Below are 72089 nucleotides of genomic sequence, written 5' to 3' on the forward strand. Positions count from 1 at the left end.
TTTATTTTTTTGAGAAAAATGATTCTACAGAGATAACCAAACATACAAAATCATGATATTCAAGTTAATTTGACCCACGTCATAATGTTTTATCATAACTTTAAAGTTAATCCAAACACACACTAGATAATTCTACTTGCGGATCAGTTTCTTATACTTAATTTGTTATATGTGTATACCCACGTCCCAAAACATGAGCTACAATGCTGGACAAGCCAAGGGTCAAGCTCGGGTCTGCCTTTAACTTTCTATCTAAATGCCATGTAGAAATTCATTATTCTTCAGGACAATGGATACTTAGTTGTTGAAGAACTATTTAATAATTTTTTATTGTAGAAAAATTATTAGATAGATTTGAACCATCAGTGTTCCGATTATACATGACATATACTTAAGCATTACTAAATTTTGAAAGAAAAAAGTTAAGGTGTTTATACTTTCGTATTTATGAATTTGACTGTCAAACTAAAAAAAAAAACGTGTGAATTTAATCAGGACAAATTTGAGGGATAAGGTTAGAGTAAGGTGGATGGTTGGTTACTTATTCACTGGCAGGGAGCATTGTCTTGTCTGAATTTATTGCTCAGTCGCTGTAGTGGGGCTCGCTCTCTCTGATTTTTATTATTGCACTTATATTAAGCTGTTGCAGAGTGGGTCTAAATAGTACCCAACCACGTACACATGATGTAATTTCTTATTCTTTCGTACAATGATTGTGGTCTAAATGGTACCCAACCACGTACACTGATAGCAATACTACACAAGTGCCATACGAACCTATCACAATCTTTTATAACCGAATTCTATCCCACTACCCCATGTTAAAAGCGCACGTTATGTGCACGTTGCACGTTCCTTCTGATAACTTAACTTCCTATCTCACGTTTTGATAACAAGTTGAGAGCTCTGTGATGGACAGACTCTATAGATAGGGTGCTCTTAGTTTTGTATTACCAAAACCCACTTCTCTATTCAGAAAAAATACACCATCTATTCAGAGTGAGTAAGGGTCTGGAAGAACAAAACTGTCTTTCAGGTTCGTGTGTGCGCCGCTTCCCGTTCAATTTGCAATGGCTGGAGGTACGCTCGTAATTCCTTTTAATTTCCGCTGTTTGATCTAAATATGCTATTTAAATTTATTTGCATGTTTAGATCAGTGTATGTATTTTTTTTTTACATTTGGTATCAGAGCCGATTTGTACCTCTGTCTTGCTTATTGGGTCGTTCCTATGCGGAGTTTATTTTCTGAGTATATGGGTGCTATGTTTTAAGCCTCCTTAATTCAAAATAACATCAAAATTATGAATGATACGAGTTTTCTAATTTTTCTATGATTTAAAACGTATTTTTGGGTGTCTAAAATACATATAATGATATGGGTTTTTTGAAATTGAGGTAATAATTTTTTTTTTATCCACTGTTGGAGGTTGAAGACAAAGTTTTGCGGGTTTTGTTTACTGTCTTCGAATTGTTAATGTAAATTTTAAATTAACAATATTAAACAAAGCATGAGTTGGTCCAGTGGTAGATGTGATGTGTATTATCTCATTGTTCTGGGTTCGAGCCCTGCAAGCATGAAAGGACTCCCTTTACCGCTAAGCTATTGCAATTTAATTGTTTATTAATTGCAGTTCATGTATATTTATAACTTCTGAAGAATAAATTATATATGCACAAACTGTTTAAAATTGTGTGTCTCTTAAGTTATGTTGAACATGCAATATTATGTTAAATACTGGTATGCATTGGATTTAATCCTTTAAAGTTTATTACATGTTGAATGAATATACGTGCAATGTTATTTTGAATTGGTATACATGTAATTTTTATGATTCAATATTGAGCACATTTGCATTATTAAGTATGTTTATGCAAGGATTATTTTTGAATGTTAAGTGATTAATATAATTTTATTAAATTAGAGAATAGCCAGAACATCTTTAATTGAGTAATATTATATGCTAAATTTATAATCACATTAGAAATATTAATTGTGATTAATCATATGTAATGTGATGAAATCTACCCACAAGAATTTTGTTATATTTGTATGATTAATTAGGATAAAATATTAAATTATATTTCTTAATTTACCCACAGGAATTAAGGAAAAGAACATGATTTAATAGTTTTATCATAAAGTTGCATGATGAATCTAATTGAGTAGGACTTTAGCCCATAGGCAAGTTTTGTGTCACTAGATTCATATATTGAGACATGATTTGCATTGGCAAAACATGACATTTGTTTAGTCTCAAATTTTCTTAATGAGCATGTGTGTTTGTTTGCAGTTTCACAATCTATGAATATTTCTTGTGACCTTCCCATTTTGAAAGGTGATAATTATAAGGTTTGGAAGGAAAGAGTTCTCCTTCATTTGGGCTGGATGGATATTGACTATGCTATAAGGAAGGATGAGCCACCGGCTATTACTGAAACTAGCGAACCTGATGCTGTTGATCTTTATGAAAAGTGGGAGAGATCTAATCGTCTCTCCGTTATGTTCATAAAAACCAACATATCCGCTAGTATCCAGGGTTCAGTTGACCAGCATGATAAGGTCAGAGATCTGTTGAAAGCCATTGATGAACAGTTTACGACCTCTGAGAAGTCACTTGCTAGCACACTCATTATGCAGTTCTCTTCCATTAAGCTTACTGGAACGAGGGGTGTGCGTGAACATATCATTCGCTTAAGGGACATAGTGGCTCAGTTGAAAACCTTGGAAGTTACCATGTCTGAATCCTTCCTGGTACATTTCATTTTGTGCACCCTACCTCAACAGTATACACCCTTCAAAATCTCCTACAACACACATAAGGATAAATGGTCTATTAATGAATTGATGACCATGTGTGTTCAAGAAAAGGAGAGATTGATAATGGAAGAGGGTGAGAAGGTAAATTTGACTACTTCTAATTCTGGAAAGGATAGGAAGAAGTCTGTAGGCACCAATAAAGGAAAGATTTCGACTCAACCAACAATTAAAAAGGAGTCAAAGTGTTTCTTCTATAAAAAGAAAGGACACATGAAGAAGGACTGCCCCAAATTTAAAAGTTGGTTTGAGAAGAAAGGTACACCATTTGCCTTTGTTTGTTATGAATCTAATATGATTAATGTGAATCATAATACATGGTGGATTGACTCTGGTTCTACAATCCATGTTTCTAATACCTTGCAGGGTATGGAAAGCCTAAGGAAGCCAGTGGGAAGTGAGCAGTGCATCTACTCAGGGAGTAGGATGAGCTCACATGTAGAGGCCATTGGAACGTGCGTCTTAGTCTTAAGTAGTGGCTTTAAATTACATTTGGAGAAAGTTTTTTATGTTCCTAGTTTCTGTAAAAACTTAATTTCTGTTTCTAAACTTGCACCTTTGGGATTTTATTTTAATTTTACAGACTTTGGTTTTAATTTACTAAATAAATCTGAAATTATTGGTTGTGGTCAATTGGTTGATGGTCTTTATTCGATTGAATTGCAAAATGACGCTACTTCTATGCACGTTTCTGTTGGGTTAAAACGATGTATTGTGAATGAAGAATCCTTTATGTTGTGGCACCGGAGATTAGGACATATCTCTATTGAAAGAATCAAGCGATTAGTAAATGAAGGAGTACTTAGTACTTTGGATTTCGCTGATTTTGAGACTTGTGTAGATTGCATTAAGGGTAAGCAAACTAACAAGTCTAAAAAGGGTGCAAAGAGGAGTTCTAATTTATTAGAAATCATACATACAAACATATGTTGTCCAGACATGGATGCAAATAGTCCGAAATACTTCATAACCTTTATAGATGATTATTCATGATATATGTATCTCTACTTACTTCATTCTAAGAATGAAGCTTTAGATGCCTTTAAAGTTTTTAAGGATGAAGTTGAGAAACAATGTGGAAAACAAATTAAAAGACTCTATAAATAGGATGGGGTGCTCTCAGTTTTGTATTACCAAAACCCACTTCTCTATTCAGAAAAAATACACCATCTATTCAGAGTGAGTAAGGGTCTGGAAGAACAAAACTGTCTTTCAGGTTCGTGTGTGCGCCGCTTCCCGTTCAATTTGCAATGGCTGGAGGTACGCTCGTAATTCCTTTTAATTTCCGCTGTTTGATCTAAATATGCTATTTAAATTTATTTGCATGTTTAGATCAATGTATGTATTTTTTTACACCCCACCCATTTGGTTATTCTGTTTTGGCTATCGTGCAAGAGCACTTGGACCTAGTCTCATATTATAAATAATGTACTCCACCAGAAGTAAAGAAGAAGAGAAGAATTATGAAATATCAGCTTAGTGTAGCTTAGCATAGAATAGCTTAGTTTCGGTTCGTAACAACTAACAGGAATTTAAAATAGAAAGCTAAGTTGCAGGAGATAATTCTGATATCCATTTTATTTCATTTCTGCCCCTTTTTATAGCCATTTTTACAAGATATTTGTGCTAAGTCGTTGTAACAGAATTTCGAATTTGTAAACTATTCAGGTGGCAACTAAAACGTGGGTAATTGCTTATGGCGCTCAAGGGGAAGGATTCTAGAAGCTTGTCTTCGGGCTAGTGGTATCCATGGTTCTCATATGAAATCTGCAAGGTACTTGGGCCTGTGTGTGTTGCGTTTAGGCCTATGGCTGCTTCTGCTATTGGTAACTATGAATTCCTCTTGGTTAATCTGTGTGTTGTTTGGGACTGCATCTTCTATGTGTTCTGTTATCTGTATATTGCTATCATACACATGATGTAATTTCTTTTTCTTTCGTACAATGATTGTGGAAACCCTTGTCTTATCATCAATATTTTTTGCTGATCTAAAAAAATTATACGATATAAGTTTACAAAAATGTATAAGAAATAAAAATATGGGCGGGTTATTATAAATCTATGAATAAAAATAAATATATGTGTATAAGTGTAATTTGGATTGGATTGGATAAACTTTTAAATTCAATTTCAAAATTTGATCCGATAGAATACAAATTTTCATTTTTTTTTTAATTTTTTTTATTCATTTAATTTTTGATTTATTCCATTTTTTATTTTTTTTATCAGATTTTTTTGTCCACATTGGGTTACATTAGTTTATGAACATTCCTACTAAGCATCCACATGTAATTAAAAGTCTAAGATCAAAATTCATCAATACCAAAGTACAAGAATCTTGACAACATTTAACTCAATTTAGGGATTAAAAACATTTTTTTTCTTAATTCTTTCATGTAAATCGAAAAGTTGGACGGTGTCACTTAAAAATTGGTAAAGATCATACTCGATAATTAATAGTCTAAGACTGTTGAATAATTTCTCCTACACATGAACTCAATTTCGATGATTTTCATATAAGAATATCTTTAGTAGAAGAATCCATTTTGGATTTTTGAATCACTTTTTGTGAGTCCTATAATGTAACATAGGATGTAAAAGCTTTATTTATTTTTTTCACAATCAAGACATGAATGTTAATTTTTTTACTCTTTGTTTAGTGGTTGGGTTGAAATAAGTGAGAAAAGAACGAAAAAAGAGAAAAGAAAGGAAAAGTGTGGCTTATTTTTTCAAAATGGGTTAAAAATGAAAGCTAATTATCATAACGGGTTGCTCAAGAAAGAATTTACTAAAATGGATGAGTTTTGCCACATAGGAAGTAGGAGACATCACCCTGGGTGACACCTTGTGTTTTGTGTTTGTCCTGTAGCAAGAGACATCATCTTGGTATGCTCCATTATGTCAGGCCGACACTAAACATTCTTGTTCAATGAATAATTTCATGTTACATTTTCACTCAATTTAGCGTCGGTTGGTTGACACGGGATACCTATTGTACTGTCCAGAACCCACAAACTACACGTGTCAACCCTCCACGTTAGCCCTGCAAAAGGAGCGTGGACACCAAGCACTTAGCAATCCGGCTCCCTAACTGACAGACTATCTCTAACCTATGAATATTCAAATATATTTGAATATCTTTATCTATTGGCAGGTAGTTAATTATCCACAAAGCCACATATTATCTACAAGGTACAATTATCTTCTAACTTTTATCTATAAGATACGATTTATCTTTAACATTATCTACAAGCTCCCGACTATTATTTATAAGCCAAAAATTATCTGCAAAGGCTATAACAACCCCTACAAATAAGGACCTGCAACTACGCACCACTCCTATAAATACCAGGTTTCAACGAACCCTTTACATGATCATTCACACACTTCAGCACACGAGCAACAAGTTTGTGCCTCTATCTCTCTCGCTCACTCGAGCCTCACTTAAGAATATACTTGCTTTATCTCATAACTCATATACTAACTAGAGCGTTAGAGTCCTTTGTTTTGCAGGTCTCGTCTCCTGTCCTCTTGACAAAGGCACTTCTCAAAGCCGATGTAAGAAGTCTAAGAGCCCACTTCGGCCACGTCCTCCGTGACGTGTGCTAGCTCTGAATTTTGGTAAGAACATTTGGTTCCCACCATGGGGTCGTGGTGAAACATACCGCACAGCTCTTGTCAACTCTCTCTTGTTCATCCATGGTTAGCATTCGGTTTGGCCTCACGCGAGACCCCTCTCGAAGATTCCCATCCTCATCTGGTATCAATGATAGACACGTATAATGTACAACAACTCCAAACACGCATCGCGGAGATGGAGCGACGCCACGAGGAGGAGCTAAGAAAGGTAAAGGCTAACCATGATCAACTAAAGACTCAAGTCGAATGTTTCCAAGGTGACGAGCACTCAGCTCACACATTGCCTGAGTGCACCCAAGGAGAATCACACCCTCGACGCATAGTCAACACTGCAGATGACTTAAGTCTCTCCCACATGCAATGTCCAACAGGACAGACTACCTATTGGCATCCTTTTGTCGACCATATTATGGAGATAGACATACCTTTGGGGTGGAAATAACTCAACCTCAAGCGGTACGATGGGACAACAGATCCAGACGAGCATCTAGATGCCTTCTTGACTCAGCTGAACCTATACACTAATATCAACACAATTTTGTGTCTTGTCTTTCCAACGTCCCTCATGGGGGCGACACTGACCTGGTATGGTGGACTTCTACCTAGGTCCACAGACAGCTTCGACACCCTCGTCAAACGATTCAGTGCATAGTATGCCACTAGTAGGTCTCACCGCATGACCTCAGCCGCCTTGGCCAGTTTGCGACAAGAAGACTACGAGTCCCTCAAAAAATTCATGGATAGATTTGGGCGCGCAACCATCCAAATCTCAAATCTTAACCTCGAGGTAGTGTTGCATTCCATGTTCCTAGCTCCAGGCCCCGACAAGTTCGCGGGCAGTCTATGCCAAAAACCACCAGGTAGCATGGATGAGTTGGGTGAGCGAGCCAAGGGCTACATTCAGATGAAAGAAATGTCCAGATTCAGGAATGAAATCTAACAAGCCAGACAAAAGCGCGGTAAGCGAGAAGCAAACACCAAGACTAACTTACACAAGTCGGACAATAAGCACAAGCTAGACAAGCGTCAACCTCTCCCCAAAGGCCCCAGGTACGAGCGTAACACACCCCTAACAGCCAATCGCACCACAATTCTGGAGGAAGCTTTCAACTTGGAGGTACCCATCAGGCTACCCCTGACAAAACCTCCCAGGCCAGGGTTAGACGCAACCAAATACTACAAATATCATTGTGGTATTGTTCATAACACAAAAGACTATTGCATACTAAAAGACAAGATAGAAGAACTTATACAGGCTGGGTACTTAGCCTAGTTCGTTAAGAGGCTGGACAACCACCAAGTAGGAGAAAGACCCAGAGAACACCAAGATGAGCAACATAAGAACCACGAAGCAAACAGAAGAAGAGCGGAAGACCGAGGTAGATAAAGACAACAACAACAACGACATGAACGACAACCTCCACAAGAACAGGAACCTGCCTAGAACATCAGAGGTGTAATCTACACCATCGAGGGAGGATTTTTCTGTAAAGGACAATCCAAACAATCTTAAAAACATCATCTCCACGTCATCCGGGACATCAACATTATTTTTGTCAATGCACCACTACAACAAAGTCTCCCTCCTATCACTTTCATGGATAGGGACTTCCAGGGTATCCACCTCGTCAACTAGGATGACCCTGTGGTAGTCTCCATCATCATTGCAAACTTCATGATTTCCAGGGTCCTTATCAACTAGGGCAGTTCCACAAATATCCTGTATCGGAAAACTTTCCAAAGACTCAAGGTTTCCCCCGACACTGTCCACCCTTGTGCCGGTTCACTCCTCAGCTTTCAAGTCGAGAGAGTAGAGACTATAGGCTACGTGGACTTGATTATCATAATTTCTTATTAGTTAACAATATAAAAATATTTTAGACTATTGTGAAATTAAATTCTTAAAAAAATTGAACTCCCTAAGAGTGAGTTAGTTTATTTTGTTATATATGTACAGGCTAGGCAACAAATGCAGGCAAAAGCACAAGGAGTTGCTGATGCTGTGAGCGAGTTAGACTTGGTTTCCCTTGAAATAAACCATGTTCTCTATGTAGACTTTCATATTTATAAATTTGACTCTCAAACTTAAAAAAAAATGTGTGAATTTAATCAATACCTGATATTTAAGAATTATGTATTGAATTATAATTCAATTATTTCAATTTTATTGATATATCATGTAATTAATTTAATTTAAAATTTTAATTTAATTCGATCCAATCCAATTTAAAGTAAATTAGATTAGATCAATTATGATTTTATTCTTACTTTAACTTTTTATAAAATATTAAATAAGAAATATATTTATATATAATAAAAATAATATAAAATATCAAATATTTTATTTATATATCATTTTATAACTCATAATACTATATTTATTCATCTTAAATCAAATTGGTGATAAAAAAAAAAGTTTCCTTACTAAATGCATTTTTTTGAGTTGTATGTGTACATGAATTGGTGTTTAATACTATGACTCATTAGAGGGATACGGTTAGAGTAAGGTGGGTGATTGGTTACTTATTCCCTGGCAGGGAGCATTGTCTTGTCTGAATTTATTGCTCTTTCGCAGGGTGTAGTGGGGCTCTCTCTCTCTGATTTTTATTATTGCACTTAATAAGCTGTTGCAGAGTGGGTCTAAATGGTACCCAACCACGGACACATGATGTAATTTCTTTTTCTTTTGTACAATGATTGTGGAAACCGTTGTGTTATCATCAATATTTTTTGCTGATCTAAAAAAATTATACGATATAAGTTTACAAAAATGTATAAGAAATAAAAATATGGGTGGGTTATTATAAATTTATGAATAAAAATAAATATATGTGCATAAGTGTAATTTGGATTGGATGGGATAAACTTTTAAATTCAATTTCGAAATTTGATCCGATAAAATATAAATTTTCATTTTTTTTTTCAATTTTTCGGTAGAATATAAATTTGATTTTAAATTCCATTTTTATTTTTTTATCAGTTTTTTTGGTCCACATTGGGTTATATTAGTTTATGAACACTCCTACTAAGAATCCACATGTTTTTAAAAGTCTAAGATCAAAATTCATCAATTCTAAAGTACAAGAATCTTAACCACATTTAACTTAATTTAGGGATTAAAAACGTTTTTTTTCTTAATTCTTTCTTGTAAATCGAAAAGTGAGGGGCACAGTGGGATATATTGCACCAGAGTACCTTTCCAGAGGGCAATCTTCTGAAAAGACTGATGTATTTGGATTTGGTATACTGCTTCTTGAATTGATCACTGGCCAAAGGGCTCTAGAATTTGGAAAAGCAGCCAACCAAAAAGGAGCCATGCTTGATTGGGTAAGCTTGTTTTCCTTTGAAAATCATTATAGTTCTTTTCCCACTTTGTTAAGTTGAAGAGTATTTGTGTGTTTGGATGAACATTGGCAAATTTGATTTTACAAAATTAAATTAATTTTTGTTAAAATCTTGTTAAGTTTATTTTGAAAAAGTTATCCTTTATTTTTATTAATTTTTTAAAAAGAAATTTTAAAAAATAAAATGATTATTTTTCCAAAAAGAAAAGGGCTGAAATATATAGTAAATTTTATTGTAAAATTTTAAACCAATAGTTTTCTGACCATTAGATTTGTAAAGTATGCACCTGTTTATTGTAAAACAGGTGCATGTTAGATTTACATTTTGAGTCTTACCTAAGTAGTTTCTGTATTTGTTCTTACATGTGATGTGAAAATACCAATTTATGTGACTTTAGAACGTGGGTCCAAACACATTATTAGTCCAATGTGAGTTTGGATTTTGAAATCAAAATCACACCAATGGTAAAAAATAACCAAACATGTTCTTTTCCTTGAAAATCTTCTAAAGTGAACAACTATATATGTTGTTGACATTCATTCAGGTAAGGAAACTACATCAAGAGAAGAAGCTTGAGTTGCTTGTTGACAAGGATCTCAAGACTAACTATGACAGGATTGAGCTTGAGGAAATAGTTCAAGTGGCACTCTTGTGCACACAATATCTTCCGGGCCACAGGCCCAAAATGTCTGATGTTGTACGCATGCTTGAAGGTGATGGGCTTGCAGAGAAATGGGAAGCCTCACAAAGTGCTGACACTACCAAGTGCAAACCACAAGAACTCTCTTCATCAGATAGGTATTCTGACCTCATTGATGACTCTTCTTTGTTAGTCCAAGCCATGGAACTCTCAGGCCCTATGATGTGAACCTTACGGGGCGGATCGCTTGATACAGGCTACGAATATTTGGATGACGCCACTTCCAGTGAAGGAAGATAAGTCAGGGTAGACGCCACTTCCGGTGAAGGAAGATAAGTCAAGGTAGACGCCACAAGGATTACCTTGATAAGTCTGATATTGGTTCAACAAGGAACCCGGAGAGAAACTCTCACCAAATTTTATCAAATGCCAAAAGTTTTCTTATTCAAAACAAAAACCCATACTTATAGTGTAGCTGAACAAAAAGATAAAAATAGACATGGACCTTCTAAACAGTTTGGGCCAAAATTACAATAAAAATAAATTATAACTAAAAACTTATTTAACTTGGGCCTTCAAATTAGTTTGGGCCTTCAGCAACAATTAATAGTCTTGATAGTGTCTCTGCCTCTGGGCTTTCATCCTTCTCCACTCGGGACCTTCGTCCTTCTCCACTTGAACCTTCGTCCTTCTCCACTTGAACCTTTAGCCTGTATTTGGCCAGTTTCATGATTCTCATCACCCTAGGTGATATTTTCATAGTCATTTTTAGTTCTTTTACTTTTACTTTGTTTTTCTTTCTTATGATTGGTTTTTCTAGTTTACTAAAGAAAGTATATGAAATTGAAGAACATATGATAATTGAGTCCATTTGTATGTTGTATGATAAAAGCCTTCAAAGTTGAAAGGGCTTTCTTTTTGTTTTACTTTATTCAAATGTACATATACTTATTTGTTGAAGATAAGTTTGTAGTGCCAATTTCGTAAAGTTGAGACAAAATGAAAACCTTTACCAGGTTTTCGGTGAAATTAGTGATTAAATGATCTTACTTGCCTTCTTTTGCTCATTTTATTATGTTTCATGCTCAATATAAATTTATTAGAAATATTCATCATTTTACCATTATTTTTTTTCATTTCAGTTTGTAATTTTAATCTATCGATTGGTTTAGTTCTAACGGCTTACGTGAATAGTTGAAGGATATAGATCTATGATCCGAGGAATTGTACATACTTTTCCTCACTGCTTTAAGATGGACTTCTGTCTTCTTTATATATATATATATATATATATATAAAAGTAAATTTTATTAACGAGGGTCAGAAGAGGGAAAGATGTACCCATTAACAAGCCTTCAGGCAAATACAATATAAATGTTGGTTTCCAAGTAATTGAGCTAAGTTATTTGTAAAATATTCATTAAGTTAGACTTTTTAAATATTCAATCAAACTTGTTTATTTAATTAAATACATAAATTCAAGTTTGAAGTTAAGCTCGTTTAAATGATGCAAGTGAAAGCCATAAATACTTAACATTTCGCAGATAACTTGATTACATGTATATCTATACGATAGAAAAATTAAAATTACACATATAAATTTCACAATATTCATCCTACATGTTTAATACATGTTTAATACATGTTTATAACTGTAGATTATTATCTAATACTTTAGGTTAAATTATTCATTTGATCCCTATAATTTTATGGTTCTTACCTTTTTAGTCCCTGTAGTTTGAAAGTGGTATTTTTAGTTTCTATAGTTTACATTTTAATTCTCTTTTAGCCCTGTAGTTTAAAAGTGTTTTTTTAGCCCCCATCGTTTACATTTTAATTCTCTTTGAGGTCCTGTGATTTGAAAATGATAGGAACTAAAAAAATAAGAATTATGAAACTATACAAACTAAAAAGACAACTTTCAAAACTACAGGACCTAAAAAAGTAAGAATCATCAAACTATAGAGACCAAATGAGTAATTTAACCAATATTTTATTTTGTTTAAGTTATTATCTAGTATTAAAAAATTTTAAATATTAAATTATTGATAAAGTTAAATTTAAAAAAATCACAAATTAAAAAATAATTTAGCTATAAATGAGCTAATCAAGTTAAACTTAAGCTTTAACTTTTTTTAACAAGTCAGAGTCCTTACTTTTAATTAAACTCATTTAAATAAATAAATCAAACTTAAATGCTTGAGTCAAACGTTATTTTTACAAGACAAACTTAAATTTTTATTGTTCACTTAACTCATTTACACTAGTAGTTTCCATGCATAACAACCACCAACATTATAAAAAAAACTCAAGCAATATATTGCGTAACTACTTTGCACATGCTAACAACACCAAGCAAGCATTACCCACCTTGACTTATTATGAAGACTGCAAAAGCATATTTTCTACTACATTATTTCTGCTGCATCAAAGTCACAAAAATTGGACTACCCCCAAATCATTTCATGCGGAAACCATATAAGTTGCAGCCAACCCTCTGCACCCCATGTCGAAACATCATTTTCCCTCTAATGAATATCATCCACGTTAGCCTATGGTGCCTAAACATGCCATAGGATTTAACATCCAAGAACCTAATGAATATTCAAACCCTCTCTTCCTTACTCTAAGTCAATTCCATGACTTGTTTTTCACTGATTCTATTATGTCTAGAGTTTGCACGTGTTTGTTCTCCTATAATGTCCATGCCACTGCAAACCACACCACCCACCAGTTATCTTTCTCCATCAATGTCTAAGTCCCCTATTGTTTTAATACCTCATTATAAAAACATTCCCGAGGGACCCAGGAGTGTATCAAAAGGGAGCCAAGTTTTGTTTCTACACAATCATTTAAACTTCTAATAAATAATTATTAGATAAATAATAAGTCTAACAAAATATTTATTATTAATTTATGTATAAAACTAGATATAAGATCTACTAGTAGAAAAAAATTAAGAAAATATTAACTCAAAAAAAAAATTATTCATTTTCCTCAATTAATACTCAGGAATCGTGTGCTACAAAAAACGCGTTCAACGTCGGTGCTTATCGGAGTTCAACGACGCTGCAAGGCCGACTTTGAATGAGACGTCGTCGTTGCTGTCGAAAGCAACGACGTTGAAAGGAACCAAGTTACATCGGTGCTTGAAGAGGAACGTCGTTGAATCCATGGGCTTCACGTCATGTCTGTGGGAGGAACGTCGTGGACTGCATGGGAAGCTCCGTCGTTGCTGTCGTAAGCAACTAAGTAGATTATGTTTTTTTTCTATTTTAAATTTTTAAATTATAAACGTTATTTGTATAAACATAAATAATATGAACTCGAAATTTTTAAATTATTATTGTCAACTAATAATTATTATGATAAGTAAATATAATTTTTGTGCTAAAATTTTTGGTTTTAATTAATTTAATATTATATAAATAAGCAAGATAATGCATGATATTATATAAAGTAAAATATAAATCAACCAGTATTTGAAATGTAATTAACCTAGATTTGTGTAGTATATATTAATAAACATAATAATTAAACATGATATAATATAATAATAAAAAAAGTAAAATGTACTAATAGTTAAGCTGAAAGTATATAAATTTGTGTAGTATATATTATCATTTTACTTAATTTAAATTTATATTAATCTTAAGCAACAATAACATAAATAATGAATATGAATACAAATAGCCATTTAACAGTTGTTAAAATATTGTAACTTAATCATATTAACAATTAACAATACATATAATTAGATTTAACAGGTAATTGTTAAATTTATTAACAATAAACATAATATATTAGTTGCCAGGGGAAGACTGTGGTTCTTGAAATCAGTAACCTTCTCAATTTTTTGGTACTGGTTTGATCAAAATTGTTGGAGCTGTTGCTCAAGCTGGTGTTAGAACCATATGCTAATTGAGCTCCACTACCATAGATGGGTTCTGGCTATGCCCTTGATGATCCATTCTGTTTCAGATAAAATCAAACATCACGCCTTTGGAATGACATTTATAATAAAGGCATCTTAATTAGTGCTTCCTATGATCATTTGCCTCATAGAGTAGTTGCCTATACTAGTAGAATTCATTTTTGTTGAAAGTCATCAAGTTTGCTTGTAATGCAAGTTGACAGAACCAACCAAACAAACAGTTGCACAAATCTCTATATATACTATATTTGGTGCTAGCTAGCTTAATTAAAAGAGTCTAGTTAATTCAAACATTAACAAAGAAAATGTGAAGAGCAGGGGTGCTTTTAAAAATACTTATTTAAACATGAAAATGTACAGCTGGCAAAGTGTGATCAATCATTTACGAATAATGCTTTTAAAAAATTTACGCTTTTTCAATGATCACGACTATTTTTAACATGAAATAATTTTGGTCGAATTATGTAGGATTAATATAGATAATAAAATTTACTTTCCGAGCATTTAAAAAATACGTTTGTTTTAAAGTAAGCGTATACTTATTTTCAATTTCATTTAGAAAGTGTATTGTAATCTTAATTTACTTTGATTTATTTAAATTTAAAAATTAAATATATTTATTTGCTCACTTTGAATGCTAGCTTGTTCTTATAGAACCTTTTTATTAGTGCCTACATATATGAGCACGGAGTACTTTGGACCCAAACTCAGGATTACTTTAAGAAATAAAAAATTAAACATACTTTTTTAGTTATTGCGTTCAATATAAATAATAAGGCTAGATAAAAAAAAAGTGGAAATATATTTATGCTATTTTGTAAAATTATGTATGATTCTTAATTTTAGTACTTGAACTCACTATTGAATATTTTTTTTTTCCTAAACTTTTAAAAGAATGATATCAATCGAATATAATCATCAGTTGAAATTCTTTCTCTATTGTGCTAGCCTATTTATTGGTTTTTCAAATGTTGCATGCTTCACTTTCACTCATAACTCTATTCCTCAATTTGAAAAGAAGACAGGTGGGTCAATTACCACACTAACCTATCATAAAACGAATAAGAAAGCGCCTCTGACAATATCCGTCCCACAGTTGTCTTCCCAGAGGCCATCATTCCTGCATATCAGATTCAAAATATTTTGAATACCCTAAGTAATTATACTTGCAATGTATGTATGCACAAGTACTTCTGCCCTGAGTCTGACCAACAAGATATATACAGCGTCCACTATAGCATTACCTTCAAACTTTTTGACGGTGATCTCAAAACAACTGATCCCTCAGTTGCTCCTAGCATACGAGCGATGTTTTCCTCATCTGTGCTTGGACCAGCATGCTTCCCACTTGTACTCACATCTTGTGTGATCTTTGAAGCCTCTGTTACAATCATTTGCAAACCAATTGTAGCTTTTAAGATGATGACATACCCTTTGTTAGTACTTAGCAGTATAACATTAAAGGGTATAACATTAAAGGAACCCCTACAATATAAAATGTAAGGAATGAAATTCAACATTCAAATCTGTCTCCAAAAACTATAATGAATCATATTAAGAAACATATTTTGTTTCACCCTCCTCAAAACAAAAGGATCAGAAACTCCCTGAACTTGTAGTTCATCTACAGGTGCAGCTTTTCCATGTGCAATACTTTCAACTCGAAAAGTATGGATACCATATATAGACTGCAGGCAACCTGGACAAAGAATTGAGAAAATCTAGTCAAAGAAAAAGTATAAGATGTAACAAACATCATGTAGGTAGGTTTTAAGCACAAGCTGTGCATTGTTATGCGTATTTAGCCAGTAATTTGTAGCCGTTCAAAACCCTACCGTTTCTTTCATACTTTTGAATGATATAAAACTCACAATTTCTTTCATACTTTTGAATGATATAAAACTCACAATTTATAAGGAAAAATTGATGTGTTAGACTGTCAGTCTATAACAACTATAAAATATAAAACGTGTGCTAGAAGAACACTTCATAACTCTTTGCATATATATATAAGTCTAAAAAAACAAAAACTTATTAGGTAACTGAAATTAGTTTAAGCAAAACACATTAAAATAGAGGGCAAGAAAACATTATGGTATGCCTGCATCAGTACCTTGTTCAATGATAATATCAATGACCAGAGAAAGAGGTACACGCCTCTCAATTGTTACAGTCCCCCAAAATGGTATAAATGAAGGTCTTGATACCTCACTACTAAAAAAACATTTATTTACGACATCATATTTACGACGGTCGTACAAAAACGTCTTAGTATGTATAAGGATGGCAATTTCGTAAATATTGCGAGCATTTCAAAGGCGGTTTCGCAAAAAACCGTCTTTGAATACGGGCCATTATAATTTTAACGCGCCCGTGCGTCCGTTCCTCTTCTTTCTGCTCGCGCTCGTTCCTGTTCTTTCCCAGCTGGCGTCTGTTCCTCTCCCCACTCGCTAGCTATCTTCTCCTCCTCTTCCCATTACACTTTCTCCACCTTCTCCCTGGTGCCACCACCGCCCCCAACCCCACATTCGTCCTCCACCCCCATTCCCCTCTCCTCCAGTGAAACCGCAAAAAACCCTAACCCCAAAAAAACCCAAACCCCTGTCGCAACGGAATCTCCACCCCCAAATAGCTCTTTGGAATAGAATCAAGGAACTTACCAAATCCATTACATGCTATTGGGGTTTTGCTGTGTTTCCGGTGTGAAAGAAGGAAAAAGAAATGCATACGCGACGATGATGTATGTAGGTACGCCGAGGGACTACGAATTCTATATAGCCATACGCGTGCTTCTCAAATCGCTGGCTACGGTCGACACTGAAGCCGATCTTGTTGTCATTGCTTCCGTTGATGTTCCTCCTCGATGGATTCGAGCTCTGTAAGTCCCACTCATTCACCATTATTTGCCACTTTATTTTTATTTACTTTTACTTTATTATTATTTGTAACCTGTGTTTTCATTTGGTTTCGGATATCTGTTGCTTTATTATTCATCCCGAAATTTGGTTGATTTTATTATTTTTGAAAAAGAAGGAAAGAGATTTATTTAGTACCCTCATCGGCATCTCCTTACGCGGATTCAATAGCAACTGGGTCGTGAGAGCTGAAAGACGTTCAAGCTCAAAGCTACTGGTTCTGTCATACTCAATTTTGTTTCTTTCTACTCTAGAGTTATTGGCTTTCCTTTCTCGTATTTATTAAAAGATGCTTATTGAAAACGATGGTTATGATTTAAAAGAAAAATAATACTGATCCTAAAAAAAGTTAGTATAATTTAACATATTTTATATTAAAAATAGACTCCTTTTTTTTTTTTGCTTCTATTATTTTGATTTTCTGGTTAAATAAATATTTTAGAAAGTTATGTGTTACCCATGAGTTGATTTCTTTTGTTTCAATGGCGTATGCATCTCAAAAAATGAAAATCACTTTGCATGTATCTGCTTGAAAGCATGGACAGATTGATTATCTAACAGAGGCTGGCTTTGTATCAAGGAGTCTGTCCAATATACATGGAATTCTGTGATGATTCTGAGGCAACTTTCAGAAGAGCCTTCAATTTGCTGCAGGTAATGTTTGGAGGATGTGTACACTGATTTACATCATGTTAAATTCTTGCCACTGGTGTATGGCATATGCCAATGCTTCGTGTTGTACTTCCATACAAAAATGTCTATTGTTTCTACTAACTAACCTTGATTATAACAAGCATGTTTTTGTGCTATGCGACTAATGAGTAGGGACAATTGGCTCTGCAATTCCTTTTTAAAAGGCATTTCCCTATCAAAGGAAAAAAATCCTTATCAGTGTTTAACATTGGTGATGAGTTTCATGACTATTGAAAGTCCACGACTCCTTATAGTGTCTTAGTTGGAGCTCATAAATTGTCCTCCTTTCACATAGGATGGATGTGTTTATGCTACTGGTCTTAATGATTTTGGACAGCTTCGTGTATCAGAAAGTAAACACTACTCGATGGTATTATGTTTTCACCTTTTTACCTGTTTTTTCTTTTCTTTTATAGTGAGCTTATCATAGTTGCAGTAGATTGTTCTTTTGTCCAATTGTTGAGGAATGCAGTTCCCCTGGACATAAGAAAGAAACGTAAAAATTTACTTGGCCTCTTTTTCCTATCTTGGGATCTTTTAGGAGCCACTTTGTGTTTTTGCATGTTGGTGTCTAAGGTCTTGGAGAGGAGAAGGAAGTTGTGCGATTACAAGTTTGTGCTCTTGCATGCTTCAACTGGGATGAATTTCATAGATAATAAAAATTTGAACCTAAATTACATATGAATAATTTATTTGATAGAAAAACTCAAATACTACATGCAAACCCAACATTGGATGTGATTTTATTGCAGGGAAAGGTGGTGGAGTTATACAGGGAACTGCAAGTGAAGCTGTACTAGTTGTCTTATTAGCTGCCCGTGACAAGATCTTAAGGAGGGTTGGAAGGAATGCCCTTCCTAAGCTTGTGATGTATGCATATGATCAAACACACTCTGCTTTACTAAAAGCTTGGCAGGTACCTCCAATGACACATAAAAATGAAAATAACATTATCATATATACTCAATGACATGGATTTTCCTAGTGCACCTTCTCACTGTCAAGTATACTCTTGACCATTATCATATTATTTTAAATTTAAATCTTATAAATAGGAATGTAGGAACGGAGGGAATTATAGAAAAACAACAACGATTACTTTTATATATATATATATAAATTAATGATTTATGTAACCACGCTATATAATCATTTTTTTTATCTTTTGTGCTTATTATTAGTTTCAGTTATGACTTACGAATGTTCAATTCTTCAAGTCTGTTCATACCCTGCAGCAGCCCCTAGCATCATTTACAAACAACAATTGCATTTTTAATGGCTGCACTGAGAAACTACTTGATTCCTAATAATATCAAAAAAATTGTTTATTTTATTACTTATTTTATTTATTTTGTGGGGTATGACAATGATACGTAACATCATTTATCGTTTATATATAACATTATAGTACATGCCATCAAGTTGAACATGTATTGAAGAAAATATTTTTTATATATAAAAAAAACACCATAGCTTGATAGTTTTAGTATGTAACGTGGGCCCTTATGCCAAGTAGTTGATAGGATAGAGCTTTAAATCATGTTGAAAATATTACGCATACACTGTACATACTACATATTGATCATCTAGTTGGTGGCACTTTTCCATGTGCATGCATTACGATGACTTGATTATTCTTATAATACGTGTACATAATTTTTGTCAAAAATTATATTTTTATGGCTATTTTTACAACTAGAAAAGAAAAGAGAAAAAAATGTAAAATAAAAACTAATATGAATATATGAGATAAAAAATTCAAAAAAATATATGGGTAATAAGAATAGTAGAATTATTTTTCATTACTGTTAAGTTATGTCTTATTTTTAATTTTCTTCAATTGACATTTTTTGTAGTTTTCAGTTCATTAAGATTAGACAAAAAGTATAAAAATGAATTTTTTTAGAGACAAATAAAATAAGCCTTGTGTTAAGACTGTACAAATAAAATTTCAAACACTGTTTTTAACATGTATAATAAGTGAGAATATAATATAGACAATTATAGTGTTTGATATTACATGTTTTGTCAAGAAGCTGTATATACACCGTATTCTAATCCAGTCCAATTATGGATGTGGTTCCAGAGGCTAGTAAACTCTGTTTCATGAAAATTTTCATTTTGGATCTTAAATTATACATCCAAGAGAATTCGTATTGACTATTATGCATGTTGACTTTTATAGAAGATATTAAATATTTGTAATTGAAACTCTGCTTGGAACTAATGTTGGATGTATATTTCTTGTTGTAACTTGAGGTAACTCTAGAGTCTATTATCGGTGGATTTCAAGTTTTTGGCTTTGATTGCATGCACTTTGCAATTATATATGCAGGTTGGTACCACTTCATCAACAGCTGTTGATCCTCTGCTTGCATTGGGAAAAATTGCCAAGGTAAATATATTTTATTGAATTGATGATATAATACATGCTAGTATAGTCGCTGATTCATTTTATTGAGGATATTAAACCAAATGTTTATTTTTTTTAAATAAAAAACATGTGACTCATAAGGAATTAGGAATGGTCCTAACAATTTTTTTCCTGAGCCTGGACATATTATTATGTATATACCTTTTTAATATTGGATACTCGTAGTAGTCAGAGATGTTATAAAGCTCTTCAAAGAATAAAAAAGACATGTTTGAAGAATGTATATACCTAGCTTTTAATGTTATAAAAAAATAATTAAAAAAAGACATTCTACATCGGTTCTAAGGAGACTGATGTAGAATGAAAATCATTTTAAGACGGTTACGTGCCGAAGACCGTCTTAGAATGCAATGCATTCTACATCGGTTCTGAGAAGACCGATGTAGAATGTAATCATTCAAGGACGGTCACTTGAAAAATGACGTCTTAAAATGCAATGCATTCTACATCGGTTCTTAGACGACCGATGTAGAATGTTTCAGCATTCTAAGACGGTCTTCTACAACCGTCGTAGAAAATCTTTCATTTTTTACGACACCTCCAACAACGACGGTTGTAAACCGATGTAGAAAGACTTCTTTAACCGATGTAGAAAGCCTACTTTGTAGTAGTGCCTTGACCAAGAGAGAAAGGGAATAAAAGATCATTTCGTGTATTAAAACTCATATCGCAACATCACGATCATGCAGAACAATTCATATATACCTTGTAAACTACTTCGGTACATGTAACATATAATCTGCGAGAAGACAAATCCTTTTGAAGCACATATCTCCTGATGGGCAGGTAAAGCAACATAAGAAGGCCAATTCCCCAAGCTAAAACTAGAAGTAATGATATAGCAAGCCATATGACCGTGTCATATTTAACGTAATTGCTTGCAAGCTCTTCAAAGGATGCTGAGTATAGTATCTGTTCCAAACAATCTTCCTCTTCATCATCACTTAATTCAGACCCAGAGTAGCCAAGTATCTGATCCTTCAATGATCTTGACTCCGATATGTGATCTGCGTGACCAATCAGCATCTCTTCAACCACAAACTAGTCAAGAAGAAAGGTACACAGATAATAACATTAGCTCCAAAAGAACTATAAAACCCTTTATTCCAGTGCAACTACTGCAGACATGCCTTAATCTAACCTTTCAAAGTGAAATTAGAAACCTCATAAGGCTACCAAATTGAGATCAAATTACATTTTGCACAGGAAATGTTCATGTGAATTGAGCTGAATCATACAATGCCGGAAACTCTAAATGTCAAAACACAGCAGAATTTTCAAATGCATTTATATTTATCTCTCTCAAAATGCAAACAACTATAGTGAGTTTGTGACATGTCTTTACTATTCAGCTCCAAATAAAAGACCAAAACAACTAAGCTCAGGTTATCATGCCCAGATGGTGTACTATAACTGAAGGGGCATCTTTGCAGTGAAAGAGCTTAAATCAATTAAAAGTGACAAAGGGCATTGTGCTATATACCTTCAAAATCAACTTTTCATCAACAGGAGAATGAAAGCTTCCAGATTCCAATGCTGAAGCTACAGGAGCGACATTTGAAAAATTATGTTAAGACTCAAAATAGGCAACACTTATTACAAATTAGAATCATCAACAAACTACATAGTACAGGTTAAACACATGCCTTCCCTTATATGTTAGTTTTCCAATTAATCACCCGAGGGAATTGTGACTGACACTGCAGATAATGAAAGGTAGCTCAAAATTAAGTGTAGCCTCGGTTAGCTCAACTTGATAGAAACAGACCCTCAAGGATCCAGTTGGTAAGAGCATTACCCTTTCTAATTAATAAGCCATGTGACGATTTTCAATATAGATAGTAGATAATCCACCATATTTAGTCTCAAATAACGGTGCACTGAAATTGACTTCCGTTTCTGAAAACATTGCTGGGACATTGCTGAAACATTGCTGACCTCAGTTTCTGAAATTGACTTCCGCACAAGTTCTTTTAAAACAAAGTGGACCTGCAGAGTAGAAGAAAGCATGTAATTTATAAATGGAAAGAACAACATGTCACTGGGAAATTTAATACAAAAAAGAACAAGAACAAACACTTATTACACAAATGTAAGTGACTTCCATTGCACTTTGGAGGGGTGCTTTCCTAAGGTCTGCCTAAGTGGCAGAGCCTACGTCATAACTCCCAAGAGAACCACCACGAACAGCAGATCCCAAAATGGGGATATTCTTTTCCTTGTCATTCTCATCAAAACAATTCACTGGAGCCTGCCAATTTGCATCCTCAAGCACCGCACCAACCTCAAATGTCATCACGTGACCAGTGTATCCTGCACCCACCAAATTCCAAGTGGATTCACTTCAGATAAATTCTTCAAATAAGGGAGACATACAAACAAATATAAGTAACAAAAAGTGTTGGACATTTTAGTGTAATTGATCTCTTTATTATGTTAAAATAAGAGTGCACGCTTGTTTTAATGTAATAACGAGATGTTCGGTTTAGGCAAATTTTGAAAGTTACATGGAAGTTACTAAAATTTCCGGTTGGAAGTTACATGGAAGTTACTAAAACTTCCATCAACGGCAGTTTTTAAAAAGAAATAACTTCCATCAACCGCCAAAAACCACCTGTTCTTTGATCATAAATAATCATTCTGGTTCAGAAAACATAACGGGTGACAAAACATACAAGACCAAAACAAAACTCTTGAATTATAATCTTCTGATTTTATCCGATTGAACAATTTTGGTTGAACCCCAAAATTTGATTCAATCTGAAAGTGTTATACACGACTTCAGATTTATCCAGTATCATCTCGATTTTTTCAAATTAACCAACAAAAGATTGAATCAAATTTTTCGAGATGACGAATGATAGTTCGAAGATGACAAGCAAGTTTGCGAAGTTGGACAAGTTTGAAGGGCAGGATTTCAGAAGATGGCAGAAGAAGATGCACTTTCTCTTGACAACATTGAAGGTGGTGTATGTATTGAGTACACCGATGCCGGTGTTTATGGAAGACGAAACTCTGGATCAAATAAGGAAGCGTTCGAAATGGGAGAACGACGATTAAATTTGTCGTGGACACATTCTGAACGGTATGTCTGACTCTCTCTTTGATATTTATCAAAATGTTGAGTCTGCTAAGGAATTATGGGACTCTCTTGAATCCAAGTATATGGCAGAAGATGCTTCAAGTAACAAATTCTTAGTTAGTAATTTCTTTAATTACAAAATGATTGATTCGAGGCTTGTTATGGAACAATATAATGAACTGCTGCGGATTTTGGGTCAGTTTACTCAACATGATTTGAAAATGGATGAATCCATTGCAGTTTCATCTATAATTGATAAACTGCCTTCTTCTTGGAAAGACTTCAAGCATACCTTGAAACATAAGAAGGAAGAGTTGACTCTGGTTCAACTCGGTAGTCATTTCATGATTGAGGAGTCGCTGAGGGCTCAGGAAATTGACAAAGTCAATGATAAAAACGTAGCAGGTTCCTCTTCCGTTAATATGGTAGAGGAAAGTGGAACAGTTAAGCAAAATTATAATGCTAAAGGTAACAAATGCAAATTTCAAGGAAATAAGAACAAAGGTCCAAACAAACAGACAAAATTGTCATGTTGGAAGTGTGGGAAACCTGGTCATTTAAAGAGGGATTGCCGGGTGTTCAAAGGAAAGAACAAGGCTGGTCCAAGTGGGTCTAATGATCCTGAAAAGCAACAAGGTCAGATTGTAGTGAATAATTTTAATTCGAATACGAATTCAAATTATGTATCACTAATATCTGATGCATTCTATGTGCAGGATGATGACGTTGCTTGGTGGTTTGATTCGGGAGCAACAAGCCATGTGTGCAAAGATCATCGTTGGTTCAAGGAATTTAGACCAATCGATGATGACTCTATTGTGAAGATGGGAAATGTTGCAACTGAACCAATCCTAGGATTAGGTTGTGTGAATTTAGTTTTTACTTTCAGAAAAAGTTTGTATTTGGATAATGTCTTATTTGTACCTGGTATTCGTATGAACTTATTGTCTAGTATGGTTTTAAATAATTGTGGTTTCAAGCAAGTACTTGAAAGTGACAAGTACATCTTGTCAAGACATGGTTCGTTTGTTGGATTTGGTTATCGTTGTAATGGAATGTTTAAATTAAACATTGATGTTCCTTTTGTTCATGAATCTGTTTGTATGGCCTCGTGTAGTTCTATAATTAATATGACAAAATCAGAAATTTGGCATGCTAGATTAGGACATGTTCATTACAAAAGATTAAAAGATATGTCAAAAACAAGTATGATTCCTCCTTTTGATATGAACATTGAAAAATGCAAAACTTGCATGTTGACCAAGACCACTAGGAAACCTTTTAAGGATGTTAAAAGTGAGACTAAAGTCTCAGACCTTATTCATAGTGATTTGTGTGATTTGCATGCTACTCCATCATTAGGTCATAAAAAATATCTTGTTACTTTTATTGATGATGCATCAAGGTATTGTTATGTATATTTATTAAATACAAAAGATGAAGCTCTTGATAAATTTAAAATTTATAAGAAAGAGGTAGAACTTCATCAAAATGGGCTAATCAAAACTCTTCGTACGGATAGGGGAGGTGAGTATTATGATTCGGTTTATTTTCAATCTACTGGAATAATACATCAAACTACAACTCCCTATACACCACAACAGAATGGTGTAGCCGAAAGGAAGAATAGAACCTTGAAAGAAATGGTGAATTCCATGTTATCCTATTCGGGTTTAAGTGAAGGATTTTGGGGTGAGGCTATGTTGACAGCCTGTTACTTGTTGAACCGAATTCCTAACAAAAGGAATAAGGTTACCCCATATGAACTTTGGCACAAAAAGACACCAAATTTGAGTTATCTCAAAATTTGGGGATGTAGGGCTGTGAGAACTCAGCATAATTTGGCCGATCATTTAACCAAAGGGTTAAGTAGAGATCTCGTGAAAAGGTCGGCTATGGGATTAGGATTAAAGTCCATATGTAATCTCTTATGTTAAGATACCCAATTCCCATCTAATATGACATTAGGTGCTGAATTCAATGTGGAAAACTTAACATGTAGAGATTGGAACACATCATCGAAAGTATCCCAAAAGGTATGTGTTCGGTTCTGCAAGTTAAGGAGGTTGAAGTATAACTTCTCAATGGTTCTTTTGAAAAATTGCATTTGTAGGTGCAAGAAAGAAAAGGACTACCTATATAAGCATGAAGTTTAGCCGCTTCAAGAAGCTGGGACTTGGCTTTGATATGCTTATGAAGGATAAGGACACACGCTAGTAAATTAGTGTCGAGCAAGAGTAATGTTATAAACTATTGTGCAAATTATCTTCATGTATTCATTATGAATAGAAAGGGTTCAATCCTTAGTGACACCCTGATATTCGAATATTTGAAATGTGTAATTTGCTAAGATGAAATTCAATCGTCACGATATTTCATCTATGCAGTAGTTTGTTGTATGTTATGACTTTGGTGATTTGATCGGTAATTACACTAAAATGGGGGAGGTTTGTTGGACATTTTAGTGTAATTGATCTCTTTATTATGTTAAAATAAGAGTGCACGCTTGTTTTAATGTAATAATGAGATGTTCGGTTTAGGCAAATTTTGGAAGTTACATGGAAATTACTAAAACTTCCATCAACGGTTGGAAGTTACATGGAAGTTACTAAAACTTCCATCAACGGCAGTTTTTAAAAAGAAATAGCTTCCATCAACCGCCAAAAACCACCTGTTCTTTGATCATAAATAATCATTCTGGTTCAGAAAGCATAACGGGTGACAAAACATACAAGACCAAAACAAAACTCTTGAATTATAATCTTCTGATTTTATCCGATTGAACAATTTTGGTTGAACCCCGAAATTTGATTCAATCTGAAAGTGTTATACACGACTTCAGATTTATCCAGTATCATCTCGCTTTTTTCAAATTAACCAACAAAAAGTAACGTGGCATTGACCATTCGATGTGGTCAAAATACTGTTTATGAGTGTGGACAACATCTTTACTTCACCATTTAACTTTTACAGTTAAGTTTAAACATAAATGTTAAAATGACATCAAAATGTAATTAAAAATTGTTGTTGAGCTTAATGGACCATTACTTGTAAATATCTCTTGCAAAATTAACAATTTAAGAATAGAGGTGTGTGTAGTACCTGAGGAGAAGTCCCACCTAAGAGGCCTACGAGTGAGGATATCCAAGTAAAATATCAACGGGAAGATTATAATGTGTTTGAACTTTCATTAGTCTCAGGTTTGAACTTTTATGTTGCTGATCTAAATTACTAACCATGTTGCTCTTGGCTAAGATGTTGGGATGAATTAGTCCCACATTTGTCAGAACTTTGAGGTAGCTGAAGCTCCCAGTATAAAATTTGAATACTTACATTGTACAAAGCATACCTTTCTCGGTCTTATAAAGATTAATATACACAATAGGTCTCATAAATCTATCAAGAACTTATAAAGATTAGTAATATATATAAAATCTTCAAGGCATGCATCTATAATAAATTGTACATTAGTTGAAAAAACTAACCCCAGAAACAAAGAAAAACAATAACATTATGAAGAAAAAAGAAGAGAAGAGAGGACAAAGAAAACACACCCGCAGTTTTGACAGAGCAAAGCTAAACCGCCACTTCGAAGCTGCCATCCGTTAATGATGGTTGTTGTCTTCGACTTGCAGTGAAAGCAGAAGAGAATGTTGTCATTGCCTTTGTAAGAAGAAGAACCAACACCAGCCATTGAACTCGCAGCAAGACAAACCACCCTCAAAGAATTACTGTGAAAGATTTTAACATGTACAGAAATATATAACATGTATACTTAAGTGTTTTGGAGCATACAAAAATGAAATTAAGACATTCATATTTTAATTGAAAGATAATAACCCTTAAAGGAGCACAACTGTTCAACCCAACCAAAACAATTATAACAGTAAAACAAAGTTCATGTCCACATGTTATGTAATTACAGCTTTCTACATTGGATGGTTCTAAGTTTCAAAAAGTAAGCTGCCCATTTTTTACGTAATGCTGTGATCGCCTCCGAGTCTAGTGCCGAGCCATCACCGAACCACTACACATTGTCAAATACAAACAATTAATGAAAATGAGTCTAAATGAGCCTACATATGGCGATTTGCCGTCAATGTTTTCGGAGTACATTATTTACCACAGTCCAATCACCCTGCACCGCCGCGCCAATTATGTTCCACATCCAATGCATCATATAATACCCACACTCATAGCTTCCGTGTTGAACGAGAGTCTACATGAAGAACAAATTAACTATTGAATGTAGGGCTGAACATGATTAATAACATTTCAAGTTGCAAACATTGTATGTAGTTCGACTAACCTTCAGTTCAAGCCACTGGGGTCCAGTTTTAGGAACTTTGCCATCAGCAGTCGTGTTTAATTTCTTGTATGCACTACATTGGAAGATTAATATGATGTTAATATAATGTGCACAATCGTAGCATCCAACTTTAATATAGGTTAAACGACTAAAAATATAATACTTAACTTGTTAATTGCAGTTTTGATATGAACATCAGGCCTTCTACGCACTGAACAAAACCAGACCACGACATTGTCTTTAGGGCACAACACAACCATTTGCCAATGGGCGCTGCAATTTGCACACCATTTATTTGTTAGTAGGACAAAAAGAGTTATAGCATTGCCAAAATGAATTTTACTTACTCATTCAAATAAGCTCCAATGTACAGTTGTCGTTGCGATTCCTTAAGCCATTTTTCGATATATTCTTCACATTGCCCACGTCTGTCCTTTGCATTGTGTATAGATTGAGGCTCAAGGAATCCATACACCGATTGATAACCCAAGCCATTACTCCACTCATTCATATACCTAATTTCCATAAGTCATAAAATAACTGAAGATCACGTAAATGTCATAGCAATATGATTTCATAGTCACGAATGGATTTTACTTACATGGTCCACAATTGAAGTATGGCTATGTTCAACCATTTGTCGCCTGATGTTATTTCGCTGACATCAATATACGTTAAGAACAACGATGAATTTACATTTGGAATCCCAAATTCAGTAAGATCCCACACAAACTCAACAGGCTTGTCATAAATGTCAACAAGGGTCTTAATCAACTCACGCAAGGGGTCCTGCTTAGGAACATCATTGCTTAATTCGGCAGCATTGGCAACTTTGTTGGGAGTGATGCCTGAATGCTATATCATGCAACAAAAGTATTCATTATAGGAACGTTCAAAAGATTGGAATATACAGTTGAAAAGATAATAATTGGCTGAACTTAAAGTATACTACCTCATTTGATACCAGTTTTACCAAAGGCAATGGCCATGCAATGAATGTGTTAACGGCATCTCTCACATACTTAACTTCTGATGTCGGTAATGGAACTTCAGCTTCGGTAATGGCATCTCTCACATACTTAATTTCGGCAGCATTTCATCTATGTCTCCAAGTACACGAGATGAAAGCAGGTGCATGTATTCATGCAACGCATTCAAGTATGCACTCGGAGAACAAAGTGAAATGTAGTATACCAAAATTTCAACAAATTTAAGAAAAGACAAACAACACATAAGTATTAATCTACTATAAAAGATTGTCCTCTCAAACTGTCCAAACGGACAATTCAAGATTCCATACAACGATTAATCCAAACTATCCGTATTAATCGTTGTATAAAATCTCAAACGGGAATCTAGGATCACTCAAAATGCACATAATTGCTTATGTAACACAAAATTTATATATAAATAACCATGAAATTATCATTGCTGAGTCAAAAAAATACATACCACAGAAGTTCGGTCAACAACAACAAGTATGGGTGGGATCACAGCAGTGGCAAACCAAAAGACAACTCCAAAACTCCGATGCTTGTGAAACAATAATTAACTTCGTAACTTTTTGCTCGAACTTGGCCTACAACAAACGAAATTTGTAGCATATTCAAAGTCATTGTTAGTAATTGAAGTTGGATTGTAGTTGTTTTCAAAACCAACATAAAATGGGAACCACAACCAGCAAATTCATTGTTAGCTTTGACTAAAATTTATTGTTTCCAACTGTGTCTAAATCTTCAACGGGTTCAAAGTATAATTCACATGCTTATCAAGGGGCCACAACCAGCAAATTCATTTGTGTTACATAATAATAATATATTCATTTCAAAATGTAGCTCAAATGATGGGTTTTTCGGTCAAAATTGCAAATGAGAGAATTATAATATATTCATTTCTAGATATAAGACTCTTTTTATATTTATTTATCTCATTTTTATAAGATTTTTTTAAAGTTATCTTTTATATTACTTAGCTTTTAATTAGAATACCCTTAATTACTTTACGATAATTAAATATTATGAATTGTTCTTTATTTTTTCTTTTTACTTTTTAGTGTGTTTTTGAAAAATATTAAAAGAAAAAAAGAAAATTATTATGAACACGAAATAAGATATTGAACCATTCAATATATAACACAGTGATTATAATCATATAATAAAAGGCATTATTGGAGCAATTTGTTAGTGAACTGTGGAAAAGTAGAGCATAATGATTGTACAAAACTGAAAGACAAAATAAATATAAAGATTCTAAAAAAAGTCAATAAAACATAGCACATTTGGTGATCTTTTACGAGCAAATGTCCCCTGTAATAATTTCAGTTTATAATATAATTGTCAAGAAACCTGCTTTTGCGCCTTAATTAGTCCTCTGAATCTTTTAGAGACTCCCCTACATAAACACCATTCATGAATCACACTCTCACTATCTGGCTTTGGTTTGATTTCTAGAAAATGGGTGCACTAGATTACCTCTCCAACTTTTGCACTGTAACCAGCACTAGGACCAAGCAGAAAGCAATGCAGGTAAGAATGAAGTATATATAGAGAGAGAGGCAATAGTGAATTCTATAATTAATTGTATGATTCCTTCAGATATATATTATGTTGCAGACAACAGAGATAAAAGTGAGAATGGACTGCGATGGTTGCGAAAGAAGAGTGAGAAATGCAGTGAGTTCAATAAAAGGAGTGAAATCTGTGGAGGTTAACAGAAAGGAGAGCAGGGTGGTAGTGAGAGGATATGTGGATCCAAAGAAGGTGCTGAAGAGGGTAAGGAGCACAGGGAAAGTAAGAGCTCAGTTTTGGCCATATGTTGAACAACATCTGGTCTAGTGTGCTTTTCTTTGCTCTTTGTTCTTCTCTTTATTAATAAATTATTCTTTTATAAATGCCATTCCCCTTTGGTGGCAACCCTGTTTGCACTGCTGCAGGGTTGGCTAAATGACGAATTTCCTTCTCTTAAAAGTATGATGCAAAGACAGCTTGAAACTGAAAATGAGAGCATTGGTTTTATTTATCAATAACAAAACATAAGTGGAATCAGAATATAGAATCACATTCCGAAATCCCATCTCCCAAACCAGCTGAAGACCTTTGAAAATACCCATTAGTTTAGCTTGAACTACCTCATCTCCATGAAGATGAGGTACAATAGTATTTTGTGTCTATTTAATTATCTCCTCCCTATCTCATCTATACCTAACAAATTTACAATATTATTTTATTTCTATTCTATTTTTCACCCATTTCTCTTAAATCAAACAACAAAACATATCATTTTATTTATACTTTATTCTGCCCTTTTCAAATTATATCTCCTATTTTTGCCTATTCTATTTTTCTCTTCTAAACCAAATACAACATTAAAGTGATGCAAATCAACTCATCACACATAGGTGACCACTTTGAAGAAAAAATCAATTGAAAATGTTGGTAATTGGCAGCAAGTTAACCTAGCCGAATTTAGAGTTCTTTACTGCATAAAGGACTAAAAGCATTTTTCAAAATTGAAGACTAAAAATCATTTAAATTTGAGAGACCAAAAACAAAATAACCTAATTTAAAGGACAAAACATGTTTAAGCCAAGGATTTATAATCACTTAAATTTTATGTTTGTTATGTCAGTCTGCAGAGTAACAAGTTCACAGAACTGAATTACGCCTTTGACTGCAGAGTAACAAGGCTGGTATATGCAACGCCATCCATTTCATCCACAAACAAGTTTACATCATTGTTTATCTCTGTGTTGAGTTACGCCTGCCCACCTTAATTTGTTTTATTAATTAATTAAGGTTAAATTAATTGGGAATGAAATGGACTTTGATGTTCAGCCTAAGGACATCGCTAATTCCCAATCATTGGCATGTGTGGCAAATGAACTTTGATGTTCAGCCTTTGACTGTACTAGAGGCATTCTGTTTAAATGTTTAAGAGTACACGTAGAAAAGCAAAAAGGATTGGTATGGGACAAAGAAAAAAAAAAGGATTTAAGAGTATACTTAAACTTGAAATTTTCAAAATCTAATAAAAGTTACTAGTGTTGCTAAACAAGATAATCCTGTCCTAAAATGCGCCCGCCATGGTTACCAAATCACACAAAGTGGAAACTTCGTACTCTTTTCTTAACTGTCACTCCCCATCCTCTTTCTAAATCCCCTATTAATTGACCACTTCCTTCGTACTCTCTCCACATCCTCTAACACACACTCTTTCCCAAACCCAATTCAACAGCACCCACCACCTCCTCATATCTACTTAAACTGCATAAATTAAGCAACCACATTCATATAGATGAAAAATGCTACACATATCTTGGATGAAAAATGCATAAATTATTGAATGCTAATATACACCAATTAAGATAGATATTAGTATTCATGAAATACTGGCAAGCAAACACCATTAAAAAGCACATTCCATAAGTAAGCATATATGGCCAATAAACAAAGCATACATTTACGTAAATGTCCTAGAATTTTTCTCAAGGTGAATATTCTGTGGAAAAAATCATATCATCATTAAGCTCAATCTAGTATTGAAACTCCTCTGCATACCAAGATGCAATATTCTCAACTAAAACTGCATCAGAGACATGATAAGGCACCCACCTTGTTCCCAATGACAGGAGAATTGTCAGCAAACCATGTATCCTGCCTCTCAGATTGACAGTGAGCAAAACATGAATTTATGAACAATCCATTTTGAGGTGATCTTGAGAAGCCTTTAATAGCATTCAGCATTTGATTCCTGAATCCTGCATTAGATACAGGGAAATGACTTGTTACAGTAATTTACTGAAGACATATTTGTACTTCTTGTGCTCCTATAGACTTGATAATTCTTGAAATCACCATATTTTCTTTTGCTTTATAAATGTTTGCTGACCAATACACTTTTTGGATCTTATTGTAGACTCACTTGTGACTTATTAAACGTGATTCACGTTAGGAGAAACCCTGTCTTACCTTACTCGCGAGTAATCCCTTGAAGTTAGTTGTTACACTCTCTTTACCTTTTAGCATATAGGCAGAGTCTATGATTTATATACTTTTTATACATGATAAGGAGAGGAAATGGTGCCTTAGTTTAGTATAGAATCCAAAAGAACACTAATAAAAAACTTACAATTACCTATTAAAGAATATGAGTGAGAAGTCGAAGATATACGACAGCAATAAGAAATTCCATAATTACATTAGTATAATGCCATGTTGGTAGTTTTATTCTCAATTTACAGAAGAAAAAAATAGTAGCGGGTGTATGTTTGTGTCAGCTGAGATTGTTCTGAGTTTTAGATCAAATGTATACTATATACATACATATATTACATGTTTATGCAAAGTAATTAATTGTTTTTGTTAGAAACTACGGCTAATCATACTTGAGCCGGATAATGAACAACAAAGTCTCTATCTAAGAATTTAACTAACTGGACATACAGGTCTCAAATTCAAAACTACTTAAGCTAATTCGCACAGTTAGTAATTAATTAGCACCTTTGTTAAATTTAGCACACTAATTCTCAAAAAGAAAGCTGTGTGAGCAACAAAAACCCACTTGCGGCCTGAACGTGGGTTTGAAGTTTCTAAATTCTTATCCTCTTTGGGAAGTATGCCAGTACTAACCAATCCACTTGAGAGACTAAAAAAGAGCAAAAGTGGCTCTGCAGCAATAGCAAGTTAAAAACATGACGCAACTAGCTGTACTTTAGGAAACACCATCCAGAAGAAAGAAAACCACTTCATAAGATCTCTCTATGCATCACATTTTCCCACCAAAAGGAAACACACGAAGAGACAACAAAAAAACTTGTCATCTTCACTCATCTTACCATTAACCATTTTGACAGTACTGTCTTTTCTCTCCTTGGCCATTGGCCACCGTGCTCAACCCTGTAGTGAAGAATTCCTCAAACTAGCCCAACAAAAGAACCTCTAAAACTGCAAGACATTGCGCACTCTGGGGGCAGAGTTTGCTTGGTCCTACCACAGTGTCACGAATAAATCCATAGAACTAGAAATTATGTTCCGTGCCACACTCCCCACCCCAATCAGTTCAAAGGACTAATTTGAGGAGGCTATGAAAATACCAAATGCCATTCTCAGTCGTCTGTTCATATCTCTGAAACCAATGAGAGTCAAGTTGGCTCTATTGCTCAATATAACCAAACTTGGAGTGATTTCGAGTCTTAGGCTTTGATAATGATCTCACAACTAACCCATTCAAACTTGAATCCTTTCTCTTTCTTCATTCAAGTTCCCTAGCGTCATTAATCTCTTTTTTTTTCCCTTCATTTCAGAACATTAGGTTTAAATTTAACTTCAATCCTTTCTTTTTGACACCTATCTTTTAGTGATGCATGTGAGACAAAGAGAGAAGAGATTGAGAGATTTTCGTAATCACTAGAGAGCTTCATAATAAATTTAAGAACATTAGGTTAAAGCTATTTCTCAAGAAGTACATTTACCATGATTTAAGCTTGTTTGGACCTGATGAATAGTGGGGTTCTAATACCAGCAATCAAATTCTGAGGGAAGAAGCACTGAAAGAGGGGTAAAAGATACATCACTAAAAGAAAAACTCAGAGCAAGTAACAACTATGGAGCATCAAATCTTCACACAACCTTATCTTCAAAACACAACCGTGTTACGACAACTCCAAAAAGGGGTACTCATTGGCTTCGGCGGTGCCGCCACAAGACGAGACGCCGGACGACGTGACGGGGGTGCGGGCAAACGCCACAGGTCACGGCGAGGTCACAGTACACAGAAATTTCAGACACACATGGAAGCGGGAGCTCGAGCGCGAGTGTTCACGAAATAGCGCGAATTACAGCATTATATACATCAACGTTAACGACGGTGGCTTAAGAACAACGTCTTCGAAATTCAAAATTTCATCGACGGTGTTTTCTATTGCACCGTCTTAAGTTACCTGCGCGCCACCTACAAAGACGGGCACCCACGGCCAACGTCGTTGAATGTGTCACGCGCCACGCACGTGGCACATAAAATGCTCACTTATTTACGGAATTGCCACCGCTACTCCTACTACGACGTTTTTGGCAGAAACGATGTGGAACGCGCGTCGTAAAATAGCTTTTTTTTAGTAACAAACTTGATGACTTTCAACAAAAATGAATTCTACTAGTATAGGCAACTACTCTATGAGGCAAATGATCATAGGAAGCACTAATTAAGATGCCTTTATTATAAATGTCATTCCAAAGGCGTGATGTTTGATTTTATCTGAAACAGAATGGATCATCAAGGGCATAGCCAGAACCCATCTATGGTAGTGGAGCTCAATTAGCATATGGTTCTAACACTAGCTTGAGCAACAGCTCCAACAATTTTGATCAAACCAGTACCAAGAAATTGAGAAGGTTACTGATTTCAAGAACCACAGTCTTCCCCTGGCAACTAATATATTATGTTTATTGTTAATAAATTTAACAATTACCTGTTAAATCTAATTATATGTATTGTTAATTGTTAATATGATTAAGTTACAATATTTTAACAACTGTTAAATGGCTATTTGTATTCATATTCATTATTTATGTTATTGTTGCTTAAGATTAATATAAATTTAAATTAAGTAAAATGATAATATATACTACAAAAATTTATATACTTTCAGCTTAATTATTAGTACATTTTACTTTTTTTATTATTATATTATATCATGTTTAATTATTATGTTTATTAATATATACTACACAAATCTAGGTTAATTACATTTCAAATACTGGTTGATATATATTTTACTTTATATAATATCATGCATTATCTTGCTTATTTATATAATATTAAATTAATTAAAACCAAAAATTTTAGCACAAAAATTATATTTACTTATCATAATAATTATTAGTTGACAATAATAATTTAAAAATTTTGAGTTCATATTATTTATGTTTATACAAATAACGTTTATAATTTAAAAATTTAAAATAGAAAAAAAACATAATCTACGTCGTTGCTTACGACAGCAATGACGTAGCTTCCCATGCAGTCCACGACGTTCCTCCCGCAGACACGACGTGAAGCCCATGGATTCAACGACGTTCCTCTTCAAGCACCGATGTAACTTGGTTCCTTTCAACGTCGTTGCTTTCGGTAGCAACGACGTAGTTGGCCAACCATTGAACGCCGGTGGTTGCCGGTGCAACGACGTGGTAGCCCTTACACACAACGTCGGTGCCGCCATACCTGACCTTAAAAGCTTACCTTTCAACGTCGTTCGTCGTGCCGGCAACGTCTTCGAAGGCGAACCTACAACTACGGGCCTCCAGTCATCACCGTCGCAGGAATCGTGTGCTTCTAAAATGGTGGACGGAGACCGTCGTAGACTGGCCGGAGGCCTACGACGACGTCTCATTCAAAGTCGGTCTTGCAGCGTCGTTGAACTCCGATAAGCACCAACGTTGAACGCGTTTTTTGTAGCAGTGTCTATTTCTCTTAGGTCAACCTCTCCGCTTCCACAATACAAATACATGATGAATCCGAACATAAATAGAAGAATGATTATCAGAGCAATGTGGTTCAGTGTTTCGAGATAAGGAATTGTCATGACCACCAACCATACTTCATAATTTTGAAGAACAAGAAATAAACAAAATAGAAGAATGATCCATATCAATACAAAAGAATGAACCAAAATAGGAAAGGAAACAAGAAGAATGATTCGTAATCAGAATAAAAAAAAAAGGAAGACTGAATCGTTAGGAGAACCACATCAATACAAGAAGAATGAATCGAAACAATATACATTTTAATTTAATTTTTAAAAAGAAAATAAAAGAAATGAGAATAGATCAATACACATTTTCATAGGCTTAGAAACTAGAATAGAAAGCATTTACCTACTCTCCCTCGGACAGAACTGAGCATAAAGGCGAGGGGTGGTTATATTTCAGTTCAGTTTTACTCCCAAACTGAATTGAACTTTAAAATCAGTTCTTAATAACTGAACTGAATTATTTATCGGAGAAAAAAATTGAGTTTAGTTCTATATCAGTTCAGTGGTACGAGAATCATTCTTGCAATACAAAGTTGTATGAGAACCAAAACTACCCGTCAATGTAAATCACACAAGTATCAAACACGGGAATTTATGATGCATGCGGGCTCACAGTGAGTACATTACTATTGACATAATCTAATCTAGTTACCTAGGAGGACAATGTTGATATATATATATATATATATATATATATATATATATATATATATATATATATATATATATATATATATATATATATATATATATATATATATATATATATATATATATATATATATATTTTTTTTTTTTGTGGAGATACCTTAAATTAGTGAGGTATTTACAGTTAGATAGTGGGGGAGACTTTGATAGATTTATTTATACTGTTATATGAGAGAATATGACTAAGTTATCTTAGAATATAAGTATGAGATAAAATCCCATATTGAATAGAAGTAAAAAAGTTAAACATTACATAAGTGAGGAAAAAACTCATAGATCTGTCTTAAAATATTAGATTAAAATATAGTGTAAGTTCTCTTATATAATTACTCATAACTTATCGATATAAATCTTCCCAAATGATTATTGAGTCCAACTAAAATATATGTCCCCCCAACTCCTAGTTATCCCCAAGATAGAAAATTCATAGTGGGAAAAAAAAAGGCTCAAGTTATCCTCAAGTTCTCAATGCTTTTACTAAAGCGTAACTTCCAACAATATTTAAATGCACTGTTAGTTGTGAGCTTCTAAAATTTAAAAAATAAATAAATAAAGTTAAAATAATTTATTCTAGAAATGTTTTATTTTTGGATTTTGTGCATCAATGTTCAAAATTTAGCCACGGTATATCATTTTAATTGTTTAGTATTTAAATGAGTTAATTGAAACAAGATATCACTAAAGTAACCTCTCTTGTGTAGATTGTTCATATTAATGTATGTGATTAGTTATATGAGTGCTAATTGGCCCAAAGGAAAGTTACCATTTAACTAATTTACATACACACCTATGATGTTAAACATATGATAATTATGAAGTTTTGCATGTGAATGATAAATCACATCAAAAGATGGGTTTGTTATCAAACCCATCTCTTGAGATGGGTTATACCATTATTTAAATGCATTGATAGACTTGCTTCTATATCTGCTAATCTGAATTCGGTTCCGATTGTTAATAGTACAAATTTTAAGGACGGGAAAGAGAACATGCAAATTGTTCTTGGCTGCATGGATCTAGACCTTGCATTAAGAATTGAGAAACCCCCTTCTCCTACGGATTCCAGTACCTTTGAACAAAGAAAGCTTCATGAGAAGTGGGATCACTCAAATCGCATGAGTCTTATGATCATTAAGCATACCATTCCTGAGGTCTTTAGGGGTACTGTTTCAGATGACATAACTATTGCCAAAGATTTCCTTGCTGAAATTGAAAAGCGCTTTGCAAAAAAAAAACGATAAGGAGGAAAGTACTCTTCTTCATAACTTAATTTCATGAAGTATTAAGGCAAAGAAAATGTCAGGGAATACATTATGGGAATGGAAAATATTGCTAGGGCACCAAAGCTTAAGCTACCAGAAGACTTGTTTATTCATTTAGTGCCAATTTCTCTACCTTTACAGTTTAGTTAATTTAAGATCTCTTATAACTCTCAGACGGAGAAATGATCTCTTAATGAGCTTATTTCATACCGTGTGCAAGAAGAGGAAAGGCTGAAGCAAGAAAGGACTGAAAGTGCTCATGTTGTAAGTACCTCTAAAGACAAGGGCAAAAGAAAAAAAGAACTGAAGAGCCCAAGAACGAAGCTGCTAAGGGTCCAGCACAAAAGAAACAAAATCAAGAGTGTCAGATCTGACTGTGGTGGTGAATACTATGACAGATATGGCGATTTAGATGAACAACGTCCGGGGCCTTTTGTCAGGTACCTAGAGGAATGTGGAATCGTCCCATAGTACACCATGCCGAGGTCACCTAGCATGAATGGTATGGCTGAAAGATGAAACATAACTCTTAAGGATATGGTAAGAAGCATGATTTTTCATTCTAACTTACCAGAGTCAGTCTGGGGAGAGGCACTAAAGACTACATCTTATATTCTAAATAGAGTGTCAACCAAGGCAGCTGCCAAAACACCTTATGAGCTTTGGGTTGGGCAAAAGCCTAGTCTGAAACATTTTCATGTATGGGGATGTCCAGCTGAGGCAAGGCCTTATAAGCCAAATGAAAGGAAATTGGACTTCCGAATAGTGAACAACTACTTTATTGGTTATTATGAAAGATCCAGGGGCTATAAATTTTATGATCCCAAATTAAACACGATTTTTGAGATAGGAACTGTCACATTCTTTGAGGATATTGAGTTTGGGGGGAAGAATAAGGTTAGAGACTTTGTCTTAGAGGAAGAATCAGTAACAATTCTATAGTTGATTCATATAGTTGCTTTTGATAAAACAAATTCAGAACCTCTACAAGATATTGTTATTGAATCTCCCACTCAAGATAATTTGGTCGTTCATGAAGAACAAACTCAAGATCCTCAAGAACTTAAGCTTCATGAGTTAGTACTTTTGCGGAAATCTACAAGAGAAAGGAGAAGTGCTATTCTAGATGATTATGTGATATTTTCTTCAGGAACATGAGAAAAATAATGGTATGATGGAAGATGACCTAGTTAACTTCCATCAAGCCATGCAAGATTCCAACTCAGAAAAGTGGACTAAAGCAATGAATGAGGAGTATAAGTCCATGCAAGACAACTAGGTTTGAGAACTTGTCCCATTACTAGAAGGTGTGAAACCCATTGGTTGCAAATGAATATTTAAGACCAAGCGGGATTCCAAAGGTAATGTGGAAAGGTATAAAGCTCGTCTTGTGGCGAAGGGTTATACCCAAAAGGAAGGGATTAACTTTAAAGAGACTTTCTCTCTAGTTTCATCGAAAAACTCTTTTAGGACAATCATGGCTCTTGTTGCACATTATGATTTGGAGCTTCATCAAATGGATGTCAAGATGACATTTCTCAATGGCAACATTGATAAGACAATTTATATGGTGCCACCAGAAAACTTTGTGTCAGGAGACCCAAAAAATATGGTTTGCAAATTGATAAAATCCATTTACGGGCTAAAACAGGCATCTCGTCAATGGTACCACAAATTTCATCAAGTAATTCTCTCATTTGGTTTCGAGATGAATCTTGTTGATGATTATGTGTATCATAAATTCAGTGGGAGCAAGTACATTTTTCTGGTCTTATATGTTGATGACATACTACTTGCCACTAATGATATAGGCATGTTGCACAAAACCAAGAGATTTCTATCGAGAAACTTCGAAATGAAAGATCTTGGTGACACCTCCTTTGTATTAGGAATTCAAATACACCAAGATCGATCTCGGGATATTCTAGGATTATCACAAAGGAGCTATAGAACTATATCAAAAAGGTACTTAAAAGGTTTGGCATGCAGGAATGTAAATTCGGGGATACTCCAGTTGCTAAGGGAGACAAGTTCAGTCCAAAACAGTGCCTAAAAGGAAATTTGAAAATTTAGGAAATGCAGAAGATTCCCTATGCATCAACTGTAGGGAGTTTGATGTATGCCCAAGTATGTACACGTCTAGATATAGCATACATAGTTGGGGTATTAGGCAGATATTTAAGCAATTCAGGAATGAATCATTGGAAAACAACCAAAAGAGTTATGAGGTATTTGAAGAGAACAAAGTATTATATGCTCACATACAAGAGGTCAGATCAGTTGGAGATCATTGGGTATTCTGACTTGGATTTTGCAGGATGCCTAGATAGTTTGAGATCCACTTCAAGTTACATTTTCATGTTAATTGGTGGTGCGGTTTCTTGGTGCAATGCCAAGAAAATCCTTACTACTTCATCCACTATGGTGACAAAATTTGTGGCATGCTATGAGGCATCAAATCATGGAATACGGCTGAGAAATTTTGTCACAGGACTGCAAATTGTTGAAGGAATTGAAAGACCACTTAAGTTATATTGTGACAACAAATCAGCTGTATTGTATTCTAACAACAATAAGAGTTCAACCAAGTCGAAGCATATTAACATCAAGTTCCTAGTTGTTAAGGAAATGGTACAAAATGGATAATTTTTCATAGAACACTTAGGGACAAACTCCACGATAGCAGATCCTCTTACTAAGGGACTTCCACCCAAGGTCTTTCATGAGCATGTTACTCACATAGGTGTTTTATAGTTCGAGGAATCTTTGGTTTAGTAGGAGTTAGTCACTTTATGTATTTTGTGTTCTGTTAGATTTTATGTATGCATACATTGACTTTTGGATATATTTGGTTATATATATATATATATATATATATATATATGTTTTATTATTCAATTATTACACTTTGTACATTAAGGTTATTAAATGATCTCATTGAGATAAAATAGGACTAGTTGAAAATAGACGTACATGTCATCTTCACGTAATTTTCATGCTACACATTTCATGATGAGTCTATGTCATTTGATTCTGTCAACATTAGTGATCATTGATGGGTTTAGTTGTGATTAATACAATGAAAGCTACTTTGGTTCCATGTAGCAAAAATATTAAAGTGGTCTAATCAATATAAAATTATGGCTAAGGACATATATGTTATGAAAGGCTAATTGTATAGATATCATTAATGATATTAGAATTTAATGAGGGATCAAATTATAATTATCAAATTTGGGGTAACCGATGCACGTTGTTTATTTTCAATACAAGAGGTTATGATATCCATTTGTAGAGAGAAGTAACACCAAGTACAGTTCTCTTTATCCCATCAGAAGGGAAAATTCATAGAAGAAAAAAGATTCTTTACATTTGGAAGATCATAAAACCAATCTTGATCCTCATCAATCTTTTACCATTCCATTATGTCTAATCCAGGTACGCTTCTGCATTTAGTTTTCATCATGATTTTGAGTATGAGAACACAATAGGTTTCATTCATCTTTATGTAATCATTTCTCTCTACATAAATAGAAAACATGAAATTAAAATTGTTAATTGACTATTAGAATCAAGTTAAGTTGATTGATTGAATCCCTATGAGTGATGCATGGATGGCCGAGTCTACTTCTCCGGTTTTCTAGTTCGAGTCCTAGTGGACACTCAAAAAGACATCTTCGCAATGGTCTTTTCAATTTTTCAGACGCATTTAATATTTTCGCACCTTTTTGATAAAATACACAATGATTGCGACCTTTGGTTTCTGAAATGCTCTTAGGATGATCAAATGTCATGCCTCCCTAGCTGTTGAATGAAAACAATCTAACGGCTCAAACGGATGAGAGTCTTCTCAGCTGTTTAAGTTATAAAAGGAGAGACTTCCTTCTCTATTCTCACTATTTAACTTGTGTTTACATTAATGCTATTTAATATAATTTTGATAATTAAAATTAATTTTAATATTAAATAACAACAAGCTACTTATTATATAATTTTCAAAATTAAATTTTAATTTTTATAGTTTTGATATTAAGCAGTAACAGTCAATATTATAGTATGCCTATTTTTTAATTTAATTTTATTCAAATCATAAATATAGATGTTGTAAACTTATAATAATAATAATATATTTATTTTAATAATAAGATACTATTATTTTTTCTCTTTTCAATAGTTAGTTTTCAAATGAAAATATATTTATTTTTATTTTATTAAAATCTTAAATATTATATATATAAACATTATAATAATAACATTAAATATTATATTACTATTTATATAAACACAATATAATAATGACAAAACTCATTCATTGATAATATGATTTTAATTTTTACAATATTAAGTGTATATATATATATATATATTAAATTATACATTTCATATTAATATTACTATTATTACATGGAGCAAGAATAAATATAATTTTTTTAATAGATTTAATATTTTTATAACAACATTTTCTCAATTAAAATATAACTAATTATTTTTCTCAATTTTAATATAATTATATATAATATATTACTAAATAAGTTAATTAATTTTATTAATTTACATATATTTTTTATATTAATACTAAATATAAAATTATATAATTTAATCGAATTCATGCATCGTTCTTATTTAAAATCTCGTTTCCATAAAAATAAAAATAAAAACTTCATTCATCGAGGGAACATTGAGGGACCAAATAGCCATCCAGTCACCATCTTCACTGAAAGATTCCATGTCAATAAAATGCTCCATTCTATAATAATAGACATATTTGATTGGCAGAGAAATTACCATCAAGGTATCTTCCAAATCACCATTGAGGGATCTTCTCCATGAAGGTATCTGCTCCATACTATGCTTCCAAATCAAGGTATCTTCTCCATGAAATAATGGACATTGACAAAATCTGTTGTGCATCAAAAAAAATTTCATGAATAAGATTACAGTTCCAAGTTCCAGTTTAATGTTGAATCAAATTGCGCTCCTTTAATTCTTCCAAACATACAATCCTTTTATTCTTCCAAACACACAATAGGAGTTGTTTGAACATATGAGGAACTAGTAGAATGAAGCCAAGGGCCTAGGAAAAAAATAAAATAAAAACTAATAGGGATGCGAATAGCAGAAATTTGGAACGACCCTAAAAGTTGGTGGAACACAGACAACAAAAAATCTCTCATAAAGTGAAGGGATTTGAGGGGAGAAATGAAAAAACAGATAGTATGTACTTATAATACACACTCACTTTTATTTTTCTCTTATTTCTTTTCTGCGTTTTGCAATTCAAGTCACTGTTATTTTCTATTCTTTCTCTCTTCTCTTCTATATTAGGTTGGTGGTCTAATGATAAAGAAATTATAGCTTAAATTTTAGGCCTACAATTTTTTTAAGTATTCTTAGTTCTTATAAAGTAAGAAATTATTATATATATGTTGACAAAAAAACCACATATACAAATAAAATAAAGTATAATTTTTATTTGAAATAATATATATATATATATATATATATATATATATATATATATTAAAAAAATATTTTAGATTTCACTTACTGTTGGGTCAACTCTGTCTACATTTTTCATTAAATTTCTTTCTTTTTAAAATCTCTCATAATCTAAACAGAACAAAAAAGTAAAAATATAATAAATAATATGATATAAATAGTAACAAAAAGAGATAAAATTAAACTAAGTATTAACAAATCATTGCAAATAAAATAGATGTCAATTAAGATTGAAAAAAAAAATTTAGAAGTATTTATAAATTATCTATAAAACATCTTTACATTGGTAACTAAATTTGAGTCATATATATATATATATATATATATATATATATATATATATATATATATATATATATATATATATATATATATATATATCAACTAATTAATATTCAATCTTAATTGGCTAAGGGTATCTTTAGATTACAGCTCGTAAAGTTAATTAGTTTTGATCTCCTTTTACTTGACGAGTAAACATATTAATGAGTAAACATCACATTTACTTGATTAGTTAACATTGTTATTTAATAATATATATGAACTACAACAAAAAAAAGTCTTTGAAAAATTAAAATAGAAAATTTTCCTGTTTCATAGAAACCAAAAGAATATTTAAAACCTTTTAATAATGATTAATGATATCTAAGTAAGACAAATGGAAAGACTAATATATTCTTAATTTAACATATTATTTTTAATAGATGCTTTTTAGTTAGCTAAAATTTGTTAAAAATTATAAAACCAGGAAAATAAATAATTAAATTACACATGAGATTTACAAAATCTTATCATTTATAATATGTATATTTTTCTACTTTTACCTCTGTTACTATGTTTACTGTTAATTGGGTCCATCATTTTCTTGCTTGCTTTGGAATCTTTGTAGATTGAAATCTCTGTTTTCGAGCTTTGATTTTTAGGGTTATGATGCTGACAATTACTGAGTTGTTTGGTGGAGATTTATCCGTTGAAAATTCATTTAACTGATCAATTGGCCACATGATTTATTGGTGGCTTCTTGTTAACGAGAGTTTACTTCATCTACTAGTTCAATGATATTTCCTTTTAAGCCTGAAGTTGTCTAATTTACTCAAATAAACTTAGTGTTAAATAACTTATAAAAGATGATTGATGCAATTAACAAAATTGTGTCCACCATTTTGAAATATATAATTAATTGCACTAATTATGTTTTGAGGTTGTAACCTCATTTAAATTAGGCAATCCACTTTTAATTGCTTCCAAATGGAATGGAGTGTAAGTTGGTGACTATCACTATCCTATTAGCATCTCTATTCTATTTGTTGAAACCCAAGCTTGGTTTTCACCACCTTGCATGTATATTCCTATTTATAAAAAATTGTTTCTTAAATATTGTAGAATTTGGGTATCAGTGATATAACATTCTTATTCATTCATTAGTGCACCGTCAACTTTACTATCGTATTTTTGGGTATGAATGATATTATTGTTCATACAATTGTTTCTTGAGTATTGTAGCAATAGGACATCAACCCAATATTCTCATTCATTGCATTGAAAATCTTTCTCTATCATCAGGTTTCTATTTCCATGGCTCACAATGTGAGAAAGTAAAAGTGCTAGAACAATGTCAACTTTCTCCCCCACCAGGGTCTGCTCCACCAACCTCTCTTCCTCTATCTTTCCTTGACATTCCTTGGTTTTACTGTGTCCCAGTACTAGGAATCCTACTTCTATGAGTTTCCTCACTCAAGTAACCACTTCTTGGAAACAGTGCTTCCAAATCTCAAACACTCTCTTTCCCTCACTCTCCAACACTTCTTCCCCTTCACTGGAAATTTAGTGTTCCCACCTAAGCCTCAATTCCCTTATATTCACTACATTCATGAAAACTCCATCTCCTTCACCATTGCAGAATCCACTGCAGAGTTCCCACTCCTCATAGCTAACACTGCAACAGATGTTAGAGACTCTCACTGATAGCAATCTTACCAAGAATCACAGGCCCAAGAGGATAAGCAGCAAAGCAGTCCACTTGAGAGATTACGTGTGAGCACTAGCAGGCCGTTATGATATTCCACTACTGATTCCACTACTCTGCCAGTAATTAGTTGTAACAACCTACCATTCAAATTATCAAAGTTTGTTATCTCCAATTTCCCGCAAAATTATCTTGTATTCAACTATAAATATAGAGCAAATGAAGGAATAAAGGCAGAGATGCATTAATACTTATCTTAATAGTCATAGTAGAATAGCGTCCCTATCACTCACCCTTTTGCTCCTGTATTACCTACCCCAAGTAGAAAGAAGATGGCACGTGGTTGTTCCCTCTTATTGCTGATGGAAGAGCCTTCTATCGTTTCATTAAGTTTTGGACGTCCTATGTTACTAAAACAAAATGCGACGTGGCATCATCATCTCAAGCTTTATTACCACTTCTCAATAGGGATATCATCGAAGACCCCAAAGGGCTTAAGCTCATTTTGTGGAAGGAGTAGTTATATATGGAACACTCCTATAGAAAGCATAATAAAAGAACCCTCCAATGTTGTTGATAGCAATGGCAAAGTTCGTCACGGTTTTGTGCTGAGCCGTGACCATGTTGAGAAACTAAAGAAATGGGTGTCTTTTAAGTGCAAGAGTATTTATGGGTTAGAGTTACAATCATTGCAGACATCAACCTTTGTAGCGACATGTTCTTTGATGTGGGTTTGTAGGGTCCAATCAGAAGAGACCAATAATGCTAGCACTAATCCTAATAATGATGAAACCTGGAAATTGCCTTGCTCCTCGCATTGTATCACTCAAGAGGGGCATGCTAATAGGAGAAAATGCTATAATTGAGGCAGTGATTGCTATTAGAAGGAAAGTTAGAGATTTTCAGTTAGATGCTATGAAAGGGTTTGAAAGTGTTATATCTGACTCTGAAGAACTTAGCCAACCAGGGACGAAAAGTGTTGTAACAATTGCAGGGTCACCAAAGATAGGTGCATATGAGACTGATTTTGGGTGGGGAAAGCCCAAGAAGAGTGAAATACTTCACATAGAAAATTCAGGATCTATTTCGCTTTCTGATAGTAGGGATCAGGAGGGTGGAGTGGAAGTTTGGACTAGTACTTGGAAGGGCTCATATGAGCAAATTTTGTACTATATATCTTGGGAGAATATCTCAGAAATATTGAGGAAGTTTGACTAAAATACCATGCATGTGTGTTAAAGATGGATTTGCATGTTGCTTTGCCGTGCACCAGTGTAGCAATTATCAAATGTGTTTTCATTTAAAAATAAGATGTCACTGCGAGTGATCATGATGATGAGTCTCTATGATGAGTTATACATGAATTATTTATAATTTTATCAACATTTTTTAAAATTTGTTATTGCATTATAAATTTTATTATATATATATATATATATATATTTACTCTCGTGTTAAATAGCATATTAAATGTCTTTTCATTATCAAATATGTTGTGTATTGTATGCGTACGGTGGTCTAACATGCAATGACGGTTCCCGATGTTGTAACATGTAATGATCACTAATAGATTTATTATTTAAATACGGAATGATTTATTTACTTTAATTTTTTTATCATCAAATAGAGTATATTCATTAATATGGGTACTACAGGTACCCAAGAACCATAACTTAAGAGTATTTTTAGATAAAAATCCAATGAGTTAGTAAGCATTTATAATGATACGCATAAAAATTAACCCTGGAAAAAATATAGATCAACACTTAATATGTTAATATAGACACTTAGTGAGAGAAATGAAAGTAAGAAAAACATAAGTTTTTTAAGTAATATGATATTACATGGAGAGAAAAATAAAAACTGTTTATTAGGTGCTTAAAAAATATGATTAAAAAGAACCAATCATATATATACCAGTAGAACTTTCGTGCTTCTGCCTTGCATTCAGGTACTGTTCTTTTTTTTCCTTGTCGCAGTGTATAAATAGGATTCCACAACACCTTTTTATATCAGTTGTTTTACACTCGATGTCAAAAGTAACATAGTAGCAATTTTGAAATTAAAAGTAAGTAATTTACATTTGTTATAGATTAACCAATGTAATAAATTATTCTTTACATTGCTTTTAATTGGAACCAATGAAAAAAGCGGTTAAGATGAAGTGAATAGACATCTTTCACTCATGAGAATAATTTATTTAGTAGAAAAATTCATATTTATTATTTATCATGTCAAGTCAGCCATAATCACAGTATGATGATTCATATTAATTTATGCTCAAATGTGCTAAAACATTCCCGTCACAGGAAAAAAAATATAGTAAGGGATTATTCTTGGTGATGATGAACCCTTCACTTCATCCTTGTGATTGTGACTTGCACCATTGCTCCCTCTTCGCCACTAGTTTATGCATTCATTGTGACACCAACATCGACGACGTCTGGTATAAATCATACATTTCATATATATAACATTTTAATTTTTTTAAAGGTTATTTCTCAAACTATAATACATTATCAATACTAAGTTAAATTTTTGCTTTACTTCTATTGATTTAGATTTCACGCATGGATTAGGTAACAAATATTTAGATTGTTTTGTAAAAAAAAAAATAGAAGCTAGTTGGCCAGTCCATGCACCCAGCAAATAGTGAATGGGCAATTATGCCCTTCTGAGAAGCCTATTTCCGGAAGACCTTTCTTCCGGATTACTTCCGGAAGACTGCTTTTCCGAAAAACTTTCGGAAGACACTTCTTCCGAAAGAAGGTGGACTTCCGGAAGAACTCCAGAAAACGTTTTGGAAGAAGTGTTTTTGGGAAGTTTTCCGGAAAAAAGGTCTTCCGGAAGAAGGTTGTTACGGAAGTTATTTTTTTTGGTTTTTTTAAAATGCTGTATTTTCCTAATTATTTGATTTTAATAAATAAATTAAGTTATAAAATAAATAATATTATTTTACATAAATTATTATTAGTGAACATAATTATGAGTAATATTTGTAATTCCTTTTTTACGCGCATATAAATGTAAATAATAATTTGTGTGACAATTTAATATAATTTAAATCATAAAAATTAATTAATTCGTATATTTTATAAAAAAAATAATTATAATTTGTATTACAAAACTTAATATGTAATAAAAAAATAATTATAATTTTATAACAACGTGAAGTAAAATAAATTTCATTTTATAATAATAACTAAAAATAAAATAATATTTAATGTATATGTAATGACGATTTTGCCCCTGGTTGTTTTCTTTAAATTTACTGCGCTTTCACCTTCATCCCCGTCTTCTTGCTATTGTTATCCTTTTCCGTAAAAAGCTTTTCTGGTGGTCCCGTGAAGTAGAAGTTCCGTAACAAGCGATTTGGTGGTCCCGTTAAGCAGCTGTTCCGTGTTTGAAGTTGTTTTGGTCGTTGTTGTTCGTATTTCGTTGGAGGTACGCATTTATCGTTTTTTTTTTTGTGTGTTTTCTAGATGTTCTTTAGAGAAGATGAACAGTAAAAAATTATTTTCGGAATTACTTTTTACTACAGAAGGAAGTAGTTCCGGAGTAAGAATGTTGAATTTCCGGAAGAAGTTATTCCGGAACTTGCTATTCTCAATTTCGGAAGAAGTGCTTCCGAAACAACTTCTTCCGGAAATTCAATTTATTAATAATTTTTTTTAATTCTGCTATAAATTATATATATATATATATGAATATTATCATTTATAATATCTGTATTGTGGATATAATTGGCTTAATTAGGTATAATGATTTTGGTATAATATTAAATGATTTAGGTAACATAATTGTATTTTGTTGTAGTAAAAAAATGTTTTATTAGTTGTTTAATATAGTGTTAAGTTTAGTTTAAGTAAATAATGTAGTTATAAATTTAGAATATATTTGTATTAGTTGTTAATATGTTTGTTAGATAATATGTAGTGAAATTGTGAATGTGGTTATATGATAATTTGAATATATTTGTGTATGATGCATATGTCCTGTTAATATGTTTGTTAGTTAATATGTAGTAAATTTTTGGATGTGGTTATATGATAATTTGAATGTACTTGTGTATGATGCATATGTCCTTAAGATGGACGAAGATCAATGGAGGTATGACTATGCGATGTCACAAGAAGTTCATATGGATTATGATTATGATAATGAAGAAGAATGTGGGGGTGAATGAACCACATGTCGATTGTTCAAATGCTTTGGATACGTCTCAGGTAATCATAGATAATTTGAGTCATTTGGTTGAATTGATGTTTTGTAAAAAAATTAATATGTTTGGGTTGCGTTGTAGGTATTCGGTACTCGAGATGATGTTTTGCAATGGGCTCGAACAGGTGCCCATGAAAATGGATTTGTTGCAGTGATTATGAGGTCTGACACAGATACCGGTAGCAGAGGAAGAAGTTCATTTGTCTTAATTGGGTGTGAAAGGAGTGGTACGTACAAGTGTAGGAATAAAGAATTCGTTAGAAAAGACACTGGGAGTAGGAAATGTGGTTGTCCCTTCAGGCTTCGTGGGAAACCAGTGCATGGAGGGGAAGGTTGGATGGTGAAGTTGATCTGTGGGATTCACAATCATGAATTGGCCAAGTCCTTAGTTGGACATCCATATGCTGGGCGATTGACTAAGGATGAAAAGAAAATTATTGCTGATATGACAAAGTCGATGGTGAAACCAAAAAACATCTTGCTAACGTTGAAGGAACACAATGCCAACAGTTGCACCACGATAAAGAAAATTTACAATGCAAGAAGTGCATATCGTTCTTCAATAAGAGGAGCTGATATCGAAATGCAACATTTGATGAAGCTTCTCGAACGTGATCAATACATTCATTGGCATAGATTGAAGGCTGAAGTTGTGGTGCATGATCTGTTTTGGTGTCACCCAGATGCAGTAAAGTTATGCAATGCATGCCATCTGGTGTTTTTTATAGACAGTACCTACAAAACAAACAGGTACAGACTCCCACTACTTGACTTTGTTGGAGTGACACCAACGACAATGACATTCTCTGCTGGGTTTACATATCTGGAGGCTGAGCGTGTTAATAATATTGTATGGGCTTTGGAACGATTTCGAGGCCTATTTTTAAGAAACGATCGCCTCCCTGTTGTTATTGTCACTGACAGAGACGTAGCACTGATGAATGAAGTGAAAACTGTGTTCCTCGAGTGTACAAATTTGTTGTGCAGGTTTCATATCAATAAGAATGTGAAGGCGAAGTGCAAATCTTTAATCGGTGAAAAAAATGCGTGGGACTATGTAATGGATAACTAAGGTACTTTGATTGATTGTCCGTCCGAACACCAGTTCCATGAGTCACTTCAGAAGTTTCAAGTTGCTTGTTCGCCTTGGCCGATGTTCATTGACTATGTTAACGACACATGGATTATCCCCCACAAGGAAAAATTTATTACAGCATGGACGAATAAGGTCATGCACCTAGGCAACACAACAACAAACAGGTATTAAGAACTTATTTTATTTGTTAGTAAGGATTAGTAATAAATGGTATTTAATTGTTGTATATTTTCATGTTTGTTGTGTATTTTAAATGTAGGGTTGAATTAGTTCATTGGGCTCTCAAAAGAGTACTACAAAATAGCGTTGGAGACCTATGTAGTGTTTGGGATGCCATGAACAACATGATCACACTGCAACACGTCAAAATTAAAGCATCCTTTGAAACCAGTACGCATGTGGTTGGGCATGTATATAAAAAAACCTTATACAAGAGGCTTCTTGGGATGGTTTCAAGGGACGCTTTAAATCAGATTGCTTCTGAAGTTGACCGTCTACGTTATCTCGGCAGCAATCCCTCTTCTTGTGGTTGTGTGATGAGAAGCACGCACGGTCTTCCTTGTGCGTGTGAGCTTTCTAGGTATACTGCTGGCAGCATCCCATTGGAGTTAGTCAATCTTTTCTGGAGGAGACTTTGCTTTTCAGACCAAGGGTTATGTGAGACAGAAGTCCGCATCAAGGAAGAGATAGAGACCATATCTAAAAGGTTTGATGAACTTGATGTGTCTGGCAAAGTAACTCTGAAGAGTAAACTTCGAGAAATTGCATACCCTGATCATAACTCTATGTGCCCTCCTCCGTCAAAGGTCAACACTAAAGGTGCACTGAAAAAATCGATGAAAAGAAGTCAAAGATCCACAAAGCGTGATCCATCTTACTGGGAGTATGTTGATGCTTTTCATTCTGTTCAAAGCAGCAACTCTCCAGTCAAACGTAGTGCATCATGTACTGAACCGCCTCAGCCAACAAGGATCATCCCGATGTTGGATCAATTTGTGCCATTCATTCAAGGTTTCATTCGTGACGTTATGGATGTGAAAGCGGACGGTAACTGTGGATATCGGTCCATTGCCGCTTTATTAGGTATGGGGGAAGATTCGTGGCCGTTAGTGCGTAATGAATTGATTAAAGAACTTGGCAGGTGGTCACATGAGTACATGAACCTCTTCGGTGGCACAGAGAAATTTGAACAATTAAAGTTGTCCCTACTTGTTGATGGGTTTTCGAAGGTATGTTTTTAGGTTAATTTTTTTAATAACAAACTTTAAATTACTTACATGTGTATATTTGGTTGATTCAGGTTAGTGTGGACAAGTGGATGGATATAACGGAGATGGGATATGTGATTGCATCACGGTATAACGTAATCCTTGTATCGTTGTCCCGACAACAAAGCATGACATTTTTTCCTCTTAGAAGTCAACCACCACCTGATTTTTCTGGGCACCACATGATATGTGTCGGTCACGTGTTTGGAAATCATTTTGTTCAGGTACATTGAATATAGTTAGTATAACAATTATGCAATGACTTTGCTGGTTCATTTGACACGGTCACCGCATGATATAATCTTTGTTCATGTACAACAGGTTTATTTGAAAGACCATTGTCCCTTACCGCCTCCAGCGTTGTTGTGGTCAAGCAATTGTTATTCTCAGGCAAAGCAGTGGACAACTCCATATATTAGTAGAATGCAGCAATACACAAGCTTGATGTCATTCAAAAGACACTATGTCGACCTAAATGACGACTAAACATGCATTTTTTATGTAATTGTATTCATTATGCGATATAATTTGTTGTAACCAATTACTAACCAATTAATATTATTAAGTACTCGTTTGGTTAAGCAAAAAAATTGTTGGTCCAACAAAAATCATTTACGCGTGTAGCATACATCATTGTCATAATTGACAACACATAATGACATGCATGCGTATTAAAGTTTGAGTTGAGGACCAACAAAGAACTGCTGAAGGTGTTAGTACAATCTAACTACTGGAAAAAATATGGACCGATAGAAATTTTAGCTGTCTTTACTAAATATGTTGTGAAAATCGAAGACGAGGTCATTGCGACATCGCTAAACAACTGAATGCAATGTTTATTTTTTTGTTTTTTCGTTGATGTAACCTTTATCTGTTTACGGTGTGTTTAAATCCCATAATAAAGTTGAATGTGTTGTTTCAATGGTCCAAAGATAATTTATTTTAATTGTTAGAAGGGTCGGATTCCTATTTTTTTGGATTTTCTGGCTTTGTTTGTAGGTGTTATTTGACGGAACCGGGGAACGGGAATAATTTTTTTAGGTTCTTTGAAGTCCAAACATGAGAAATAGCGGCCCTCCATTGTCTTACGGCACTCGCACACCCACGGAAAAAAAACCCCAAACATGGGTACTTGAACATGAAAAATGGTCCCTTTCCTATTTTTTTGGATTTTTTGGATTTGTTTTAGGTGTTATTTGATGGAACCGGGGAACCGGAATAATTTTTTTGGGTTCTTTGAGGTCCAAACATGAGAAATAGAGGCCCTCCATTGTCTTACGGCACTCGCACACCCACAGAAAAAAACCCCTAACATGGGTACTTGAACATGAAAAAGGGTCCTTTTCCTATTTTTTTGGATTTTCTGGCATTGTTTTTAGTTGTTATTTGAAGGAACCGGGGAACGCGAATAATTTTTTTGGGTTCTTTGACGTCCAAGCATGAGAAATAACGGCCCTCCATTGTCTTACAGCACTCGCACACCCACGGAAAAAAACCCCAAACATGGGTACTTGAACATGAAAAAGGGTCCCTTTCCTATTTTTTTGGATTTTCTGCCTTTGTTTTTAGGTGTCATTTGATGGAACCGGGGAACGGGAATAATTTTTTTACGTTCTTTGACGTCCAAATATGAGAAATAGTGGCCCTCCATTGTCTTACGGCACTCGCACTCCCACGGAAAAAAACCCCAAACATGAGTACTTGAACATGAAAAAGGGTCCCTTTCCTATTTTTTTGGATTTTCTGGCTTTGTTTTTAGGTGTCATTTGATGGAACCGGGGAACGGGAATAATTTTTTTAGGTTTTTTGACGTCCAAATATGAGAAATAGTGGCCCTCCATTGTCTTACGGCACTCGCACTCCCACAGAAAAAAAACCCCAAACATGAGTACTTGAACATGAAAAAGGGTCCCTTTCCTATTTTTTTGGATTTTTTGGCTTTGTTTTTAGGTTTTATTTGACGGAACCAGAATAATTTTTTTGGGTTCTTTGACGCCCAAACATGAGAAGTAGCAACCCTCCATTGTCTTAAGGCACTCGCACACCCACGGAAAAAAACCCCTAACATGGGTACTTGAACATGAAAAAGGGTCCCTTTCCTATTTTTTTAGATTTTCTGGCTTTGTTTTTAGGTGTTATTTGACAAAACCGGGGAACGGGAATAATTTTTTTGGGTTCTTTGACGTCCAAATATGAGAAATAGCGGCCCTCCATTGTCTTACGACACTCGCACACCCACGGAAAAAAAACCCCAAACATGGGTACTTGAACATGAAAAAGGGTCCCTTTCCTATTTTTTTTGGATTTTCTGGTTTTGTTTTTAGGTGTTATTTGACGGAACCGGGGAATGGATATAATTTTTTTGGGTTCTTTGACGTCCAAGCCTGAGAAATAGCGGTCCTCCATTGTCTTACGTCACTCGCACACCCACGGAAAAAAAACCCCAAACATGGGTACTTGAACATGAAAAATGGTCCCTTTCCTATTTTTTTGGATTTTTTGTCTTTGTTTTTAGGTGCTATTTGACGGATCCGGGAAACGGGAATAATTTTTTTGGGTTCTTTGATGCCCAAACATGAGAAATAGCAGCCCTCCATTGTCTTACGGCACTCGCACACCCACGGTAAAAACCCAAAAAATGGGTACTTAAACATGAATTTTTTTTTAAAGTGATATTTGTAGTATCTTATATGGCGATTTCATTGTCATGTATTTTTTTTTTAATATTTTGTTTTTGGTACGAGCTTATTATTTTTTATATAAGCAAAAATTATATATTAATAGTGTAAATTATGATCAAATCATAATTTATTATATATGATAATTACTTTAAAAATCTTACTAACACATAATTATGAATTATGAATGAATTGACCATTGATTTTTTTTATTATCAAAACTTATTGCTTTTTTTATAAAAAAAAATAGACTGCATCTATGTATGGTGGTGGCATGTAAAAAAAAATAATATTAGTAATTACATTTGGATTTCCTGCCTCTTTTATAAAAATATTTATTTTTAATGTAATTCTTACGAACAAAACTCATAATTTTAGGTTCACTTTTTTTAAAAATAAATTTAAAACACTCCAAAACTTCGCTTAAGGACCACGATCGGAATCAGAATCGATACGTTAGTTAATATCATAAAATAATAAATTGTGCAAAACAAGTCAACTATATTAAACAAAAAAATGTAATAATTACAAAAATTCATGTCAACTACAAGACAAAAAATAAATACAATAATCAATGCTCCGTGCGGCGTCTTTGACGAGCCCTGACACTTCCATCAGCACTGGCTCCCCCTCTGGCGATCGTCAGGCAGTCCTGCATAATCTCATATAACTTTGTGGCTGCAGTGACCATCCTAAGGTTGAGCACACGCTCCAACCTCTGTGCAATCGCCTCATATCCGTCGTAATCATCCTGTGACAGTCATTAAAAAAATTTATTATAAAATTTAAAATAAATAACAACTCATCAAACATTAAATGCGCAAAAAATCTTACCACATGTGGAGGGGGGTCAAATGCCACTGGAACCTGGGGGCTGGGCGGCTGTATGTACTCCTCAGGGTCTGCAGCTGGTGCATCTCTCGGTTGGTCACCTGCCTGGGTCGGTATCATGAATGTGTGAGATATGCAGAAAAACCACTCCATGTAATCCGCAGATACCTGCCCAGGTACTAGACAAAGCTCACTCGCAGGTAGTACGTGCTCCGCAAAATGCATCCACCTGTCATCTATATCATCGTGTGACAATCGAGCACTAACAGATGGCGGAGGGATGCTTTGGATGTAACCAAACTGCCGTACCACCCTCTCCGGTCGAGCTGTGACCACCATAGGACCCCATCTCAGCTGACCCTGGAATGATGAAATCAGCTCAAAGGCCCTAACCCCCCGATGCTCTGTGTACGGCAACCAGGACACATCTGTGACGGTCAAAGCATCACAACGTGCCCTGTAAGGTGCTCCTGTGATTCCCTTCATGTGCGCCTTCGACGTCAACCACCGGGAAGCACGTGGGGACGTCTCCTGGTATGTATCATCTGTCACGCACTGGTGCACACAAGGAAAATGCTCATAGATCCAGCATTACACAAAAAATGAGGTTAACGTAACATAAAAACATGTTTAAATCATAATCGAACATAACATATTAAAAAACACAAAATTTACCTGTAATAGAGTCAGGTACCCCGCAAGCTGTCGTGTGGTGGTCCTAGAAGCCTCATCTAACTGGTCATACATATGAACCAGCGCGACAACTCCCCAAGCATAACTACCACTCTGAGCGAGGTCACAAAAAGCGTCTAGGTGAACCACATGCACGTATGTTGCACTCTTATTAGCAAAAAGAGTGCAACCGACCAGGTGCAGCAGATAAGCACGAGCTGCTACAATCCACCGCCGGGCTTGACATCTCATCTCATAAATGTCTCGAACCCATCCTAGTCGTACATATGCCCCACGTGTCAGTGCTGTCTCGGCTCTAGCCTCCTCGGCAGACACCTCAAGCAACTCTGTCAGCAAAAATCTCGCCTCCTCCGTAGAAAGAGCATGAAAACTGTGCAGCGAGCCAGTGATAGGCAAATGATGGAGTGATGACACATCATCCAATGTGATCGTCAACTCTCCTACCGGAAGGTGGAAGGTGCTGGTCTCGCCGTGCCACCTCTCCACAAATGCGGATATCAGTCCAAGATCGCCAGTAACAACTAAACAATCGATCAGTGGACTTAATCCTGTGGCAGCAACCAGTCCTTCAATCTCAGGCACTGGCCTCCCAATCAATGTCACATTCCTCCCATGTGACACCAACTTCAAATTAGGACGTTCCTGATTTGAGGTACAAATTATACAATTATTAAAAAAAATTAATGACAAACAAATCAACAATGATAAATAATTAACAAATTAAAATACCTGTCCACTCCAAACAGCGTGTGCAACATGATCCGCAAATGATGTCAGCACTGACGGGTCACGTGGCCCACCAGGGAATCCCTCAGCTTCATCAGCATCTGACCCCTCAGCACCATCAGCACCCTCTACGTCCGCACGCATCTCAGGTGCCTCCTCAGCCAGATTAGGGACATCGTCAGTCATGTCAGCAACGTCCTCAGCCAAATTACGTGCATCCGCAGTCATCTGATGAACCCGTTGCCTACGGGCTGAGGCAGTAGGCCTACACCTCTCGAGAACATCAGCTGCATCATGGTCATCATGTCTATCTCTGCCTACAAGTCTACCTATGACACGACCTAAACCTCGTGTTCTAGCCATGATCTGCAAATCATGTGGAACACGTATTTTTTTCGGTCAAAACATACACAACTTTTTTTATAAAATAAAACAAGTTTATTTATAAAAAAAATAAGACTAATTTAAATCAAATTATTTGAAAACATACACAACATAATTTAAAAAAAACAAACAACATCATTTATAAAAAAACACAACTAATGTAAAAAAAAATTAATTAGTAAACATCCACAACTTAAATTTAAAAAAAAATAAAAACTTCATTTATAAAAAACCACAACTAATGTAAAAATAATTAATTATTAAACATCCACAAGTTAATTTAAAAAAAATAAAAAACTTCATTTATTAAAAAAACACAACTAATGTAAAAAAAAAATTCATTAGTAAACATCCACAACTTAATTAAAAAAAATTAAAAAAACTTCATTTATAAAAAAAACACAACTAAATTAATTAGTGATCATCCACAACTTAATTTATAAAAAAACACAACTAATATAAAAATAATTAATTACTAAACATCCACAACTTAATTTAAAAAAAAATTCATTTATCAAAAACCACACCTAATGTAAAAATAATTAATTATTAAACATCCACAACATAATTTAAAAAAAATAAACAACTTCATTTATTAAAAAAAACACAACTAATGTAAAAATAATTAATTAGTAAACATCTACAAATTAATTTATAAAAAAAATACTTCATTTATAATAAAATAAACAACTTTATTTATGATAAAATAAAAAACTTTATTTATAAACAAAAAAAACACAACTAATTTCAAAATATATAATTAGTAAACATACAAAACTAAAATTATATATAAAAATAAAACAAAAATGGGAAAAAAAATTTCAAAACATACACAACTTAATTTATATCATTTATAAAAAATTATTAGTATTTAAAAAAAAATTCCAAATCACGCACAACTTTATTTATAAAAATAAACTACTTCATTTATAAAAAAAACACATAACTAATTTAAAATTAAATAATTAGTAAAATACTCAACTAAAATCATATAAAAAATAAACAAAACCAATTAACAAAAATAACCAACTTAATTTATACCAATAACCAACTCTATTTATAAATAAAATACATTAATTTTTTAAAAAATATTTTAAAAAAAACTAACTTCCGGAAGCATTAAAAGGTCATCCGGAAGAACCCTTCTTCCGGAAAGTTTCCGGAAGCTTTCCGAAAGAAGTGTTCTTCCGAAAGTCCTTTCAGTTCTTCCAGAAATCTTCCGGAACACCTTCTTCCGGAAGAACCCTAAAAGGATCTTCCGGAAGGCGCCACCGTAACCTCCCTTTCCCCATTTTTTTCGGTGTCTTCTACCCTAAGGTTCTTCTAACCTACCCTAAATGCTACAACTATAGTGCATAATAAAAGCAAAGGGAAGGTTAGGGACACCTACCTCGAAGGGAAATGGCGTCTAAGCGAAACAAGCAGCAGTCGGGCTCGCGGAGAAGAGAAAACGTAGAGGCTCGCGGAAGAGGGAAGAAAAACAGAAGCAAGAAGAAGAGGCGTGAATGATTCCGGGAGAGGGAAAGCTTTTTAAACTTTTTATTTAACTTTTTTAATGAAGGGCAAAATGGCCCATTCAATAAATTGCTGGGTGCACCAGCAATATTGCTGGGTGCACCTAGCATTTCCCTTCAAGAGGTAGAGAAGCTCTTAGAATGGGCTAGGCCAATTATATAGGAAAAAATAAATTTCATAAAATTTAAATCCAGCCATGAGTTGGCTCTAGTCCACACAATTTTTTGGTCTTTTGGGTCCACAGGCTTTTGTTTGCTTAAGAAGTCTTATGAGTTGGGACCCAGGACGAAAAGGAGTAATTTTATTTGAAATTTATCAAATGGGAATAATTTTGAATGAATACTAAATAGGAGTAAGTCATAAGAATTTTTAGGATTCCTAGGTATGAAATCATAAAAAATTTACAATTTTAACCATTTTTTATATGAAGTTTTAATGACTTCAATTTTTATTTTTTTTAGTGAAATCATAAACTTTACAACGACTTCAAAGTCGTTCAAATTTTTTATTTTTAAGTTAATATTATTTGTTTCAATGTTTTTAATATTTTTTTATTAATATTAAAAAATAATATTAACTTAAATTTTATCAAATAATATTAACTTAAAATTGATCAAATAATATTAAATTTTGTAAAAAAATATATTTTTTAATTATTTTTTACATTTATCATTATTTTAAACATTTGGGGGTCAAATTTAATCTTTTAAAAATTTGGACACCAAATTGAACTATTTAAAATAATTCGGGAATCAAATTAATAATTAAGCCTAAAATATATGATTAGTCTTTTACAATGTGTTTGATTTTGTAGAAAGAAAAAGAATGGAATTGTGACAAAAGAAATAAAAAAAAAAGTGTTGAAGATCTCATATCAACACGATAAAGCCTCATTAGTTAATATAAATGAAGACAATTCTCACATTTACAAATCAATTTTGTAAGACTGAGTTAGATCCATAATCCACGTTATAATTTGATAGTGTATTCCAACGAGTCTTGTTGGACTTATTGGATCACGTGTTATTGGACCACTTACATATATTCAGTCATACAAACCTCATGCTCGAGATGTTCAAATCTCTACATGAGGGGAATGTGATGCAGATCTCACATTGACCAGTGATGAGTCCTAATTGGTGTATATAAATAGAGGACAATCATCACCTTACAAGTAGATTAATTTTATAGCATTGAGTTAGACGCATAATTCACATTAATCTAATAAGAAGTGAAATAGAGTAGAAAGGAGTGAAAAATAAGGTTTTTGGTTGAAGTTAAAGACAATGAAAAAATATTTAAATTAAAGTGGTTGGGTAAATAAGAAAAGAAGAAAAAAATGACTATTACATAAATTCACATTTTACCCCTAATAAAAAACAAATTTGTCCAATTTTTTTCCCACAAACAATTTTTTTTAAAATAAAAAAGAAGGTATACAACCGATCGTAGTAAGAAAACAACAATAAGAAGACAGCTTTGCAAATGTAAACGGACAAAAAGAAACACGGGCCTGATTTGCTCGAGTAGCAGGATTTATATAGCATTGTTTTTTATGTTTATTTTTCTTCATCATTATGACATAATAAATTATGTGCAGCAAAGACATAGGCAAAAAAACAAAAAATGATTGTTGTATAAACTCTTGTATAATTTGTTTTACAAATAACATTTTCTACAAAGCTTACCGATCAAAACATCATCATCATTTGACATCAAATATAGGCATTGACAAAATATGATTGGGGATCACGATTATCTGAGATAGATATGACTTATTTAGGAACTAATAAATAAATAAATAATAATTAGGGATTAAATTGTAATTGAGTTTAAAGGGAGAAATTTCTAGAGGTAACTGTTATTTGATGGGAATAGTGGTTATAAAAGAGGTTAATACCCACTAACGTCAAACAAGGTCTCTTTGACAAAAAAAAGTGTTTTTCTATAATATCTAGCGATTGTAAATGTAGATAGACAAAAAGAATAGTTAAGGGAGTGAAAATTTGTTTCTCTCATCTTTCAAGAAATCAAAGTACACGCCGGAGAGAAGTTCTACTATGGAGAAATATACATATTGTTTATCTATTATTTGTAAGAATCATAGGTTTCAATATCACATTGGTTTCTTATAATTCTTAATTTAAGAAATCCTTAAAGATTTTACATGTGGTTTCAGAGCATGTGTTATTAAATTTATGATTCTTCAAGAATGATTTATTTTCTCCCAATTATGCATGAACCCTAATTATAAAATTTAGGGATTTTTTTTTCCGCTACAAGTATGAAATTTTATATTGAAAAGGGTATAATTAAATTGACTTTTAGATCACAAGTATGAATGCGTAAAATTATATTATTTTGATTGTATTCAATGGAGAAAGACTTGTGATGTTTGTAAGTAGTTGTGCTTTGGGTTGTACATATTAAATTTGGAGAAAGATTTCATATTTATCTTTTTGTGCTATCTAATTTGATTTGATGATAATGGCTGGTGTTGGGTTTTTTCCTTTAACATGTATTTGTGAACGTGGAAAAAGCCATTAATCACGACTGCCAATTTTTATTTCCAATTTTTTTTTAAAGTATATGCGGACATGTATGTTCCTTGCAAGGGGTAAAGGAATCCTTTTGGAATTGCTTTTTGCATTCCACATTTTTCTATTCTCAATCCCACTTGCTCATTTTTTCCAAATATTTTTATTAAAGGTGATTAAAGGATTGAAAATTTATGCTATGCAATTAAATTAACGTGAATTCTTTAAAATTATCGGTAGCAGTAAATATGTATACAGTATACATTTGCTTCAATGTGATTGAATTTCTATTATTTTATTGGTTATAATGTGAAAGTATGGTATTTATTTGGCCTGGAATGAAATTAATAAAATGACTATAAATTGTTAATAGCAATAAGTATGTGTAGCCCATATATTTGGTTGGAATTAAGTGTATGATGAATTTGTTAGTCACCAACGTGGCCAAATTTATAAGATTATTTAATTTCAAATTAATGATTATTTCAATTACTTATAAAATAATGGATGCTAAATTATATGATTATTTATTTATGGTAATTGAAATTCATTGTTACAAGGCATTTAAAGATTGTCCAAAGGTTGATTAGTTGTTCTTATAATTAATGAATATAATTGTAGGCATTTTGTGTGTATCATTGGTTTTATTTATATACCCAAAGGAAATAGGTACTACTAATTGATGCATATTTAATTGCCAAATAATGTTAAGAATTCTATTAGCATAATCATGTTTGTATGATGTGTGTTGGTGTATCACACCCAAAGGAGAGCATCAATATATATTGACTGTTATTTGAACAAATCATATGTATGACATGTGTTTTATGTCTCAAAACACTTATGTGAATTTTATTATGAAGAGAAAGTCCATTATAAAGCTTGAAAAATATTTAATAGACTCAGCCTAATGTTGATGAGAATGACTATTGCAGTCAGTATTAAAGCAACTCTCCCTAAAATCGAAAGTGCTAAAAAGTATATAGGGTTAGTGTGAGAGTGCTCTCAAACAACTTATAAGTCTCTTGCTAGGACATTAATGAGTACATTGACCACCATGAAGTTTGATGATTCATATACTATGCATGAACATGTCATTGAGATGACTAACATTGCAACAAGACTTAAGACCTTGGGAATGACTGTGAATGAGAACTTCCTTGTTCAGTTTATTTTGAACTCATTACCGTCTGAATATGGCCCATTTCAAATGAGCTATAATACCATGAAAGATAAATGGAATGTGCATGAATTGCATAGTATGTTAGCTGTCGCAACCTACCCTTCGGCGGGAGGGCGACGCGAGGCTCACAGGTGCGTCTTCCAAGAAAGGAAAATGCGCGGAGTCGCCACCAACGTTTATTCGAGGAAAACATCAGAAAAACCAGAAAAGGCGTGGTCTACGAAATTTAAGTGTGAATGGTTCGGGAGTTGTATTTACGCACGGGGAAGGTATTAGCACCTCACACGTTCGTCACAAGGGACGACAGCCTTTAATCGAGTGTGCAAATATGACTTCAATTTGTCTTATTTTCTCTTTTACGCTTTTTATGTCTTTTTATGCCTTTTATATTTTTTTGTGGTCGACAAGGGTGTTTCCCTTGCTCCTACATATTCCTCAATTGTGATAAGGAAATCAGACCTACGTAGTTCTTTGAGAACTAAACGTTGGTTAAATTGTTTTTATCTTTTTTGCAAGATATATTTTGACTGAATAAAAGGTCATTTAAGGCGTTGGACCATTAAACGATCTTTTGATTCTTTTGATAGGAGAGAAAACATTAAGGCATTGGACCATTAATGATCTCTTGGAAAGAGGTGACAAAGCTATGTGTTGATTTTAGGCTTTCAAAAGTCCACGTTTAACCAATAAAAGTAAAGAGGACCATTTCAAGGCATTCGACCTTAAAATGGTTTTTAGGTGATTTTTAATGACAAAGCTTGATTTGTGAGTTGATTTTAGCCTTAGTTTCACTTTGGTTATTAATCAATTCAATTAAGAAAAATTTCAAAGAAAAACGTCCGATTGATTTTTTTTATTATTTTATTTAAAGATATTTTTGATTATTTTATTATTATTTTGCCTCTTTTTGGTTTTAAACGTGGTTACGGTGTGAAAGATCGGTTGGATTTTATTCTAACAGAGATTAAAAGATATTACAACTCAAATGATCGGTGGAAATTTATTTTATTTTTGATTAGGCGAGAAAATGACTTAAATAAATGGTTAAAGCACGTCAAAAAGGGGTACGGAAAGCAAACGAAATAAAAATAAAAGCACGCGAAACAAGTGGAGACCACTAAAGGCACATAGAATGAATTGAAAGGTTCAATTTCAGGAACTTACCGGTTGAAGACCGAAGAACGACGAAGAACGGACGAAGAATGATGGAAAATCTTCACGAAATTGCTCAGGGAAACGTCTCGGAAGCGTTACGGAAGCGCCTTGGCTTGGATTTTCTTCGCGGAAACAATTTTTTCACTAATTTCAAGTGAATCCTAAATATCAGAAGAGCTGAACGAATTTGCTCTGCCCTCTTTCCCCTAATTATAGGGGAAAAGAGGGAGGTGGTTGCCGCCCAGCTCGCCTGAAGGCACCACCTTCTGTTGGAACACCCTAGAAGGTCCAAGTGGGCCTGGTTGCTATTTGCACACCTCTTTTTACTAAATACACCCCCTTTGCCATTTTTTGCTGATTCTTTTTCCGTAACGTTATGAAACTTTACGGATTACGTAACGATGCTTGTTTTCTTTCCGTAATGTCGCGAAACTTTACAGACTATGCAACCATCCCCTCTTTGACTTCTAGAATGTTACGGAGCTTTACGGATTGCGCAACAATGCTTCCTTTCGACTCCCGACATGTCGCGGAACTTCACGGATTGCCTAACGATGAGTGTTAAGTACCTCGAAGCGGTCAAGCGAAGGTTGCATCCCACCAAACAAATGGTTCCCGGATGAAATTAGGGTATGAAAGTTGCCCCTCTTTACTTGTCTTTTATTGGAGATAAAAGCGAAGTAAAGATAAGACACTAATTTCGTTCGAGTGGAACATCACTCGGCTGGTCAATATCCCCGCCAGCGGAACCTGTCATTCAGAAAGAAAAGAAAAGGCATCAGAAGCGTCAACAAACTTCAGTGTCTTGAAAACGACAAAGTTGGACAACCACGACACTTCCCTTCGTCATTGCACTTGATCGTCCCTGCCCAGCAGAGAAGAATCTCGCGCGTCATTGGGCTTGAATGTGTCCGGACGACAAGAGTAAAAACCTGCAAAAATTTTGAAAATGATCAGCACCGAACGACCAACATCATCTTGATACCATCGAATTCGTTCCCCTCGGTTGACGAAAGGCGCGGATGACCATAAGGTATCTCCGTCTACCACCTGACTCACTGTCCCTGGATGACAAAAGGTGCAGAAGACGATGTCAGTCTCTTCGCGTCAACGGGCTCGTTTGCCCCCTGGTTGACGAAAGGTGCGGGTAACCATAAGGTAATCCCGCGTGTCACCTGACTTCACGGGTCAGGACGACAAAAAGTGCAGGAGACAATGTTAGTCTCTATGCGTCAACGGGCTCGTTTGCCCCTGGTTGACGAAAGGTGCGGGTAACCATAAGGTAACCCCGCATGTCACCTGACTTCATGGGTCAGGACGACAGAAGGTGCAGGAGACGATGTTAGCCTTTGCATGCTATCGTGCTCTAGGTCTGATAGATAGCAAAAGAATGTTTATACGAATAACCACTTGGGTATTTTCGCCTGCCCCCTAACTTCACGAGTGAGTACTGACAGAGGTTGTCTGCGCGGAAGACGACGTAAATCTCTGCGTGTCAACGGGCTTGTTGGCCGCGATTGACAAAGGGTGGAGAAGACGACGTTAGTCTCTGCATGCCATCATGCGTTGAGTCTTACAGATAGCAAAAGAATGTTTATACGAATAACCACTTGGGTATTTCCGCTTGCCCCCTAACTTTATGAGTTACTACTGACAGAGGTTGTCTGCGTGAAAGACGACGTAAATCTCCGCGTATCAATGGGCTTGTTGGCCGCGATTGACAAAGGGTGCAGAAGACGACGTTAGTATCTGCATGCTATCATGCGTTGAGTCTTACAGATAGCAAAAGAATATTTACGGGTTACCGTCGGGTGTCTCCGCATGCCACCGGACTCTTGGGTCACGGTAACAAAAGTGGGGTGGTCAACAAAAGCAGGGCTTTTGCTCCTAGGTATCCTCAATTTGTGATGAGGAACTCAGACCTACGTAGTTCTTGATAACTGTGAGACTAAAATAGTCTTGGTGTTTTTTCACTAAAATGTGAACATGCTTTAGTAAAGAAAGAAAACCTCCAACTGATCAGAGCAACATATGTTTTTTTGATGAAAAACAATGCATCTATCGGGGAAGGAGACCTTTCTGCATGTTTTTTTTGTTTTCTTCCGATCCTTGATCGAGAATTTTCTTTCTTTTTTGCTTTCTCTCAATCTTTGATTGGGAATATTCTCTTTTTGCCTTCTTCCGATTCTTTTGATTAGGAATTTTCTCCTTTTCTCTCCTTTTTTTTGTTTTCTTTTGAGGGCAAGGTTTATGGTGAATTGGGACTTTGGCTCAAGGCTTGTAGAACGGATGGACATGATATATGTCAGGGTGTTGGTCTGGCCAGTGGTTCAGGGATAAAGGGGATGTCCCACATTATTTCCATGACACACATGCAACAATGATGATTAGGAAATTTTATGCAAAACTGGTCACGCATGCACCCATGTGGACACTCAAGCATCAAGTTTTTATGGTCATGTGACACTAGGGCTCATAATTCATTTTTTTCTATTTAAGTCAACCCAGTGTTTCCAAAATATGTTCTTTTATCAATTCATGCATTCATCCGAGTCCATTTTGGACGTTCGGGAAAATTTTCACAGCATTCACCCTTCAGGTGTATACACATTTTTTTTTTCAAAAACTGGTTATGATCAGTGAAAATTTTTTCAAAGAAAAGCTGGAAGTTATCTCTTCTCAAAAGCATGTTGGCTTTTCAGCTAGACAACTTATTTTTCTTTTTCTCTTTTTTTTTTCTCTTTCCCCTTTTTTAAGTTATTATCATTTGTTTATTTCCTTTTTTCTTTTTCTCTCTGAAAAGGTTGTGCGGACGAGGGCGCACACTACCTACTCACCTCTAACGGAAAAAAAAACACGTAATGGTAAGTCGCAATAAAAATAGTGACAAAATAATTGAGAGCCATAAAGCCAAATTCGAGCAGAAACAGAAATAGTAACTAAAAACAGTAATGTTAATAACAACAAAAACAATAACCAGAAGCAGTAATGTTAATAACAAAAGTACGGTGACCTTGGTCACGTGGCTCCGCTCCCTCCCAAGAAATCGAGCAGGTCAGTCATATCCTCATCCATATGGGACTCATCTGCCTCACCGGGGGATCCTGCAGGCTCCTCCCCTGGCTGGGCATTGGGCCAGTCTCTAGGCCATGCGATCTCAGCCCCAAACTGCTCCGGGGTAGGGCATACAAAAGGGGTGGAACCCTGCCCCTACTGACTGAGGCTGAACCGGTAGAGACACTCATGTATCTGCACCTGCCCACAGTGGTTGGTTGCCTGCTGGCGAACCAAATGTTGTAGATAACGCTCCACGCCCAGTGACCCAGCTGGATCGGCCTGTCGAGGTGGTGGCGGTGCGTCTGCGGCCTGATGTGCATCACCCTACGCCTGCCTAGGACTGGGTGATCGGCGGTCGGATTACTTTACTGGCGGTGACGGGAACTCCGTATGACTGGCAGAGGCCCCTGATCAGCGCCGGAAACCCCAGGGCCCTGTTGGATTTATCTTGGTCCAGAGGGTGTCTAGTAGGCACCATACCTGCAAACAAATAAATGGCGTCAGCAATCACCTGGGCCACGTGGACGCTCATTCGTGTCAGGATGGCATACACCAACTGGCACTTAGGCAGAGGGAGATCGGAGTTGTGATCGCTAGGCAAGACATTGTTGAGCAGCAGTGTCATCCATGTCTGGGTCAAGGTGGTCATGCTAGTGCGCATGATCCGCACCCGCCTCCCTGCAGCGGTTCGGGCGAAATCCTGCCCCGGTGTGCACAACAGCTGGGCGATTGCTTCCTCATTGAAACCGTCGGCCCTGTTCCTCCTCTGGCTGAACTCACACTGTTGGCGTTCCTCCAAAACTAGCGGGTCGCCCAGGAACTGGCTGAGGGCATCTTCATCAAAGGGAATCCACTGACCCCTCACCCACGAGCGCATGTCCCGAACTCCCTCCTCCGTGGTCCAAGCATTAGCATAGAACTCCAGGACTATCTCAGGATCAAACTTGGCCATGGGAGTCACCAGCGGTGTCCAACGTCTACGAGCTATCTCCTCCTGAAAGTCTGTATACTCATCCTCCCTGAGCTGGACACGCCTCTCCTTGTGGAACGACCATCCCCTGATGGCCTCGAAGCGATGCTGGTGCTCGACACTCCGGAAACGATGACTATCGAACTCTGAGGCGGCACTGGACCCTTCTCATGTGGCGTCTCTTCTAGACCTCTTCGTGGAGAGTTTCTTCGGAGCCATTTCCTGCAAAAACATTTGGAAAGTCAGTTCAAGAAAACTTAATCAAAACGAAAGCCAGATCAAGCCAAACAGCGTACCCTTTTTCCAACAAAACATGAATATCCACACGAATTTTGAGAGGAATGCTTACGCGTTAATGCATGGGTTCTCCTAGGATATTCATGCATTTATACCTATCTTTCCCTCGATGAACGGCATCCTATGAGATGCACCTACTTTCGTTTTGCAAAGAAATTCCTTATGCTATATGTCAAACTATCCATTCATATTTTTCAAGGCATTTTGCTACCTACCTACTCCATTTTGAATGTCATTTTTGCTATATGTTCACATTTCATTCGGATACATGTTCATACATTTGAGAGGCAACTTGATGCTATTTATATTCACACATAAAAAACAATTTCATGTTGCACATTTATTGGCAAAGCAATTTTTGTACTACTCATTCACATTTTGAGAGGCAATTTAATGCCAAATGTTCCTATTTTGAAAAGCATTTTCGGGCCATATTTAACACATATGCACATTTGTAAAGCATTCGGCTACCTATTCAACATACACATGTACATGGTTAACGACATTTTCACACCATTTAGGTATAAAGAAATTATCATGGTGCAGCCCAAACCAAGTACTAGCCTAAAGGGGAAATCTCTCCAACATGCTCTCACTTTCATGCCTTCTCGCATTCAAAAAAAAAATCAAAGGCTTGGGTCCCTAGGCCTAAGTCATGTTTTGGCATTTATCCTAACTTTCGCAAGCTATCCACATATCCAAAAATGGTAATCATACATGCACAAACCCAATCTATAAGCAATATTCACAAACTTAGGTGCAAACACCATTGAGGCATTTCATCGAGCACTTGGTGGGCGCACTTTTGGGTACCAACAACAAGGGGATAGGGACAATGTGGCTTGCCCTATCATTTTAGAACACAACCTAGGCCTAAGGCCATCCCCTACAACCCCCCGATTCAATGAATCAAAGCGCAAATTTGCCCCAAATTGTCTCACGAAATTGGTCAAATCATGTACAATTTAAAGCATAAAAGGCATCAATGGAAAGCTAGAAACCAAAGGATAGTGCACTTACTTGTATGGAGTGGCAAGGACACTAAAATGGAAGCAAAAAAGCACACAATGGTGGCCTAGGGTCAGAAAAAGCCAGCAATCTCGTGAGTGCAGCGTTCTTAAGTGAGGGGGAGAAGTTTCTTGGGTGAAAGTTGCACTCCCCCTCTCTTTTTAAGCCATTTAGTGCAGGGGGTGCTCGCCCAGGCGAGCTAACCCTGCATTTTTTTTTAAAAAAAAAAACAAATGTACGCGCTCTCTATGGGTCGGCGTTCGCTTACTCGAACCCCCTTAGGGTAAATTAGGCATCCGACCATCACCTTAAAGACACAACAGTAATAATAACTAGGAATTTAAAGGATACTAGGCTGCCTCCCAGTAGCGTTTCTCGCTTGTCCGGAGCTGGACATGGGATGACAATCCGTCGATCATGGGCCTAGCCTCTACTTGTGTCCGTCCCTAAGTACCTGAAAGCAGGAAATGACATTGCGCAGCAAATCGTGGCCGCGTTACCGCTTACCTCGATTAGTCTCTGTCTTTGGATTTGGCTCGGTATTTGACTATTGCCTAAAACGATCCGGTTCCTGTCATAAGATAACAAATATGCATGTGTATACGTATGCATGAGCATTTTCAAATGCAATAATCTTTTTAGCAAAAGCTCGTCGGGTTCAGTTTCAATTAAGCGCTTGGGGCATCCCATAGACTGAGCAAAAAGGCTCAGGTTATCAAATACTGCACATCTTTTAAAGCACAAAGCGAGGATCGGAACCTCAATCCTACGTTCCCCTTTTTTAAAAGACTGCGATGAGAGAAAATACAAAGGACAGGAATCCCTGGGGGAAACCAAGGAGAACACACAAAAATAAAAACATGCAGTGACTTCCTCAATTGCCCCAGATTTTAAGCATAGTATCGCTTGACAACGTCAGAGTTCACGGGTGAAGGTAGCTCCTCGTCATCCATGTTGGCGAGCACCAGGGCCCCTCCGAAGAAAGCCCTTTTTACAACGAAAGGCCCTTCGTAGTTCGGGGCCCACTTTCCTCTGTTGTCTTTCAGAGCTTGGGAGACTTTCTTCAGCACCAAGTCCCTTTCGCTAAACCTACACGTGCGTACCTTTTTGTCAAAAGCGTTCTTCACTTGTTTCTGATATAAACGCCCGTGACTCATGGCGGCCAAACACTTGCCTTCTATGAGATTAAGTTGATCGAAACGTGCTTGGGCCCACTCCGATTCCTTTAATCCGGATTCCGCCAAGATTCTTAATGACGGGACTTCCACCTCAAACGGTAGCACAACCTCCATTCCATATACCAATGAGAATGGTGTTGCCCTGGTTGACGTGCGCACTGAGGTTCGGTAACCATGTAACGCGAATGGGAGCATCTCGTTCCAATCCTTGTATGACACGGTCATCTTCTGGATAATCTTCTTGATATTCTTATTGGCTGCCTCCACGGCTCTGTTCATCTTTGGTCTGCAGGGTGTGGAATTGTGATGTTGGATCTTAAACTCCTCGCACATTTTCCCCATCATCTTGTTATTCAAGTTAGTGCCATTGTCCGTGATAATCTTCCTCAGCAAACCATACCGGCAGATGATCTCCCTCTTAATGAACCTGACCACCACACTCCTGGTGACGCTAGCGTACGACGCGGCTTTGACCCACTTAGTGAAGTAATCAATCGCCACTAGGATGAAACGGTGTCCGTTCGCAGCTTTGGGCTCTATGGCCCCAATCACATCTATTCCCCACATGGAAAATGGCCACGGTGCGGCCAAGACATTCAGAGGCAAGGGTGAAGCGTTGACATTGTCTGCAAACGTCTGGCATTTGTGACATTTTCTCACATAGAGACAACAATCGCTCTCTATGGTGAGCCAATAGTAACCCGCCTTTAGGATCTTCCTAGCCATGGCGTGCCCATTAGCGTGTGTACCAAAAGAGCCCTCATGGACCTCCCCCAGCATGTTCTCAGCTTCCTTAGCGTTCATGCAGCGTAGCAGAACCATATCATGGTTTCTCTTGTATAGTATGCTTTCGCTCAAGAAGAAGCCGGCCGCCAATCTCGTCAACGTCCTCTTGTCGTTGTCGGAAGTCTCCGGTGGATACTCTTTGCTTTCAACGTATCGCTTGATATCGAAATACCAAGGCTTACCGTCCCGCTCTTCTTCCAGCAGACAATAGTGTGCGGGTCTGCCACGACACCTGAACTCAATGTACGGTAGGTCTTCGTGCGGTGTCAGCTGGAACATGGACACTAAAGTGGCAAGCGCATCCACCATTTGATTTTCCTCTCGGGGAACGTGATGGAAGGAGATCTCATCAAAGAAACCAGCCAATTCCTTGATATAGGCCTGGTAGGGTATCAGCTTGTGGTCTCTAGTTTCCCATTCCCCTCTCAGCTGGTGAATTACCAGCGCCGAGTCTCCGTAGACCTTGAGTAGCTTGACATTGAAGTCAATTGCTGCCTGGACGACCAGGGCGCATGCTTCATATTCAGCCATGTTGTTGGTGCAGTCAAACCCCAGCCTGGCTGTGAAAGGTATACATTGATTGTCCGGAGAGACCAATGCTGCTCTAACGCCATGGCCTAGAACCTTTGACGCTCCATCAAACCACACGATCCACTTGTCCCGGTCCCCGTCTAGCTTTTCCTCAAACAAGGTCATGATGTCCTTATCCGGGAACTCGGGATGCATGGGTTGATAGTC

At 35.1% G+C, this 72089-nt stretch overlaps 3 protein-coding genes and 1 long non-coding RNA gene across 4 annotated transcripts; 2 read left to right on the forward strand and 2 right to left on the reverse strand.

The window, feature by feature from the left end:
- Positions 1–9638: 9638 nt before the first annotated feature.
- LOC100798147 (protein NSP-INTERACTING KINASE 2) lies at positions 9639–10667 on the forward strand. Its single transcript, XM_014771551.3, has 2 exons — positions 9639–9781; positions 10344–10667. The coding sequence occupies exons 1-2, from the start codon at positions 9770–9772 to the stop codon at positions 10665–10667; spliced, it is 336 nt and encodes a 111-aa protein (XP_014627037.1). The 5' UTR covers positions 9639–9769.
- A 3554-nt stretch (positions 10668–14221) lies between these two features.
- On the reverse strand, positions 14222–16340 carry LOC102660163 (uncharacterized). The gene is made up of 4 exons (XR_005890018.1): positions 16209–16340; positions 15618–16072; positions 15421–15493; positions 14222–14411 (listed from the first exon to the last, which is right to left on the reverse strand). It is a non-coding gene; the product is annotated as an uncharacterized lncRNA (long non-coding RNA).
- Positions 16341–17726: 1386 nt separating this feature from the next.
- On the forward strand, positions 17727–30776 carry LOC100815569 (heavy metal-associated isoprenylated plant protein 21). The gene is made up of 5 exons (XM_026126993.2): positions 17727–17942; positions 18734–18897; positions 20317–20376; positions 30257–30331; positions 30419–30776. The coding sequence occupies exons 2-5, from the start codon at positions 18850–18852 to the stop codon at positions 30638–30640; spliced, it is 405 nt and encodes a 134-aa protein (XP_025982778.2). The 5' UTR covers positions 17727–17942; positions 18734–18849; the 3' UTR covers positions 30641–30776.
- Positions 30777–55602: 24826 nt separating this feature from the next.
- LOC102667914 (protein MAIN-LIKE 1-like) lies at positions 55603–57509 on the reverse strand. Its single transcript, XM_041012864.1, has 5 exons — positions 57285–57509; positions 56730–57197; positions 56538–56648; positions 55866–56417; positions 55603–55782 (listed from the first exon to the last, which is right to left on the reverse strand). The coding sequence occupies exons 1-5, from the start codon at positions 57507–57509 to the stop codon at positions 55603–55605; spliced, it is 1536 nt and encodes a 511-aa protein (XP_040868798.1).
- Positions 57510–72089: the final 14580 nt, after the last annotated feature.

The sequence above is a fragment of the Glycine max genome, chromosome 19, assembly GCF_000004515.6.
Source record: "Glycine max cultivar Williams 82 chromosome 19, Glycine_max_v4.0, whole genome shotgun sequence".
Taxonomy (NCBI): domain Eukaryota; kingdom Viridiplantae; phylum Streptophyta; class Magnoliopsida; order Fabales; family Fabaceae; genus Glycine; species Glycine max.

Coding starts and splice junctions, on each gene's coding strand:
- LOC100815569 (XM_026126993.2), top strand. CDS start 18,850: ATGTATGCATATGATCAAACACACTCTGCTTTACTAAAAGCTTGGCAG. Junction 18,898..20,316: donor CTTTACTAAAAGCTTGGCAG/GTACCTCCAATG, acceptor TTATATATGCAG/GTTGGTACCACTTCATCAAC. Junction 30,332..30,418: donor CCAAGCAGAAAGCAATGCAG/GTAAGAATGAAG, acceptor ATTATGTTGCAG/ACAACAGAGATAAAAGTGAG.
- LOC102667914 (XM_041012864.1), bottom strand. CDS start 57,509: ATGACTGCGGATGCACGTAATTTGGCTGAGGACGTTGCTGACATGACT. Junction 56,418..56,537: donor GGTACCTGACTCTATTACAG/GTAAATTTTGTG, acceptor TGTGTGCACCAG/TGCGTGACAGATGATACATA. Junction 55,783..55,865: donor TTGACCCCCCTCCACATGTG/GTAAGATTTTTT, acceptor TGACTGTCACAG/GATGATTACGACGGATATGA.